This window comes from Arachis duranensis, chromosome 10 (assembly GCF_000817695.3).
Source record: "Arachis duranensis cultivar V14167 chromosome 10, aradu.V14167.gnm2.J7QH, whole genome shotgun sequence".
Taxonomy (NCBI): domain Eukaryota; kingdom Viridiplantae; phylum Streptophyta; class Magnoliopsida; order Fabales; family Fabaceae; genus Arachis; species Arachis duranensis.
Window position 1 is genome coordinate 82996538 of NC_029781.3, and position 65942 is coordinate 83062479.

Consider the following 65942-nt stretch of genomic DNA (forward strand, 5'->3'; position numbering starts at 1 on the left):
TTGATAAAGTTTGACAAAGACATCACTTGTGATGCTTGCCAAATGGGAAAACAAACAAAAAGTTCTTTTAAACCAAAGGAAGACATCTCTACTAAAAGACCACTTGAGTTGCTACACATTGATTTATTTGGTCCAATAAGAACTCAAAACCTAGGTGGTAAACATTATGTTTAGTAATTTTGGATGACTATACTAGGTTTGGTTGGGTTTTATTTCTTGCAAACAAAAATGAAGCATTTTCGGCCTTTGAACCTTTTTGCAAGAAAATTCAAAATGAAAAGGATTTGAAAATCTCCTCTATAAGAAGTGATCATGGAACTGAATTTGAAAATAATTTATTTGAATCCTTTTGTGAGGAATTTGGAATATCTTACAATTTCTCTTGTCCAAGGACACCACAACAAAATGGTGTGGTGGAAAGGAGAAATAGAAGCATACAAGAGATTACAAGAGCTATGCTTTGTGAGAGCAATGTTCCAAAATTCCTTTGGGCTGAAGCGGTTAACACGGCTTGCCACATTTTGAATAAAACAATCATAAGAAAATTTTTGAAGAAAACCCCTTATGAACTTTGGAAAGGCTAACCACCAAACTTAGACTACTTACACATCTTTGGATGCAAATATTTTGTTTTAAATAACAAGGATAATTTGGGTAAATTTGATCCAAAGGCTTATGAGTGTTTGTTTGTAGGATATTCCACAACTAGTAGAGCATATAGGGTTTATCATCAAGATACTAGGATTATTGAGGAGTCCATACATGTTACTTTTTGTGATTCTAATTTGGTACAAAGCACTTTGGAAGATTGTGATGCAGGAAATCAAGCTAAAAAGGACGTTGAAACTGGGCAAAATCAAGAAAAAGGGAAATTCTGCTCAACCTGACCCAGAAACTGCAGTTGCTAAAAATTTGAGAGACAATTACATTTTATCTCATGAATCTGAGGGAGATCCTGAAGCCAGCAGCACCCAAAATCCCTTGGTAACTGAATCTGCCTCAAAGTCCACCAGACCTCGTGAATAGATATTCTTGAAGAATTACCCAGAGGAATTTGTCATTGGGGACGTCTCTCAAGGGGTTAGAACTCGGTCATCCACTAGAAAGACAAATGAAGAATCAAACATTGTCCTCCTCTCACAAATAGAGCCTTAAAATGTCAAGGAAGTCCTTAGTGACCCTTCTTGAGTTAAAGCAATGGAGGAAGAGCTTCTTGAGTTTGAGAAGAATCAAGTGTAGACTTTGGTTCCAAGGCCAAGTGGAAAGAAAGTGACCGGCACCAAGTGGATATTTCGGAACAAGTTAGGAGAAGATGGTAGCATTGCAAGAAACAAGGCAAGGCTTGTGGAACAAGGATATAACCAAGAAGAAGGAATTGACTTTGATGAATCCTTTGCCCCTGTTGCCCGAATGGAAGCCATAAGACTTCTCTTAGCCTATGCTGCATTTTGTGGTTTTAAATTATATCAAATAGATGTGAAATGTGCATTTTTGAATGGTTTGATAGATAGAGAAGTGTATGTGGAGTAGCCACCTAGTTTTGAAAATAAAGAGCACCCTAATCATGTTTTCAATTTATCTAAAGCTCTCTATGGTTTAAGACAAGCTCTTAGAGCTTGGTATAAGAGACTTAGCTCTTTTCTTTTGAAAAATGGGTTTCAAAGAGGCACCACAGACACAGCTCTATTCATCAAGAATTCTAATGATTCTTTTATTCTAGTCCAAATATATGTTGATGACATTATTTTTGGATCAGCAAATGAATCACTTTGTTCTGAATTTGGAAAACTCATGACAAGTGAATTTGACACGAGTATGATGGCTGAACTTAATTTTTTCCTTGGGCTGCAAATTAAACAAACTGAAAATGGTATTTTCATTCATCAAGAGAAGTATGCCAAGGAATTAGTTAAAAAATTTGGTATTGAAAATGCCAAACCCATGGGAACTCCCATGCACCCTAATTCTAAATTAGATAATGGAGAAACTAAGAAAGATGTAGATGAGACTAGGTATAGAGGAATGATTGGCTCTCTTATGTACTAAACATCCTCTAGACCCGACATTGTGTAAAGTGTTGGATTGTGTTCAAGGTTTCAATCCAAACCTAAAGAGTCACATCTTCCAGCAGTTAAAAGGATCATTAGATATGTTCATGGCACATCCAATTTTGGTCTTTGGTATCCTAAGAATGATGATTTTTCTGCAGTTGGTTATTGCGATGCAGATTTTACTGGTGATAGAGTTGATAGAAGGAACACTTCAGGCCTATGTTGTTTTCTTGGAAAGTCCTTAAATATTTGCTCAAGTAAGAAGCAACCAACAGTGGCCTTATCCACTGCAGAGGCTGAGTATATAGCTGCTTCTTCTTGTTGTTCTCAGCTTTTATGGTTAAAAACACAGCTTGTTAATTACAAATTAAATGCTGAAAATATTCTCTTGATGTGTGATAATATGAGTGCCATCAATATTTCTAAAAATCCAGTTTTGCACTCTAGGACTAAGCATATTGAAGTGAAATTTCACTCAATAAGAGAACATGTCCAAAAGGGGGATATTAGTATTCAATTTGTTAAATCTGAGGAGCAATTAGCAGATATTTTCACAAAACCATTAGCTAAGGATAGATTCTGCATGCTTAGGACTTGTCTAGAAATTTTGAGTTATGATTCCTTATTTGAAAAATGCTTATGTATTTGCTGGAGCTTTTTGTCTCATAAACAGGTATGAGACAATTCTGGGCAGGTGATGAACGTTTCCTTCAAATCAGCGTGTTCTGCGCTTGTTTCAAGTGAAAGTTAATTTGGGCCAACCTCAAAATTAGATCTAGAGTGGTCCAATGTGTTCCTTAAATCCACCATCTCTGGGCCCATATATGAATGTTACATTTTTTTGTTTGGTTGTTATGGGCTGTGTGTTTAATTTTTTTTTAAAAGGATTTTCATTTAATATTCTTGATCCAAAAAGACTTTCAGTTTGATTTAAATTTTTAAAAGTTTTTCAAAATTTAAAATTAATTTCCTGTTTTAATTTTTAAATCAAATAAAATCTTTCTTTTATGAGGTCAGGTTTTTTCATGTCATTTCAAAAGGTGATGCAGTTGCATGGTTTTGGAAATTCACTTTTGGGTACGGTTACCAACACTCCCTCTCTTCCCTCCATAACTTCTCCTCAAACCCTTCGGTTTCTTCCCTCTCACTCCACTGCTTCTCTTCCATCAAAAGCCTAAATCTAACCAAATAGGGAAGAAAGTTATTGCTAAAAGAGCACCGCGTGAAAAGATTCATAAGCTTCCTAGACCATCAACTCGCTCTCAAGACCCCACTTTCACTCCTTCACCTTCTCCTCCTACGTCTCCTCCTTGCACTACTCCCATGGTACGAACCAAGACCACGCCAAGGTACCATGCCCCTGCCAAGCTGACACCACCACCGAAGGCCACAACTTCCAAGCCAGGCTCCTCAAAACCTGGTTCTGCGAAGCCTAGCTCCTCCAAGGGAAAACGTCCGGCGGCTGAGGAACCTGTTCCTGAACCAACACAACCCAAATCCAGGTCGATTCTTGTGCGCTCTCAACGAGGTAACACTCGAGTCCCTCTCAAAAATGTTAAAGAACCAGACATTGGACCTTTTGATCACAAAGCTCACTTTTTGACCTCTCACTCAAACTATAACCCCTATAGATTCAAATCTGCTATGAATAATGACTTTTATGATGGAGTTATCAAGTATCGCACCCTATGTCCATCTTTTCTCGCTGATCTGCCATATTTGAAAAGAAAAGGTTTTCCTTTTGTTGATAACTTGATTTTTCTGGACTGGAATCCTCTTTTTGACATCAAAAAGCCTGTTTATCCCTTATTGGTCAAAGAATTTTATGAAAACATGACTTATCATGAAGGCACTGCTCATTCATATGTAAAGGGCCGAGACATAGTTTTAAACAATGAAACCATCAGTGATACTTTGAAGTATACTGATGTTGGGCCTTGTGCTTATACTTCTGTTAAGTGGGATGAAGGAGTTGGAATATCTTATCATGATGCATTGGCTTACATTTGTGAGCATGTTTCTTTAATTGATGGCATTACGCCCACTCATAAAGTCCTAGGATATGAGCATGCTCAGTTGCACCGAATGGTCAACCACATTATTCTGCCTCAAAACGGCTCATATCAAAGGGTTTCCTACACTGATACTCTTGTTTTATATGCCCTTCTCACTAAAACTGAAACTTCATTTGCATACTTGATGGTTAGATATATGTTTGACTCTGTTAGGAGTGAAAAGGACAAAGCTCTTCCTTATAGCATGTTTCTAACTTGCATATTTGAGTATTTTGGTGTTGACTTGACCAATGAGGAATATGAAAATAGACATTCATACCTAAAAAGGGGTGGTTCAGTGAAACAGAACAAAGGACCTACTCGATCTGAGAGGGTGGTTTTAGATGATGAAGATGATGACTTTGTTTCTGAGGATTCTCCGTCCCTCTCCACTGAGGGTATATCCATCTCTACTGGGAAGAAATCTGCTTTGCTAAATATGGTAAAAGATGTTGTTCAGGAGTTCGTTTCCCAATCAAATCACATGATTGCAATAAGCAAAGAGCAAAGGAAATTAGCTAGCAAGCATGAGAATTTCCTAAAGAAATCAAGGGATAGAGTGGCTATGTTCATGACCTTCATTGATAACCTTCAAAAGGTTGAAGACCCTGCCACTGATGTTGAAGAGGAAGCTGATTCAGAGGGGAATGGTTCTTATACCTAGGAATTGTCTCATGAAAACTGCCACTGCTTTCTGTTTTATCTCATGACTTATGTTTCTTTTACTACTGTTTAACAGTTTCATTTTGCTTGACTGTAATAACTCTAAATACTGCTGCACTTTTGATAGTTTGGTTGGTTCTTTGAACTATGATCTAACTCTTTTCTGTAGGATATAAGGCATTTTTTGTTGCTAATACTTATTTTTCTACCCTTAATGACAAAAGGGGGAGTAATAGGTGCAATAGCTGAAATGCTGAATGTGTTGAATGCTAAATTGACTGATGTTGCTTTTGTTTACTATTTTTTGTGGATTTTGTTTGACTGCTGCAGATTTTAATAATCTTGATTTGCAAATATTTGCAAATATTGTGAACTGTTGTGAATAAGGTTGGAAACTTGCTTTATGATATGTTGCTATCTTGACCCTGACTCTGATGTGTTAAAGCTCTATTTTAGCCATTAAAACTATCACTGTTTGTTGCATTTTTGGTTAATATATAGCATCTATTTGGTCCCATATAAGCATATGTAAACAGGAACAAAGAGGAAAGCATAAATCCAGGGGGAGCTAATTCTGAAAAGGAAAGAGGGAGCAATATAAAAGCAAATGACAACAATCAAAGGAAATTTCTAAACCTTACTCAAATTTATCTCCTTTTGATTATTGCTTAAATTATGTTTGTCATCAAGGGGGAGATTGTTGAGTTAAGAAATTAACAAAATTAATTAAGTGATGACAAACATTATTTTTGGGCAAAATAAATAATTAGTGTTGATTAATTATAATTACTTATTACTAATTATTTATTGTTGCAGGCCAAAATTCAATAGCCCAAAGAAATGAAAAGCAATCAGCAAGGATGTTGGACTGAAAGCAAAATTAAGAGCCCAAGAAAAAGCAAAGAAAGAAGCCAAAGAAATCAAAACGGGCCAAGCATATCACTACCCGATCCAAGCCCAATCTGATTTCAGAAAAGCAATTCCCTCCATCTTGCTCCAACCAAAGCAACGTTCCCCTCTCTTGTGTCTAAGTCAAATCAGAGTTTCAGAAAAGTAAGAAAGAGAAAGAGAAAGAGCTTCTTCCACACGCCATTCACAGAAGAAGAAAGAAAGAGAGAGATCAAGCTTGAGAGGCCGAAGTCTAATCATCCAGTTCACACCAAATCAAGCTTAGGTCAAGATTAAAGGTAAACTATTTCCTCTTCCATGCATCAAAGTTTCTTCTCTTCCTCCCAACACACTGCTCGGTCCGAAATGAGATACAAAGGAAAATTGATCTCTGTTTTTCACTGCTACAAATCCACGATCACAAAAGATTCTTGGGGACCAAGTTCCATCTATATGATTCAGATTTCGTTGACCATTGGAAGACAATTTTGGTTACTCCTTCATAGCTTTCGGTCAAGTTGGAAAAGTCAGAAGCAAAAGTCATACTCTGATGTTTAAGGAGAAAAAGTGAATCTGTGGTTTGATGAAGCTCAAGGCTCAAGGTGTTGACCTTGGAAGAAGAACCAAGGAACATGCAAGGAGATAAAAGAAGCTTGCTGTTCATTCAGAAGGTAAGGAGAGATAACCAGAGTATTGAGGTTTTGTTATGAGAAGTGTTCTTTGAGAGAGTTCAACTAACTGGACAGTGTAACCTAATCAAAGGTGCATTCTACCAGTATGAAGAACTGAATCAGAGGCTTGCTAATCTGGTTTTCGCATAGCACAAAGGCTGTTGATGAAGTCAATCTCCTTCATGTTTTACTGATTGTAATGTACTTTTCTAAGTTTATCTTTCTGTAATTTCTTGTGAGAAAAGGCATTGTGAGAAAGCTCAAGTAAAAGCCATGAGTAAAAAAAGGTTGAGTGATACACTTGAGAGAAAAGCCTAGAGTTATTTTCTGATTTCTTTAGGTTGGTTAAGTGTCTTGTATCTTGTACCTGTTAGGTATCCCTTTCTTAGTTGGGTTAGCACTAAGAGTGAATAGTTAGGTGTTAGCATAGCCAATGTCTAGTTAGGATAGAACTTGAGTGTGAAATTAGTGTATGTAATACTTTTAACTATAGTGGAAATTCCTCCATTGTTGTGGAGGAGACTGAACGTAAGTTGCATAGCACAAGGCAACCGAACCAGGATATATGCTGGTGTTAGCTTTTCTCTTCTCTACTGTGATCTGTTTTCTGATATTCATGAGACAAAAATAAATTGTCTCATAAATTTTCACTGCTGAGTACAAACAGAATCAGAATTGAAAGTTTCGTTTAAAAGGTCAAAACAGCAACTTAAAAGGAAGGCATAGATTCAACCCCCCTTCTCTAAACCTACCACAACCTTCAGTATATAAGATATGTGTATTAATAATTTTATTTATATATATAAAATCGAGTCGGTTCACGAGCTATTAAGTTGAGTTTATCCAAGTTCAAGATCGACTCATTTAATTTATGAGTTCAATTTCAGGCTCAAACTTGACTCATCAGCTCACAAATTTAACTTATCGAGTTATTAAAGAGTTGAATTTGAATTGAATCATGAACTAATTTAACTCACTATCCGTCCTAATTTTACCTAAAAAATAATGGATAATTGAATATGTTAATACCTAATAATACACTCGTATTAATAACAACGGATAGTACTAGTAAATTGATGAGATCTGATGTGGTAAAACATGGAAAATTGTAATAGTGCGTTAATTTTGCATATGGGGAACAAAGATGTAGAGTGAAAAAGTAAAGCACGATTGGAGAAATTGCATAGGGAAGGGAGAAGAGAATAGTCGGCACTGATTGATAAGGACCTTTTATATTTAAGGCTGTGTGTGTTGTGTAGAATAAGAAGGGAATATGCAGGCTGCGACTTTGAGCAGACAGCAGAAGCGTTTTAATTATCTGACATGGATTCCCCCTAACGCGCATGCACCCCCACACTGCACTCAGCGTGCTGCACGCACAATGTACCACCATTTTCATCTTTCTCTCTCTCCTACAAAGAAAAAAAAATTAAAATTACAAATCTTTGTAGATCATTTTTTGTTTTAAGTTTTTCTTTAAACTTTTATTTTACTTCAGAATTTTTATGAAAATAATCATTTAGTTAAAAAAGTCTAAAATCATTAGCTAAGAGTACGAAGGATGAAAAATTTTTATTTTTTAATGTATTAAATGTATAAAGAAATTTTAAAGTTAATATTAATTTCACAATTGAAAATATTTTATATTTATTTAGATTATTAATATATTTTAGTTAATATGTGCGCTAATAATATATATATATATAATTTAATTAACATGTAACTTAAAAATATATGATAAAATTATTATTAATAAAATTAAATAATTAATACAAAAATTTATTATTTTTATATTTTTAATAAAAAATTTAATTTATAATTTTAGTTTATATCTTTAAAATACATGTTATTACTTAATTTTTTTTTACATATTAAAATTTGTCTTTAAAGTAAAGTATCATTTTTGTCCCAAACGTTTGGAGTAAGAACCAAAGTTGTCCATAACGTTTCAATCGTACTATTTAAGTTCTTAACGTTTCAAAATTGACTCAATATTTTCCTGCCGTTAGGGATCCGTTAACAAAATTGACAGTGGGACAAAATTGAGACAATTTTAAAACGTTAGGGACTTAAATAGGACGAAAACGTTGGGGACAAAAATGATACATAGAAATAAATTTTAATTTTATCCTTTAATAATATCAATTTTTTTATTATACATAGTATTCAATTATTTTTTAATCACATCTAAGTAAATTACACTTAATCATATTACTTTCATTTTAAATAAATTATTTTTTTTATAATTTTACTCTTAAAGATTTTTAGTTATTATGAAATGTTTGTAGAATGACTAGTATATAAACTTGTAGAAAAGAAAAAAATAATATACATATGCAATAAAATATAAATTATACATTTTGTCTCTAATGTATCAAAATTTTTTAAAATTATAAAAAAAATAAATTTATTTAAAATGAAAGTAATGTGATTAAATATAATTTATTTAGATGTAATTAAAAAATAATTGAATATTATCTACAGTAAAAAATTAATATTATTAAAAGATGAAATTAAATTAAAATTTATTTTTATGTATCGTTTTTGTTCGTAACGTTTTCGTTCGATTTAAGTTCTCAACGTTTCAAAATTGTCTTAATTTTGTCCTGCCGTCAATTCTGTTAACGGATCTCTAACGGTGTAGGATAACATTGAGTCAATTTTAAAACATTAGAAACTTAAATAAAATAATTAAAACGTTAAAAACAACTTTAAAATTTATCCCAAACGTTATAGATAAAAACGATGCTTTACTCTTTGTCTTTATATCACTTATTAATAAGATCATTTAGTAAATTTATAAAAAGATAAACATACATTCCGAAAGGAAGATAGGACATGCCAACGAATTTAACCTAGCGGTAATTGCAAAAGAAAAAAATGATGATTGCGAGACCGCTGGGAATGTATTGTGACAACCAAGGTGGGACAAGATGGAATTATCATAAGCAGAGATTGTCGGGGTTTGGGGTTTTCGAGTCCCACAAGTTTGAAAAGCATCAATTTTATCTCTAACTTTCATTTAATTTTTGTATATTTAGGATTCGAAGAAGTAATTAAAGCATCGCTTCCTTTTATCTCAACATTGTTCCTTCTTCTTGTCCAAATATAAAAAGTTACTATGCACATTATTTTAATAAATAATAATATATATTATTTTTAAATTTATTTTAAAAATATATGTTAAGAATAAAGTTAGACATGTTGACACGTAATTATAGTATTTAGGTGTGTCCAAACATATTTAAAAAAATTATTTTTTATTAAGACACAGTTGGATATAGCAGACACGCATATCGGACGAATATCGCTGAATATCGTGTCCAAAATATATCCGACACGCAGACACGACAACTCAGCAAAGTATCCGTGTTTCATAGATAAAAGGTAAAAACAAAAAGAAAAGGACACTTGTAGACTAAAATCCTAATACTATAATTTTGTATTTAAATTAATTAAATATTTTATTTATAAGATGTGAAATAAATATTTAAAACGATAAATATTTCATAGAATATGCATATTAATAAATATAAAATTTATTTAAATTAAATAAAAAATTCCTTAACACTATACACATATTATCTACTAAATAAAATTATTTATCCAATTTATTTTAATATAATTTAAAAATGAATTAAGATCATATTAATTTAAATTTGACTAAATTTTGTTTTCAATAAATCATGTATATTAGCTCAAATTTTATTTGCTTCTCGATATTTATCAAAATATTGAAAAGAGAAAAAAATATTGATCGAGAGAAATTGAGAGTTTTGAATTGAATATTGTTCAATGTACAAAGAGGATTCTTAAGCATTACACAACTTTTTATATTGCTAAGATTTCAAGAATAGAAAAGAAGAGTACTTAATGATGGTTGGGTGAACTAAATCTGTTTTATATCCATTATACCTTTATCATCCCTCCTCAACGTCAAGGACTTTTTTGGAATGACATTGGATTTGATCTTAAAGTTCTCAAATGTTGTCATTACTAAAGGTTTTGTATATATATCTACCATTTGCTGAAGGTTAGGAATATGAACAATGTGCAACTTTTTTTGAGTTACCCAATCTCTTATGAAGTGAAGATCAAGCACAAAATATTTTTATGCACAGGATTAGCTGAGATTTGGATTGCACTCGCATTGCCACAAAAGGCAATTGGTGTCCCTGAATACGTGAAATGCAATTCTAGAAGGAGATTTGAGCCGCATGATTTCTGTTGAGGTTGCAGCCATGGTGCTAAATTCAGTCTCTATATTGGACTAACTAATATTGTAAGTAAATTCTGAATAATTAGTAGATAATTAATTAATAAATTAATTATTATTAAAAGAAATTAGATTAAATTTATAGTTTAGAACGGAAGAAATAATTAAAATATAAAATTTAACACTAATTTTAAAAGATTTAGCCTAAAATTGAGTCGAACCAGACCTAAAACGGGCCCAAAGGCCCAACCAATTCACTCATTTATATGAGCATCAGCTCATCTTCTTCCCTCATTACAACAAACCCGCTGAAAACTTTGAGAATGAGAAGAACTTGAGACATAAACCTTAATCCTATAATCAAATCCAAATAAATTTCAATTTGGAGCTCTGATCACCGCACCATTTGCAGCCACGTGACCACCACACTGAACTCCATGAATCGATTAGAACAATTTCATAGGTAGGCTTCATTCTCCTTCCCATATGCTCATTCCCTAAATTTTGAAATTTAATGAACAAGTATGTTGAATTTTGTATAATGTCGGTGTTTACGTTTGATTAACTTGCGGGTATTGTCGGGTCTAGCTCACTTGAGCTGTGGGTCAGGTAAGCACCCTCAAACCCTTTTTGTAATGTTGAATTAGTGATCTCCATATTGATTATAGTGATAATTGTGATGTTAGATTGAAATTGGTTATTTAATGGCGGTCAAGATTGAGAAAGTGGAGCTTGGATTGAACTTTGGTGGCTAGAGGGCTATTTAGTAAGGTTTTGGAGTCTTGGAAGCTTGGAAAACGTTAAAATTGTGAGATGTTCTGGGCATTGGGAGGAATTGGCCAAGGTATGATTTCGGTTTCCCGTAACTAAAATATAACGTGTCGTGAAAACTTAGGTTAGTTAACCGTAAGATAAGATTGAATTATTAATGATGTTGATGATTGAGATTGGTTGATATGTTTGAGGGTTAGTAACTTTGAGGTTGTGGTTGATGTCATTATGATTGTGATGTTTAATTTTGTATATGAAGTGGGTAAATAATGATAAGATTTTGCCATGATTAATGATGATTATGTTGAATGTTGTGAACTTATTAATGTGAGTAATTTGGTGGAATATCATGAACTGCTCGTGATACCATATTAGAATATTGAAAAGAGAACGAAAAATGATGATTGAGAAAAATTGAATGAGTTTTGAATTGAATATTATTCAATGTATAGAGAAGATTCTCAAACATTATAGGGGTACCTTGATAGTGGCGATGGTGCAAGATAGGAATTCTAATATCATTCATGTTTCTTTCACATTTGTTGAAGGTGTGAATATGAGAATCATAGTCATTTTTTCTATTTCACCTTCAGCAGCATGTCATGCTTCAACCGATGATTCTAGTTAAATTGGATATACATAATGGAATCAAAGTTGCTTTAGAGACTCTTGATGATGGATGGCTCTCACCTAGTGCTTATCATGCATTTTGTATGTAGCATATTGTAGCAAATTTTGCTCTGAGTTTTAAGGACAAAAATGTAAAAAGGTTTCTCGTGAATGCTGCCTATGCTAAGATTAAGATTATGTTTGACTACTGATTTGACATTTTTTAAAGTGAAGACCCAGCCATGTGCGAGTCAGTTAACAGGATAGAGTACGAGAGGTGGACCCAACATCGAGACCATGGTCATAGATTTAGGAACATCATCACTAATATCTCTGAAGGTGTTAACTCTGTTATGAAAGGCATAAAGAATCTTCTAGTATATTCCTTAGTGAAGATCACATATGAAAAGTTGAGTGAGCTCTTTGTTTAAAAGGAAAAAGAGGTTGAGACATAGTGAGAGATGGGACAGTAGTTTACTCAGACTTTGATGAAAGCATAAAGGCTAACTTGAAGGCCTCGAGATGTTTCACAGTGACCCTGTATGATAAGAGGAACTTTGAGTTTAACATGGCGGAGATGACACCAACTGGTAACTTATCACTTGGCTCTTATCGAGTGTCAATAAGGATAAACCCTCTGCACAACCTCGACTACGCTATAAGGCATTCATGTAAACTGTAAAAGGGAAATAATTTTAAAGTTTATTGGTTAATAATAAACACATCAAAGGAATACACCCTGTGAATAAAACATGCAGTTAATGAAGCTAGAGTAATACTCACATTCTTGGGCTCTTTCTCACTCGAAGATGGTTGATATCCTACCCACCTGCAATTTGCTACGTTAGATCAATAATGACAAGGTATAGAATGATTAGTAATCGACATAATACACTTAAGAAACATATATCTCGACGCCAATGGCTAATGAAATGTGCCAAAACCAATAGCCTAAAGTATGGAAACACCAAAAGATTCATGATTGAAGTAGTTGCAATGGACTAACCAACTTAACGTCGTTCTTATTGGCAACACGACACTTGCATCGATATAAACATGTAAGAGTGATGGACTTCCAACTGTATTTGCCCAAGTCGTCCAGCCTAGTTACATAAGGCAGCCATCGAATGTGAAGATGTATCTCCTCACGGTCTTCTCATCTGCATCTGGAGAAAGCTCATTGAATATCTCCTGAAACCACGCGCATTTCACTGTGAACTTGTCAAGTAGTCTGCAGGAGGTAGCACACCAAGCAGCTTCTCGAACCAAGTCCAGACAAGTCGGCCACCCTTGACAGTTGTCGAGCACTCACTCATGTAGTCACCATCTATCGAAAGGCCTAGCTGGTACGGCACATCTAGTAATGTAATGGTGTGCTCTCCAAATGACATGTAAAACATATGCATCTCAGAACGCTATCTCTCCAAAAAGTGCTAACTAGCGGCTCATCCAACCTAAATCAGTAGTCGTTGAGTCTCGCAAAATGGTATAATCTGACTGTCTGTAAGTATGATATGGTATGATCCAGTCGTCCAGAAACATACTATGCTGCCTCCTCATACTGATAATGTATCAGTTGGCTACATTTTAGGAAAAAAAAGTTTACTAACAATTCATAATAAACTTTACATAATCAACAAATAACTATATTAAAAAAAATTATATTATTCATGTCCCATTGAAAAAAAAATTAAATAATAGTCAAATTCATAATGTTATAATTTATTAAGTATCTCTTATCAAAAGTAATGACAATCTTATCCTAAAATGTTAAAGGTCAATCATATCATATATGCAAAATTTAATCATAGTGTTCTCACCATATATACTACTCTAACCTTACCCATAGAAATTGGATCTCCACAAAATCTACCTTCACATATCACTAATATTTCTAACTTAAAATTCTAATTTAAAACAATTCTAAATCACTATTATCACTAATATTTCTAATTTAAAAATTCTAATAAAAATTTTTAAATTACTACTGTAATTAACATTTATAATCTAATAATTCTAAGTTATTAAGAATTGCTAATATTTCTAATCTAACATAAAGAAAAGAAATTTTATATACTCACCTTTCTATTAATGTTATTAGTAACATGGACAACTCCATATAATTAGTAGATATAATTTAGGTTGTCCTTCGTGACTGCAATTTTGAATTTTATTGCTTTGTATTCTCAAAATTTTTTCTGGCATGCTTTTTTAAGAAGAAAAGATTATGAATGTAAATTGTATAAAGCCAATTTAAATTTTTATATAGAAAAACCACCACTAAATTGAATTAAGTTGATTCGTTTTATATAAAAAAACACTTGACACTAATTTAAATCAAAGTGATTTAGTAAGTATCATGCTAAATCAAATAATATGATTCAATTTACATGTAAATGTGTAATTCGAGTTACATTTATTCAATTTATATAAATATGTTAAAGATATGTGTGTAATTTATTTCTGTTTAGATATTTGTATAATGTTACATTTATTTTTTGCTCCAATTGACTAAGTTTATTAAAGTCTAAATTAAGCGATGACACAAGAATGCGCACTTTAATTAGGTGGAATCTAAATACTTTACAGACTAAAGGAGCAAATATCAGTAGAGCACATTCTGATTTAATTTCTTGATAATTTTAGTTGATATATGTAAAATAATGACCTTTAAAGAAACATAAAACTCTAGAAAGGAATAGACTAAGTATATTATTGGAGTTATGGTTATATTTTTAGGCACCTACTCAAATGAAAATGTAAAAATTTTATTTTTATAAAGAATTTTATGTTAAAAATATGTTTTATTTGTTTGGCCACACTTAAAATTTTTTTTTTATACTATATCAAATTAAATTTTTTAATTTATCATTTAATAGTAAAAAAGATATATATTCACATAAAGACAATTATAAAATCTTTATGATAGTATTTATCATATTTTTATATGAATTTAGTTAATACGTGTTTCTAGAGTATATATCTTAAAAATATATATTAAAATTATTAATTAAAAATATTTTTATAAAAAATATAAAATTTAGTTTCTAAAATACTTATTATGTATTTATTAAACAAAAAATTTAAAAACTTCCATCTATAATCTTAACCTATTCTTTTAAAATATATATTAGCTAAACTTTTTTATATTCTAATTAAATCTAACATAAGACATTGTTGAAATGAAAATTCTGGAAAAAAAAATTAAAAAAGCAAAACTAACTCACATGCGGCTCTTTAAATCCCCTTTTTGTTTTTTAACAATTTGGTACAACTAGAGGAATCGATGCCTTTCTTTTAGTTTCCCTTATCTTTTCTGTCATATTCATCTTCTTTCTTGTTTTTAATTAGACGGAAAGAAGACGTGGGGAACAGAAGTTAGATGCCTTTTTTCTGAAATTTCTATGTGCAGTCGTTCGGTGGGTGGGACAAAGTAGTTTTTATAATCAAAGTTAAGATCATATGACTAGCATTTTTTAAAGTTTTCAATATTTTTTATTTGTAGATATTTTTAAAAAATTAACTAATCAAACCCTTAAATAATCCTTTGGAGAAAAATATAATACGAGCTCCAAATATTTAATTTAAAGAAGGACTTTGTTGAAGTATCGTATTTGTATCTCGGATACAATTTTAAATATGATATATTTATTCGACACTCGTATATTTTATATCTAATTATATCTTAATAAAGTATTATTTTAGTTTTTAACGTTTCAACTGAATCTTAATTTAGTCTTTAATATTTTAAACATTCTATTTCAATTTTAAAAATTTTTAAATATCCTATTTCAATCCCAAAAAAATTTTAACCAGGTTCAATATTGTTCTATTATTAAATTTGACAAATAATTCACACATTCAATTTTAATATGTAAGTAAAGTCGATCTATCAACGATTACTAATATAAAGGTTTTCATTATGTGTTTTCTAACCCATGAAAGAATATATAACTTAACTAGTAAAATTTTTATGTCACTAATTTCGTTAAGGGATAAGTATTATTTTGGTCCCTAACGTTGAGGGTTAGAATCGAAACCGTCCCCAACATAATTTTTGATTTAGAATCGTCCTTAACATTTTTTTCGTATTAAAATCGTCTTTTTTATTTTTTACGGACAAAAATACCCTCCACCACCACCACCACCTTTACCACCACCACCACCTCCCTTATTCCACCACCACCACCTCCCTTACTCCCATCAAATACTAATAATCAAATTTAGAAATAACAATATCAATCAACACACAATAACAATAAAATAAAAAAATAACAAATCAAAATCAGAATTAAAAAGCAAAAACAGAAACAGAAGCAGAATCGGAAAAGCAAGAAAGCAAAAGTAAGATGCAGAAGCAGAAAACAAAAAGTAGAAGCAAGATGCAAAAGTAGAAAGCAACAAGCAGATCAAAAAGCAAAATCAGGAAAGCAAAGAAGCAGAAACAAGATACAGAAGCAGAAAGCAAGAAGCAGAAGCAAGATGAGGCGGCGAGGCGACGAGGCGCCCCTTCATATACCCTTTTCCTTCCTCCGACCCCCCAAATGCGTTTTCTTTTATTTTTTTAAACTTTTATAATTTTTTTATTAAAGTAGGGGTAGTTTAGGAATAAAATAAAAAATTTTAGTAAAAAGAATGATTTTAATACAAAAAAACGTTAAGGATAATTCTAAATAAAAAAATTACATTGGGAACGGTTTTGATTCTGACTCTCAACGTTAGAGATCAAAACAATACTTATCTCTTTCGTTAACTATTAGTGTCAAATTTAATGGTAGAACCACGTTAAACCTGTTTAAAACTTTTTAGAATAAAAATAAAACGTTTGAAACGTTACAGACCAAATTAAAATTTAGTCCAAACGTGAAGGACCAAAATATTACTTCATCCTAAAAAATATCTTTTTTTATCATCAATTTTATATTCTAATATTAATAAAATATTAAAATATTATTATAATTTATAAATTTATCCAAAAAGCTTTATTATATATATATATATATGCCATATGCCATGCTTTTGTATGTCATAAAAAAAATTAAAGTATACAATTATCTGGTACATCACTATATGAGTGTCTATTAATTATTATTCATAAATTTGAACAAATAAAAATAAGTACTCTTATCGTTATATAACATGACCTTTGGATCCCCTCAGCGACCACTAGTTCCCATCTTCATGGGCCACGGGTGTTGCTGATGCTGTGATGCATAAGTTGTGCTCAATTGTCTGCCATCACTTTTAAATCCTAATGCTAACAAGCTTCTGAAGCACAACTGAGACAAACGTAGCTTTGTAGCAACCATAGTATTCTAATTTTTAATGTCATATAAATTATTAAACATTATTTATTGTGATGTAGTTTATTTGTAATGTGATTTTTTTCCCTCCTCCTTCTTTGAACCAGTGTTAATAATTGACGAGTTTTACAACAGTGAGCAAGAATAATAGCATAAGCATAAGGAATGGTTCATATTTATGGATGGGGACATGCACCTTGTAGTTTGGTCATGTATGGTGTAGAACAGTACCCAGCTGAATAGGTTTTGGTTCTTTATGTGATTTGTCACGGGCAAACAAAATCACATGTATGGTGTATTCAGCTTTAGTACTTTTCTCAATTGCTTGCTCAAGCCCACCCAAATATCCCTGTCAATTAACAACTCTCTCTATTAGGCAATGTTCTAAAAACCAAACCGATCCAGTAAAATTAGAGATTTAAGGATTCAAAAATTCAATCGGTGTTTAATCAGAATTAAATTGAATATAATATATAATTTTGAGAAAATGATAAATCAATTTCTGATTTTTTTGTTAGACATTTAAATTTCTGCGGATTTAAAAAGTGTCTGACCTCTTCAAAATCTCAACACATTGATTTCTGAGTCTAATTTGTCTCATTTTAAAAATCCTTTTACATTTGCATTCGTATCGATCAGTTCAGTAGAACAAGAGCCACGTTTAATTTTTCTGTTAGGTTTGACAGACCCAAGCGAATATAAGGGATCTATATGTCTAGATTTTGAAAAAGTTAGAGACTTAAATGTATTTTTAAATTGTTGAGGACTTAAATGTCAGTGGATCAAAATATCAATGTTCTATTTGTCTTTTTCTCAATAATTTTTTAAGAAAATTGATTATTTTGTGATTTATTATTTTAAACCAGTTAACTGTTAATCGGTTATTCAATTTTTGAGTTGTTTTTTTTTTTAAACAATTCGTTATAAAGTATTTTTACTATAAACCAGATAGGTCAAATGATCAGTTTTTTATTAATGGGGTCGAAATAGACCAGTTCATCCTGATTCTAACCAGCACATGCTATATACTCGTATTCTCTGGAGTGCAAAAATCTATCTCACCAGCATTAAGCCCTATATATTGTCAATCAATAAGGAAAATCTCTTTTTTTCACATATACTCACGGTATTAACGTGTATTTTTTTATTATTTTTGGACATACATACTCAAGCACACTATACCCAGCTATTGCTGGAAATCGATCCTGAGTGCAACTTGATGAGAGGCTTACAAATCTTTCATCTGAGCCAAGCCTCAGCTACATTAATGTGTATTTTTTTTTTTTGGTCAGTCATTAATGTGTATTTCAAATCTGACATCAATAAATTGTTTTTATTAGAGTTTATAATAAGTGTTATACAATTTTGCACTAGCTTTTTGGCAAACCCATTTTTGGGTAGGCCCATAGCCCAAAAAGTAAAAAATTGTCCCCTCTTGCCCCAAATATAAAAAAGGGGAGAGAGAGAGAGAAATTAGAAATGTATGCACAATCAATTTTGGGATTTTACGTCACTGAACTTTTGGTTGGTTAAGCAGTGAAAATTAGGTCTAATTTAGGGTGATTGCTTCAAAACCTGAGGCAAATTCTTGGGTGAGTTGCCCAAGCTAACATGTACTAACATGTATGTACTGTATTGTTCTAGATACTCTCTGTAATGATGTATGCTATTTTAAGTTTATTTACCTTTTGTTAGATTTTATAATTTTATTAAATTTTTAATCAGATATTTATCGTTTAAAATTTATGATTAAATTTTTATATCAAATAAAAATCTGTAATTAAATTTTTATTAATTGTTATTTTAAAAAATATTTAAAATATTTGTTTTTAAAATATTTTATATTTCATCTTACATCAAATACAAAAAGGAGGATTTAAAAAAAATATGTTTTCAATAAAAAAATAAAAAAATGTAATTAAAAGTTTTAGTCTAATATAAAGACTTAATTACTAATTCTTATATTATGAAAATCTAATTAAAAATACCAACAGAATAATTAATCCGCTATTTTATTACTATTCTGGTCTGCGAGTTTATCATAACTAATCACATCCTCAACTAACTCAACCTCACTTAACACAAGTAGATCATTTTTTAATTCTACAAATATTTCATAAAACCCAATTGTTAGATAATATAAATCAAGCACAACAACTTGGAACTATCTTGAAGTTATAGTAAAAAAAGAGTTTAAAAGTTTGACTACCAATAATATACTAGCCCTAGACTTTTCCTTTAGAAAATATTAAAGCAAAATTAACTACTACTTAATATTGTGATATTGCCTTAATTATTAGTAAGCAAGCTAGAACATGCAATTTGAAGCAAATTCTACAAGTTTTATTGTGCCACCAATATATACAACTAAGTATTAGTTAAAAAAATATTATTTTATTGAAAAATTTTGTCTATATAAAGACATATATATTTTATGTAATGATCATCTTTCTGTAAATCAAAATGCTTAGTATTTATTTTAAAAATTTTCTTTTATATTCTTATGATGGTTAGTGAATTTGAGTGATAAAATATATAATAATACCATTTATTAAAGTTAGTAATCTGACGACCAATTAATTGTGGGTATTCTATTTACACTTATTCAGATTCACCATCGTGGATTCACAACCCTAACCACTTCGAGAGTGGAAGCTGTTGCAGCTCTTGATTGGCATCAATGGTCTTGGATTCATAAATCACAACCTGAACCTATTCAGCAAAAAATGTTCCTCAAATCGTGTTGTGTATTGTTCTACAGTTCCCCCGACAACGTGTGCAAGAGTGGAAGCTATACAAATCTTGCTTGCCATAATAAGACACTTGTGGGTGACAATTAACGTTGACTTTTAGTTTGTTACTAGTTGCGGTTATTAATTTTGAACCGTGGATAAAATTTGATTTTGGCAATTGAAATAAGAACTTAAATTTGTGTTAGAATCATCTTTAATTTCTCCACAATTTTTTTTTGTTGTTCTATGTTATTTACAAAAACCATGCATAATCCCTCTTTACTGTTTGAAAATGTGAATATAAGGGAGGTAAAAGTTGAGCCATAATTTCCTTTATCATTTGCACATTTTACAAATTTAAATATGAGTAAATTATCAAATTAATTTTTAAAATATCACTCGTTTTTTAAATTGGTTTTCGAAAGATTTTTTTAATCAAATTCGTGTTTTAAAGTTTTTAAATTAGTCATGTTAGTCTTTCTATCACTTTGTTTGTTGATCAGTTTCATATATTTAAAATCTATTTAATGTTTTTTTTTTATTTCTCTAAATGGGGATATATGAAATATTTGTAAAATTGCAAAAAGGGTCCACTAGTATTAAGTGGGATTATGTTAACTGAGAATGTGATTAGTTATATGGTAGACCCAGAATAGTAATAAATAGCATGCATCTAGCATCTAGACCAATAGGATACATATGTAACACGTTAACTTGGGTAACTCACCCGAGAATTCGCTTTGAGTTTGGAAGCATTCACCCTAATTTGGATGGCTTGTCTTTCAGGCTTGCTTCGTTTAATTTATTAAAAGTTGATCAAAATAAGCAATATTCAATCAAATTAAAAAATCAAATACTAGAATGAACCCTAATTTGGATGGCTTGTCTTTCAGGCTTGCTTCGTTTAATTTATTAAAAGTTGATCAAAATAAGCAATATTCAATCAAATTAAAAAATCAAATACTAGAATGAACCCTAATTTGGATGGCTTGTCTTTCAGGCCATAAGTACATCATTACCTATAAACTAAAAAAGTAATGTTAGGTAAATAAATAATGAACAGTAAAACATAAAATTCTATGGTATTTATTTCAGTTGATTTAAATTTATGGTTTTTTTTATAGGTTATGATTGTCAGAAGAAGATGACATTGCATGCGATAAAGTCAGTGTCCTCTTCAAAGAATCCAACTCTGCAACAACGTCAGATGGCAAATTATTTTTTTGCTGTTGGATTAGGTATCTCAAAAGATTCTCCATCGTTTGTCTCTTTGTCTTTTCTTCTTCTGCATCTGTCTTTAATTATGCAATTATCTTCTGATACTCCTCAATTTGCACACTAGAGACTGACTGTTGTGCGGTATTACCGAAAAGGAGGGTGGGTCATGGTTCAAAATCTACACCACGAACTCGTCCTGAGTACTCCTTTCTAAGGACTTGTGCAAACGAATCATTTTGTGAAAGCACCTTGGAAGATTCATCTTGACTCTCAATATTCGCAATTGCTTCTTACAAACATACCATAATTAGGTTATAATGATTCTAAATTGAGCATCATAAATACAAAAAGAGAAGTAGAAAAAGTTAAAACAATACTTACACCAACAACACACGCAGCATCATGAATATACGAGCCATCATTCTTTTTATGAACCATATTCTATATCTTTCATCTACTAATGCGCTTTGTTTGTAATTGCTTCTATAATAACATTGATATTGACACAAACATATAACTAACAAATGAATATTACAAAAAATGAAGAAATATCTGAAACAAAATAAAAATTAATTCATCTCTTCGTCTTGCTAATGTTTTGGAACTCCCAATATGTGTGTAAGCTTTTTTCGAACGATTTAAAGTATTTTGTCTACATTTTGCCTATAAAAAAAAGAGACAAATACAAATAAACATGATATGAATTAAGAAAACTTAAGGAGTCTTTTACATAGGAATATTTGGTTTAGGAAAAAGAAATATAAAGTAAGGGTGTTTTGGAATTTTGTTACTATCACAGTAATTAAGCATCTTAATCAGTGATTTAAAGGGTTTAAAATTGGATAGAATGAAATACCAATTCATTAGTTATTTTTGTGTCGTCTTTCAACCGATATTTTTTCATTGTCGTCGTTCTCAAAGTGAAAGATTTGCTACAAAATTTTGACATCGTTAGTAACAAAAACCAATATATATATATATATATATATATAAAAGATAACTTGATTATGAAAATAAGAAAAATAAAAAAACAAATTTAAACATGTGAAATAGAAAATACGAAAATTCATTCAGTTGTATAAAATACCCAATGAGAAGTTTTCAACGAAATTTTTTTAAATCAAATTTCTTTAAACTAAAAAAATTGAAAACTTATACCTTAACCATATTATATGCATTTTCCTTGATAGCCATGTTTATTGTCCTCCCACTCTCTTTTCAAATAGAAAATTGTTAAAAGTCAACACTCAAACTCTCCAAAAACCCCACTTAATAAACCAGTCGCTTGATTAATTAGTTGCAACTTTCTGTTAAATCGGAGTATGATCTTTCTCCTTGATGGTCAAACTCATCCCTTTTGTCATGCCATCCTCAAAAGAAGAAAAAATAAACTTTTTTGTGAATATCGTTACACAAAAGCGAAATAGAATACAAGGAAAAAAATCAAAAGTATCCAAGATAGGAGAAAAAATTATACCAATGACATTAACAATCCAATAATCGGTATCCTTGCGATTGTTGGCATTGTTGCGACCTTTGACTTCTTGGGCGGCAAATAAGTCGTCCACATCGTCATAGAATGATTTAACCCAATCCACCTTTGGGTTGTAATCTTCATCCTCTGGATATATATTAGCAACTTCATCTCCATGCTGAGGCTTTGTGCATGTTACGAGAGCTTGAGGATCACTACTGTGACTTAATGAAACTAGCCGTGTTTTACTATGCGGTAGACGAAATGATCTAGTATTAATACGAGATGTTCGAGCACTATTTCCAGAAGGTAGAAATGGATGAGCTCTAGCAGGTGGTTGCTCATTTGATATATTAGCTCCCTTAGACATTGTTCCATCCATCAGAAAAAATGAAATTATTTAGGAAAGTATTAGCAAAAAAAAAAAGAATTGAGAATTAGAATTGAGTAGAGAAAACAATAAGTTTCTATGATTAGTTACGGCTCATTTAAGAAATAATTTATACATAGTTTTAACACAAACTTATGTAATCAGTGTTCGCGAGGATCACTCACCAAACTAGCCTAAGGTTGGTCATTGGTGGTAGCATCAGTTCTGGCTGCACTTATAATATTGTACCGAGGTATCCGAGACATTTTTTCAAACCTTGTCCAAAATAAAACCATTAGACAAGTATTAGAAAAACAACAATGTAAAAAAATGCATTAAAAGCAGTTAGAATTCATAAAACTACAATTATAAAATTCATCTCAAGTACAGAAAGATGGCACTAAATCAAGTGTATAAGAAAATAGATGAAATAAATGAATAGTGTATTCATTCTCATTGGTAAATTCTTGATCCAGAACAATGTGGTTTGGAGCTCCACTTGAAATTCCGAGAGCTCCTTCCAATCAGCATATCCAACTTATATGTTAGAAAACTAAATAAAAATTGTACATATATCACAAGAAATTACAGTTACCACTAGAGAATTGTTAAGTCCTAATGGTTGCATTATCCAAATTGGACCCACTTAAAGGTGCTCCTAATAGTAACCTAAGCTCAATCTTCTGATATAGAGTTGAATAAGTTGTATTGTATCATGTGAAATATTTTAATAAAATCAAATAATTACACAAACATCCACAAATATACGAATCAAATAAAGGTTGTAAAGAGTACTTTACGTAGTTCATAGGTGAGAAAATACAAGGATTAAGAGTAAAAAGCAGTTAAGCATGCATGCTATATATTGATTCACAACTTTATAAATATTAATATAATAATATATTAAATTCAACCGTTCAAATAAAGTCATATGGGTAGGTATAAGTTGTCGAGTAGTTATAGATTTCTTACAACTAAACTAAATAAAATTTTGACTAGTTTTGATATTTTGAACTAACATATACAGATTTTATCTTCAGAATCAAAGAATTTTCAAGTCAACCATCAACTAAAAGCATACCACATTTTATAGATTAGGAATGAAATTAAAACACCAACAATAATAGTCAAAGAATTTCACCAAATATTTTTTTTAATTTTTAATACAAGAAAAATTAAAAAATAAAACATTTTTCTCCACAGATAACTTGGGATCCTAAACCAATTTTTTAAATATCAATTTAGATGTTAGAGCCGCACATCAAGAAGTAAAAAATATGCAACAACACCATGAACAACATTGTGTCAAAACACAACACCCCCCAAATATGCCAACTTAACTAAATGTTCCAGTAACCAGCTAACATAAAAGGGCAAGAAAAAAATAAAATTTTTTTCATGTAAGTTGCCTGAAAATCAAAAGAGCTTATGGGATGTGGGTTAAGGATAAAGCAATAACATGGGAAGTGAGTGTAGTCAACGGAATTTGAGGAGAATAATTGAAAAAAGAAAACTTTATTAGACAATGAGAATAGTTCAGTTAAGGAAGCAAAGAAATGAGGATCATAGTTAACCTACCTGATATTGTGAGGAGAAGCATAATGCTGTATGGCAAGATGAATGACATGGCATACGTCAGACGAATAGAAATGTCATTGATGGACGCGAGACTGACGGCTCACCAGAAGCAAGACCGACATGGACGCGAGGTTGATGGAGAGGCATTAGGAGCTACTTCACACTTTATGCTAACTCCAATAAAAAAACATCAAACACATGTCATGCGCTAGTCAACTGCAAGGTTGTGGAAGAATTTATTAAGTATACTTATGTTATTTTCCAAAACACAAATACAACTCTTTTCACCCACTTACTATTTGGGACTAATTTCTTGTTATTTCATATCATACTTCAGGTAAGACGTTTTGGGGCGTACAATATCAATGGGTATAGGTTTAGAACCATCACAAAGGAATAAGGAATGAAAATCCAAAATAATAGAGTTTATGTCTCTTCTAATACAAGTTATGAAAGTATGGGTGATAATAAAGTGGTTGTTGGTAATGTTCCATATTACGAAAAAAATACTGGATATAAATGAATTGAATTATAGATGTCAATTCACAGCTGTATTGTTCAAGTGTATTTGGTCTGATGCTACTACCATTAGAGGGATAAAAAGACCGTTTGGACCTTACTAGTGTGAATTTCTCTCATTTGATACACACTGGTAATCGAGAAGATGATGAACCATACATATTGGTATCAGAAGCTTATCTCGTATATTACATGAATGATGAGATAGATAAAGAATAGAGTGTAGTGGTTCATGTAAAATCACAAGATTTGTGACATGAGAAAACATAATAAAGACGTTGAAGTTGGTTTTTTTTCACATTCAGGAATTATATTTGTCTCTGTCATCTACAAATATAATATTTGATATATTATCATTTTGCTTGTTATATTGTGATAAGAATTTTGATATCTTAATTTAAATATGCTGCTTTATTGGTTTTTTGAAAAATATTTTTTTTAACTCTTTTATAACTTATTATTAGAGAAAATTATTTTACAATAAAGAAGTGATATGATTGTTGTTGTTGTTGTTGTTGTTGTTGTTGTTGTTGTTATCAGAATTTGATGGTTTAATAGGATAAATAAAAATAGAGGACTTTTTATCATGTTGTACAAGCACAACATTCGCTGAAGACATGGCTTTTGCATCTCCATTCTCTTCATTGAGACATGTAGTTTCTGTTGCTAAAGATATATGGTTTAATAAAGTTAATGTTAGGTGTTGGTTGGAGGCTATATTAGCATGTTCTTGTTTCAACCAATATTTGACAACGACGACTGAATCTACCATGCAGGTTTTCTCCCTAATGATACCCATAAAATTTTTTGTTACACTATGAATACTATGTATAACCTTTACCTATGCTATTCTAGTTGCTCCAATGCTATTTCTTACATTAAAATTAAAACTTGTAGGGACAGTTTGAATGGGGATCAAAGTACCAGAAAAAGTTTGGATATGTAAGTATGTAAAGAGCTCTAAGGCCACATTTGCTAAATTGAAGGTAAATAAATAATTATCTTATATAGAAAGTCCATCATTACATGATGGTATGTTTTATGTAAAAGACCTTGAACTATATTTTTATTGTGTAGACACGTTATGCAAACAAGTATCTTATTGAGTTGGATATTGCATTATAGAAAGAAATGAAGATTATAGAATTGCACCTTGCAGATTTTTTTAAAAGAGAAAAAAGATTCGCTTCAAAATCGCTAAGAAATTTTCTATAACTCTTAATAAAAAAATAGTAGTTGCTGCTTATTTTGTTTAGTGTTAAAAAATGTTTTAACATTTCATCATACTTTTTTTAAATTAGTATGTAATTAAACTTAAGAGTACTTAACATTTCAGCATACCTTTTTTTCTATTTGGTGCATGAATTATTTTATTTAGGTTGAAATATTTGATATTAGCTGAAGATTCAGCCGAAATAGTCAATAGACTCTAAATAGAGTAGAGATTGAGACACATGGCAATTTAGTTGAGGACACCTCCCTTGGAGCTGACAATACCATGCAGATTCATGATATAGTATTTTTGGTCAGGTCAATATGATATTTCAAGGAAAATTTAATATTAACAAAGCATTAGTAGTTGATAATATTCTAAATTTGTTGATATTTGATTTGAAGACTTGGGTTGATTTATCATATTTTGATGGTTAGGTTCATAATATTATATATTTGTCTATGGTACAAATATCTTGGTGAGATTAAGTAAGGTGAAACTTGGAAAAAGCCTTAATTTATACTTAATTGAAGGGATAAGAATTGTTTTGATCCCTAAGGTCTAGGGTCAAAATTGAATCCGTCCCTAACCTTATTTTTAATTCGAAATCGTCATCAATGTTTTATTTGGTATTAAAATCATCCTTTTAACTTTTTATAGATAAAAATGCACTTATGTTTGTTCTGACTCTAATCTCATCATCCACCACCACTCTTACCACTATCAACATCCTTTACTTTCACCAAATATCACCTATCAAATTCAATAGCACATCATTTAAATTCAACAATATCAACTTCAACAACAAAAACAACACACAACATTCATTTTTTTTTGAAAAAAAAAGAAAGAAAAAATTAGGACAAAGAGAGAAGAGACATGGAATGACGGGGAAAAGAAGAAAGAAGGAGGAGGTGAAAGATAGTACGGCGCTGGCTTACGGAGGAGTTATTGTCTCTACTAGAGAGAAAGACAAGAAAACGAGAGGTAGAAAGAGACCACGTGAGGTAGAGAGAGATAGTCCACTCCCTCTTCCCTTTTATTGGTGGCTTTAGCGATGACGTTGATCGTGAATGAGATGCTATCTTTGAGCTATATTATGACAACAGTGATGGAAGCAATTTATAGCCTTAGGTCATTGTAATCTTCACACTCCACAACAGCGTATGGCGCACTCGCTATTATGGCCGCCATCGACTTCTACTTTTCACCAGCGACTCGAACGACAACTGCTAACCATGTTGGTGAATCACTTACGTTCGACAGATGAAGTCGATGAGCCTCTTGGCTAACCGCACCGGTAAGGTGGCAAGAGCCATGGGGAATTGAATGGCTGAATAAAAAATTGGCGAAGGAAGAGAGAATGGTGTGAGTGTTGAGAAGAGAGAAAGAGAGACTAAAACCCTAGTCCTACTACTAATAACAATCAAAGGGATATTTTTGCCTAAAAATATTAAAAGAACGATTTTAATACTAAATGAAACGTTGGGGACGATTTCGAATAAAAAATAAAGTTAGACACGATTTTAATTTTGATCTTAAATTTTAGAGACTAAATCAGTACCTATCCCTTAATTAAACATTATTTTATTTTTATGAATTCATTATAGACGTTGACTTATTTTTCTTTTAAATTTATGTGTAAATACAAATTTAAAACATCTTATACTAAAGGAGAAAATTTGAATGGTGAATTTGTTCACATGATAAAAAAGAATTGAAACATTATTTTGGATTATTTTATTTTAGGGCAATTTAGTAAATATTTTTTGGCAATAACTTTTGTTTGTGAAATTTTACCATAAATTAAAAAAATTGTTGATTTTTTTAATTTAAATAATTTAAAAAAAGTTATAAATATATTGCTTTTAATCTTCTAATTTGTTTTTTCTATCCTGAAACAAATACAAAATCAATATCACGGTTTAAGCAACAGTGATTCAAATAGATTTTGAAGAATAAGTTTGTAGTGTGTGTATATATACAGGGGATATATTCAATGAGAATATATTTTTTATATGACAATGTGAGAATGCAGTTATTACCATTGGATTGAATTTAATGGCCAATATTAAACCTGCTTTAAAAGCTAGATTACTACTCTTTCTCTCATGTCTTTTATTCTTTTCACTGTGTTCTCTTCTTTGCATTGGATACTAAAAATCAAATCCCTAATTTTTGAACCTCTTCTTACTGTGTTGTTTCCTTCACTGATCTCGTCGCTGTTATCGCTCCTCCTTATTCTCGTCACTGTCATCGCTCCTCCTTGCGTCATTGGTCCCCTATAGTCTCTGCGTTGTTAGTTGTTGTCGTCGCCCTCTACTAGTCCACGGCTCCCTGCAACCGTGACTCTATGGTCTGAGTGTCGCTATTGTTGTACCATGGCAGTAATTGATTGGTATATTGTCCATTCTTCTTGTTCTACTTCTCAATTTTGCTCGAATATCTTCTATTTCAGCGTGAAACCCTCGCCCTTTTTCATCTTGCTAAATATTATTCACAAGGATAAATTTTTTTATTTTTATCTAGGACAATGCAAGAGAAGCCAAAAATATCAAAACTCTTTCACCAATTTTCTATAATAGTTTGATACAGATAAAATTTGATTTTTATTGTATTTATATTTTTTAAAATAAAAATTATCTTCATTAATAAAGAAGGACTAAGCTCGTTATATCAAGAAGAGCCAACTTAGTGACATCAAATAGAGTCTTTTTTAACTACACTTTATTTAGTTGGCTAATTGCTAATTTGACTAACAAGTATGTTACTTTATTTGCATTTCTTAACATGTGTTATTTGACAACTTCTAAATTTTTCATTAAATTTTTATAATTTGAAACTATTAGGCTAAAATTATCTCTATTTGTAAAAGAAATTGGCTTATGATGGGCTAAAATCTAAATTAATATAGAATATAACTATTAAAAAAGAGAATAAATAAATAAATAATAAATTGTAATGTCACAATACTTCAAAGTTATATTTCGATTCTGATCGAGAAGAAGAAAGCAACGACACGTGACCCATCCCTTTAGCATTGCCATCAAGAACATATCAAGTTTCATGAGTCTCAAAGTCTAATTACAACGTGAATAGTACCAACTCAATCACAATAAAATTATTCTCACCCATTATGCATGTATCACCTCACCAACAACATACCACAACTCATAAGAAAAATATTGAATACAATCATAAAGGAAAAGCTAAAATAAGATATGGATAATATATGCCTCTCTTGCCAGCAAAAGCAATTATTTTTCATATGTAGTACTAATTTTCTTGTAATAGAAAACAAAAAATAGATTAGTGTTAGTTTTAAACATAGGTATAATTAATTATTTCTAATTTCACGTTAGACAAGTATTTAAACTAAGTCATTAAGAAAAGAGTAACTAATGCTCATAATAAGTCTTCTTACCAACTTTAGGTGGAGATTTTGGTAGGGCAATTTCAACTATTATAATGTGCAAATTTCTTACAAGTCTTGCAAAGTCTTGTTTTCTTCTGCTGTTGTTCAATTGCCTTTTCTTTACCACCTTCAATACACTTTTTACATCTTTTTGGTGTTTGAATGTTTAGGAGGAAGAATGTCAACATTTTTAGAAATATGAATACCAACAAAAGATTTTAACTCATCCTTCTTGTTTGAGAGGAGATCATCTTTCATTTTAGGTAGTTGTTATTTAATTTCTAAGCCTCTGTTTATGACAAGTTGTAGTTTTTCTATAGATCTATCAGCCATATGCATATATTTAAAGAGTTGAGTCCATGCATCTGAAATCAACTTGCTTTCACTCTCAAATGTAGAGCATGCTTCCAATAAATTATCATCGTTATCAAAAGCGGGTTTAGCAGTTACCAACTTGGTCCATCTATTAGTAATGAAATAGGGTGGTATTGTGTTTAAACTTTTCTCTTTCAATAAAAAGGATGTACCCTAAAAAAATGCCTTCAGCTTCAAACATTTTACACGAATGATGCACCGGGAATTCGCACAGCACAAATCCCCTTCGGCAAGTGTACCGAATCGTCAAGTAATAACTCACAAGAGCGAATTCGATCCCATAGGTATTGATGAATTAAGCAACTTTAGTGAGGTGATTTGCCTAATCAAGCTAATATTTGGTGGTTTTGGTGAAATTGACTTAACAGAATATAAATTGCAAGAAATTTAAATTGCTGAATGTAAATGGCAAAATGTAAATTGCAGAAACATGAATGGGAAAAAACTTAAAAATACTGAAACTTAAATAGCAAGAATGTAAAGGCAAGAATGTAAATGGTGATGGAAAGTAAATTGCATGAAATGTAAATAGGAATTGGGTGCTGGGAATCAAAGAAAGCAGTAAATTCAAGGCAATTAAGGGAAACTCAAGGAAATTAAAGTGAAGAATAACAAAATGAGAGATTCATTAGGGATTGGAGATATCATAATCCATCATGAATCAATGGGTCTCAACTTCATTCTCAATCATATGAAGTAGATCTATAGCGGATTGTAATTAATTGAGTCCCAACTCCTTGGCAACCCAATTTCTCTTAACACAATCAATTTGCCAATTCCTTGATTTAATTGTCATGAGAAGAGGTTAAGTGCATCTCTCTTATCCATTAGCCACACACGTTCTCAACATCTCAAATCATCTCGAATATATTGATCAAGAGAGTTGAGAGATAGAGCTCTAAACTAATTTCCATGATTCCCCTTCTGAGGCTCACATGGAAATTCAATAGATCTAAACCCCCTTCTGGAGTGAGTAGATCAAATAAAAATAGAAGTTATCTCTTAGCTACAACAAGCGAATTGAGAAAAAGAAGAATTTTATTCAATCATGTGAATTACAATAGAGCTCCTCTCCCTAATGATTGAGGTTTAGTTCGTCATCGCTCTAAGAACAATGGCAGGAAGTTGAAAGTGCATGAAAATAAACTAAGACTTGATACAAACTAAAATGTAAAATTGCAGAAAAGAAAAGAAAAGAAAAAGTGTATCAAACTACAAAATTCTTGGCTCACTGGAGTCTCTAATCCTCTAGTGTACGAGAGCTTCCTATTGAGTTAAAAAACTCTCCTATATATACTCTTCTTCTCATCTTCAAAATGAATCTTCAAGTACTTGGATGTGGCCTTTTGGCCTTGGTTGAAGTAAGCTTGGAATGGCTCTTGAAGTTAACGTTGAAGTTAGTGCACTAACGTTGCATGAGTGCCCCTAAAAATTTGCGTTGGTACTGGCGTTAATACACTAACGTTTGTCACTAACACTCTTCTAATCACGCATACGCGTGGGCGACGCGTACGTGTGACCTTTACCGCTGGCGTTAATACAAGCATTAATGACATAGCGTTAGTGTGTTAATGCTCTTCTCACACCTGCACGTCACCCACACGCACGCGTGACGTGTCAATTTTTTAATCTCACGCGTACGCATCACCCGCGCGTACGCGTTGCCGCCAATATTTTCAAGCTTCAATTAATGAATTTGTAGAAGACGTTAGTGTGCTAACTTGAAGTAACGTTAGCACACTAACATTGGCACCATTCTTTGTGTAGCAATGTTGGTAGGCTAATTTTGGGCTACCAATATTGCTTGCCATCTTTGAAACGTTAGTGGACAACGTTAGTGAGCCAACTTAGGCCACTAACGTTGCTCCCCTCTTCCTTGGCAATGTTGATGGGCAACGTTGGTGAGCTCCCTTGGGCCACCAACATTGCTTCCTCCTTCCTTGAGCCAACGTTGATGGGCAACGTTGGTGAGCCAACTTGGGCGACTAACGTTACTTACTCCTTCTTTGCAACGTTAGCCATAGCGTCAGTGGGCTAACTTTGGCCACTAACGCTATAGTCTCTTCTTCTTCTTTGCCTTTGCTTTGCTTCTTCTTACCTATCATCAACCAAACAAATGCATCAAAGCCTTGCCATAATCACAAGATAATGCCTCGTTCGTTGCATCAAGTAATTCTTGCATAAATCTCATGAAAATGCTCATAATTAACAATGTTTGATTGAATCAAAGTATGCATACATTACTCATCCAAATGATTGCTTGTTGCCTAAGATAATACATGAAACTAACCTAAAATATGCTAAAAATGGATTGTGAAACTTGCCAAGATGCCTAGACATCAACGAACAATGTGCTACATGATTAGATGGATAATAAGTAATTTGCTGGTGCTTAAAAACTTCGCTGTCACTGTCTATAACACTCTCAAGTACTAAAAATAGTAACTTTTCGTCCTTCTCTTTTGTCTCTTCAATTCCAAAATCCACATAAGCTCTCCATAATTCTATCTGAAATATATAAAAATTTTCGTGCGTATAAATTTTCATACCATGCTTTTCTATATCTTTGTGCAATTTCAATTCAGGTCTAGAATGAAGATTTGTATTATTTAGCAACTTTTTTTTATTTCTTTGAGATTTTATAGCAGAATCAAATCTCATCCAAAATTCTACTAAATTAAGGTGGTTATTCAAATAGTTTTCAAAAAATAAATTTTTGCTCTCAAATCTAAAAGTAATTCTCAACATTCTTGCCAGTAAGACATCTAAAAAATAAGTTGGTATTCACATGTTTAGAATATCATACATTTTATGATAATCAACCATTTGTTTCTAAGTTAAAATCACTAATGATTTTCATCCATCTAAGTTCAAATTCTTCTAGAGGCTCTAATTTTCAAACACAAAACTTGAATCTGCTATTAAATTCAATATTGGCATTTAAATTAACACCCATCTTTTCAGAAATTTTTGTTAGAATATACTACATGCAAAATCTATGGCAAGAATCTTCAAAAACATCACCTATTGCAATCTTTATTACTGAATCTTGATCATTTATGATTACATTAGGCTTGCGTCCTTCCATTGCTTTCAAAAATGTATCAAATAGCCATGTAAATGACTCCTTTTTTTCGTGAGCCAACAAAGCAGCACAAAAGTTATACTCTGTCGATGTTGATTAACACTAGTGAATGAAACAAATATCATATCATACTTATTTGTACTATATATGTTGTGCCAAATGATATATATCTCTAAATAAATAGTACTTTTTTCTTCAAATACCATTCGCCCAAAATACACTCTTAAACTTTCCTTCTTTGATAAGCTCAAAATCATAATAAAATGAATTATTCATCTCATGTTTATTTTTTAAATTGTCAATACACATTTGAGCATTAACATTTATAATCAAAGTTTTCAAATCTCTTGAATAATTTTGGAGATCTCTTTGTGTGAATCTTATATTATCATAACTCCCAATCTGCTCTATCAATAATTGGTAAGCTTTTGAAGATATTATATTTGCTAAGTTATACGAAGCCACTAAAATTTTATGAACATTATTTACACCCCTTACCGATCTTAGAAATGATCTCTTTCTTGGAGTAGCTAATATATATATGGCCTTCATAAAATTGAATAACTTCATATTTTTCTTCTGAATTTCTCTTAAAAACAATCCTTAATTACTTCACATCCTTCTCTTGTGAGTGTTCTTTTTCTATCTTTAGGCAAACTTCTTTTATCAACTACTAATTCAACTTGAACTACTTTTTTTTACTTTAAAACCTTCTTTTGAGCAAAGAATATATTTTTATTGAACACTTTCATTACAAGAAAAACACCCATTTAGTCACACTTTTCTATGACTGCTGCAGAGAAGTCAATTTTTTGTGGTGTTTTGAAGACAACAAAGCTACTTGATGGTAGTACTTCGAATATATCACGGTGTGTACATCTAGGAGAAAGAAAAATTTATGGGTATAAGACCCACGATGCTCATTTTTTGCTACACTACTTACTACCAATACCGATTAAAAGCATCCTTCCTGATCACGTGGCCATTCCGTTGATTTGACTAAGTTCCTTTTTTCGTCGCTTATGCAAAAAGTTAATCACACTGGAAGAGATAAATCGACTGGAGTTAGAGATTGTGGAAACATTATGCCACCTTGAGAGGATCTTTCCCCCTAGTTTTTTTTGACATAATGGTTCATCTTCCCATTCATTTAGCAAATGAGGTGAGATTGGGTGGTCAGGTGCAGTTTCGTTGGATGTATCCTCCAGAAAGGTACATGTGTACATTAAAGTTGTATGTACGCAACAAAAGTCGCCCCGAAGGTTCTATTGCAGAGGCATATCTGGCTGAAGAGTACTTAACTTTTTGCTCAAGATACTTGCATGGAGGTGTGCGAACAAGACTTAATCAGTGACCTCGGAATGATGATGATCCTAATGACGACTAAGTTTTGCCTTCAAAGTTGTTTTCTAACAAAGGTCGTTCGTTAGGCGTGGGAAATGGAGAACCAGTTAATCTCGATGACATATCAAGTGCTCAAGCCCATGTGTATGTATTATACAATTGTGAAGAAGTTGCAGATTATGTTAGGTAACTTAATATAACTTATGTTTATTCACTAAATCAAGTGCATTTAGATTTTTTCCGATCAAACATAACTATTATTAACTACAGAGAGCATGAGGATGAGGTTAACAATCAGCGGGGAACAAAATGGAGAAAAGCAAAAGTTCACAGTAAAACCTTCTCGTAGTGGTTTGAAATTCGGGCGAGGGATTCAGATGTTCCTGTTTGGCTAAAAGAATTATCTTGAGGTCCAAACTCTGTTGCAAGAAGATTTTTTGGATATATAATTAATGGATATATGTTTCACACTGTGGAGCATGAGGCAATGAGAAAAACACAAAATAGTGGTGTCACATTAACTGCTTTAACTTCAAGCTTTGCAAGTGCTAAAGATAAAAGTCCAATTCAAGACACTGTAGCTTATTATGGCAGGTTATTTGAGATCGTAGAGTTAGATTATTTTGGGCGTTTTAAGGTTGTATTGTTTCAGTGTGAGTGGTATGATGCTGGGAAAGACAAGTATGGTCTTATATTTGTTCACTTCAATAAGAAATGCTACCAAAATGAACCTTTCATACTAGCATCTCAAGCACATCAGTGTTTTTATGTGCAAGATCCATATGAACATAACAAACATTATGTTATGGAAACTATCCAAGAGACTTATTAAAAAAAATGACGAATTTGAGTCTGAGGCCCGTCAAACCTTCTATAGTGAACAACACGAGCATATAACAAGTCCTGCCATACCAGCTGATGATGGTGAACTTATTCTGGAGAGGAATGATCTACGACCTACAGTAATTGAAACGGTTCCCCAAGTGACTTCTGCCCAAGAATATGAGGCAGATTTCATTGGAGATTCTGATTCTGATGGGTCAGCCTAAGCAATTTATTGCTTAATATGTACATATGTATAACTAAGTTTTCTTCACCTTTTTATTTGTAAGTCATATTTTTGTTTTAATTTCTCATTTTGTTAGTGTTTCTTATAGGATATGTCACTTTATTGCTTATATTAACTCGAGTTAACTAATTTATTTGTGTAGGAATAAAGAATTTATTGATCTTAAAGCAACATCAAGTAAGAATTTGCTTCAACAATTTGAAGCCAAGAGACAAAAGATTGTAAATGAACGCAAGCAATATGTGATGCAAGGTGCAGCACGTAATGACAAGGAGGAAACTATGCCAAGGTTGGATGTAGTCGAAAGTCAAAAAGATTTGAGTGCAACCAAAGGGGTGAAGAAATGTACGTCAAAGAAGCTGGATTTTACTCAAGCCATAAAATAAAAAAAAGAAAGAATCACTTGACTGTGGCTATGGCTGAGAAAAAGAAGTATGAAGTACAACATGAACCGTCAACACAAGGCTGGAACAATTCTAAGCTTACAAAGGCGGGTGCAGATGAACTTAAAAGGAAGCTCGATGCAATTCGTAATATGAATAATAGCGTGCCAACAAGTGTAAGCCAAGATCGGAGTTGTGCAAATTCTACTCAGCCCACAATCAACCAAAGACAGCAGTAGATTATTCAAGTCACACATGGTAGAACTAAAAAAAGGCAACATGACACTACTTTGCCGAGTTCAAACACTACCCCACAAGCTGAAGATTTAATGTCGGAGCAAGATGGATCAAGAAAGGAAAAGAGCAAGCCAAGGGTAAGGGCTACAACTATTGATGAATTTAAAAAAAAATGGGATAGATGTAGAAATTGACGGACTAAGCTCTGAACTAAGTGATGATGTGGGAGATAGCTTTTCACTTGATGAAAATTATTATTCACATGTGATGGAGGACATTAATGATGACCAAGGTAATATATTTCTATCATTTTTTATATTTTTTTGTAAATCATAATGCTTAATTTTTCAATTGGCATCACTAATTACTCCCTAATTTTTCCCCTAACACATGAAACTAGGAGAGCCAAAGAAGAAGAAAAACCGGGGAAAAACAACTTGTAAAGAGATTTATGCAAGAACTATGGAACAACGGGAAGAAGTTTTTTTTGATATTGGACAGCCAGTAGGACCAACCGATCAAAGTGTGTCTAATTTAACTAGTTTCGTAGGCACAATTGGTAGAAATAAAAGATTTGTGAGTCTTTTGTACACTAGCTGGCATGCTGTAACTCCTAAAGCTAAGAAATTCATGTGGAACTATGTTAATGTAAGACTCTTCTATTATTATTAAATGTCGATTATTTTAAATATAGGAAGGTGCGTATAACACTGTTGATATCATGCAGACCAAGTTTATCCTCCTAGATAGTGGAGAAAAGTGGGTGATCCAAGAAATTCGGGATGCTTGGAAGCGGTTCAAGGGAAAGATTAAGCAGAAGCACTTTGTTCCCTTTGATACCATCGAAGATATGGTGAAAAATCGACTGACACAAGTTCCAGAAAGTCAATTCATAAAATTGATCTATTATTGGAGTCATCCTACAATCCAAGTAAAATAGTTGGTACTTTAATTGCAAATATTTTACTGTTTGTTAAGACATAAGCAAAATAATGAAAATTCAATTGATAATGTTGGAATTTGTCCTCTCTCATGCTGTACAAACACATATCCATTCTGATGTAGGTTCTTGAACTGAATTGAATTTTCTTAGGATATATTGTTGCCAGTTCCATTCTGAACTTCTGAATTTGTGTATTTACAATTCTATTTTTGGCTACTTTGTTTGCTGTAATTTTAAGTTGCTGCAATTCTATTTTCTATAGTTTTGTTTTGTGCAATTTTATTTTTTGCAATTCTATTCTGTGCAATTATATCTGTTGCTATTCTGGTTGCTGTAATTTTGTTTGCTGAAGCAAAATTTAATTATATTGTTCTCTATTTCTATATGCTAACTTTTTATTCACTTATAGTCAATAAGTGAAAAAAACAAGAAACATAAAGAACAGCAAAAGTTTCCACATCGCATGGGGCCAATCAATTTCGGAAGAGTACGAGTGGCTCTGGTATACTTATTTAATATTTGTGCTGGGATTTGTTTAGTTAATTTTAGTTTTGTTGTTATAGACTTACTTATTTAAGGCTTTATTTTGTAGCAACAACAAAGGAAACAAATGAGGAACCAAAAAGGTTTAAAATGTTTCTTGCTACTCGAACAAGTCGGAAAAGGAAGGAAGTTGATCAGGAAACACAAGATGCAATTGTTTGAGAGTTCATTGAATTACTAATGATTATAAATCAAATTTAGGATACGGTAACTAATTCTATTTCAAAATGTTTCTTTTAATTAGAATGAATTCCAAAACCGGCAAGTTGCTGGTGAAACAGATAAGGAAGCTTTTGAGTCTTTATTTGGAAAAGAACAACCAGGTCGGGTTAGGTGCTATGGAAGATCTGTTACACGAAGTGACTTAAAAAAGCATGTAGAAATTTCTGAACTCAAGCAACAACACCAAGAGGAGGTCACATCTTTGAAGGCTGAACTTGGAGACATGAAGGCCAAACAGCAGCACCAAAAGGCTGACCTTCATGGATTGCAAAACATGATTAAGTTACTAGTTCAGCGATCTGAACCTGGAATGAGGCTGGAAGAAATTGAAGCTTTGTTACAAGATGCCCAACACTCTCCAATTGATGTAAATAGCGCTCATGGATCAATACATATTCCAGACATAAATATGGTATGACCAGTTTTTTCTTATTCCCTAATATTTGTTTATATATTGTTGATTATTAATTAGGATTCTGAATATCTACTAGAGTTTAAAATTTTTATTTGTTAGAACTTAGGAGGATGCCAAATATTTTTAATTTGAACTAAAATTGAAGAAGATGGAAGCTGTGATTTGGTTTTTTTGGTTTTGTTTTTTCATTATGTAATTTTATTATTATTGTTATCAAGATGGAAGCTGTAATTTTTTTTATTTTTCTGGTTTTGTTTTTTCATTATGTAATCTCATGCAAAGTTTAAGCTTCTTATAATGTTAAAATAAAAAAGGAAGAAAAATGTTATTATGCGTTGCTTGTCATTTGCACAATGCACTTGAGTTTTTTATTTTAGTTCCCATTTAGTATGAAGTTGTGTTAGTCCGTTTTTTAGTTATGTCCTTTTTGGTGATTTATAGTATCCCCTGAATATGATTGTTATTTTAAAGCAAAAGACTTTGGTTTCTTTAATTATTTATTCAAGCATAGTATGGTTTTGTTTCTTATTTCATGTTTTTGGTGATATGAAAAGAAGAGTAGTTTCAATTATCCTATGCCGCTCGGATATTGTATGTGTTATTAATATGTTAATTACTTTTTTCTTGTTGTACTTTTTCAAATTATAATTATTTTTCTATATAATTATGCAGGATAATTCTAAAGATGCGAGTGAAGATTGAGATGCTTATCATGATGGTTTATTGACAAAGATGGAAATTGAAAGATGTATGGTTGATGATGATGTCTTTTATTCGAAGCTAAGATACATTTATATGATATAATATTTTGGTTTTTCCTAGTTTATTAGTAGTAAATTCTAAGTGCATTTATATGAGTATACTTATTCTAGTTTGAGATATATGAATATTCAAAATTATGATCATCCCAACATTTTTGGTTCATTGTATAATTATATTTTGTTTCAGTATAATTTATATTATTTAAAGATTATTGTATGGTATTATTATATATGCATTCATTTTTATTTTATAATAATTAACTAATTTAATTAAAAATACAGGATTATATATAATTATATTCTCAAATATTAGATTTTAGATAAAAAATTGTTAGAAATTTCTGTTTATATATATATATATAACAGAAATTTAAAAAAAATGAGAGACAAAAGGCTACACTTATATAGAGTAGCTATAGGTATACTGTTTGCTACATTTATAAAGTGATGCAGTAGCCCTGAAAAGTGTAGCCTATTCTTTAGAATTATGGTAACTATTAGTGCTGAAAAGTGTAGCCTTAGGTCCTGAACAACATCACTTAAAAAGCGTACTCTATTTTCAAAAGCCAGAAGCGTAGCTTTTGATACAGAAAAGCGTAGCCTTTGAGAATAGACAACACTAGTATAGGTATCGCCTACAAAAGTGTCTCCGAAGCCTAAAAAGCGTAGCCTTTTTCTAAGACATCATTTTTTTTTCATTTTTTGCTACACTTTTCAAGTGTACCTGAATGGGTGTTTTTCTTGTAGCATTTGTTTATCTTTTATTTTAGTTGAATTGCGGATACAAAAACCAACAGCATGTACATACTTTTTGTAAAATTCTCCTTCATCTCCAGCCGTATCAAAGACCATGCCAACCTTCGGTTTCAATTCATCTTCATATTCTAGAATCCATTCTTTTAATGCGTTTAATGTATCATTTAAGCCATTTGAACTCGTATTTGAATCAGCCTCATTATCTTGACTTTTCATTAAAATATACCTAAGAAATAAATTGAAATTAATTTTTAATATGTGTAAAAAGGACTTAAATTTAATTAATTTTACAAAAATTTTATAAAATAAAAAATTAGATTTATATAATTAAAAAAGTTTTTACATAATTAAAAAAATTATATATAAACAATGCTTTAAAGAAATTGTACTAATATAGAAACATTTTATTTTTGAGGTCACATTCATTCATACTATGAATAGAAAAAGACACATGCAAAATATGTTTACTTTGAATATAAATAGAGAGTGACGATAGCAACTAACAACTCAGAGACCAGAGAGAGCCGCAACAACAACAATATAGGGAGGAGCTGTGGCAACGATGAGACTAATGACGCAAACAGTGTAGAAAAGAGCGATGAAAGTGACGATCATAAGGAGGAACAATAACGGTGAGGAGAACAGTGAAGAAAACAATGCAGCAAGAAGAGGTTTAAAAATTAGGGATTTGATTTTTGGTATCCAACGCAAGAAGAGCACACAGTGAAAAGAGGAAAGGATGTGAGAGAAAGAATAGTAATCTAGTTTATAAAACAAGTTTAATCTTGGCCAATTAATTCAATCCAATGATAATAATTGTATTCTCATATTTCCATATAAAAACTATTATCACTAGATATATTCCACAGAAATTGAATACGGGCAAACTCAATTTAAGTACTAAACAAAACTTTTAATTTTATCAAAGGCAATATTGGATTAGCACAACATTAAAGAATTTGCATGTGTACTTATTATTCAGATTATATTCGATTGAACCGTCACTAAATTAAATAATATAGCGGTGGTTTAGCTTTAACTGTCGCTAAACGTAACAGGTTTGGCAGCACAATTTTTTCTGCCACTAATAAACATAGCTTTTTGGAGCAGTATCTATCGAACTGCCACTAAAACCCTAGCAGCATAACAATGAGCCAGCGATGGCATGTTTTGCGGTGTCAACCGCCGTTATTTCTTTTTGCAATGATTTTTGGTAATCGTCGAAAAATTTTCGCTGCTATCTACTGAAATTCTTGTATGTAGTGGTTCTTCACCATTATCTTACAATTTTAGTTTTTGTATTACTTATTTGACAATAATAAAAATATATTTTTTTAAAATTTACTTATTCTTAATCTGTTATTTTAATTTTTTTTAGAGAAAATTTCATTTTCCTTTCCTGAGAGATGTTAAAATGACACTTTCCTCCCCTCTATTTGTAAAATATATATTCTCCTCCCTTTTAATTTTTTAAAAAACCTCTTTTGATCCATTTAAATTTTTTTTGTATTAACTAATGTTAACTTTATCCATTTTTCAAGAAAAAATAAATTATTTTTTACAAAAATATCTTTAGCAAAAATTTTATTTTTTTGTCATTAAATTTTTCTTACCAAAATATTCTTTAATAAATTATTTTTTTATTGATTAAATTGTACCTTTACCAAAATATTTTTAAAAAATTTAATAATTAAATTATTTTTTTCGAAGATACCCTTCAACAATTTTTTAATTATTAAATTATGATTTTACCAATATTTTTCATTAACAAGTACTTTTATTTTACTATTAATTTTCGATATCAATATATATTATTTTAACATTAAATAAAAAAATTTTGCCACTATTAATATGTATAACAATTAATATATATTGATATCGAAATATAATTTTACCAAGATTTTTTTATTTAATGTTAAAATAAAATATATTGATATCGAAAAATTAATTGTAAAATATATATTGATAAAATCACAATTTAATAATTAAAAAATTATTGAAGGGTATCTTAAAACAAAATAATTTAATTATTAAATTTTTTTAAAATTATTTTGATAAAATAACAATTTAATCAATAAAAAATAATTTATTAAAGAGTATTTTGATAAGTAAAATTTAATCACAAAAAAATAAAATTTTTGTTAAAGGATATTTTTGTAAAAAATTATTTATTTTTTCTTGAAAAATAAATAAAGTTAACATTAGTTAATACAAAAAATTTTAAATAGATTAAAGAAAAAATTTTTTAAAAAATTCTAAGAAAACGGAATATATATTTTATAAATAGAAAAAAAAAATAATATCATTTTACTATCTCTCAAAGGAGAAAAGGACAGTAGAATTATTTTTTTATTTAATATCTTTCCATAGAATCTCTTAATATTTGTCAATAATATAGTTTCCTATGCATATATAACTTGATTAAGCCTACTCTAGTCTAATTATGCTATTCTATTCTCTAATTATTATATATGTTAGCTTACGAAAGAGACTACAAGATCAGAGGAAGATAGATTTTCGTGTCCTAATAAAGCAACAGATAAATCACGAAATATGTTCTTAGAGATTCGGCGGGGTCCATGATTAAAAATAATATTAAAAAATAAAAAAGAAAAAGTGAAAAATTATAGGAATGAAGCATGTGAACATACATTACAATTACATCTATTACATGTAGTATTTAGTTGGTTTTAGGTTTGAATTGGTTTTGTTTTGCGTAGTACGTGAGAAATGGATCAGTAACTGTTGATGAATGGTGAGTAACAGCCACGTCAACTTTATAGAATAATGATTTAAGTTGAATTGTTTGTCCTTTAATGCAAATGGTTGTACTATAGTTATGTAGGTTTACTATTATTATTATAGCAATAAATATGAACACACACGAATCTTTCCAAAGATTTGTGACCACTTGATGACAGTGACAGAGTACATGCACCAGCAAATAGGACAAACATGCCTTCCTATGCAAAAACCAAATAGAACCCATAAGTGCATTGCAAATTTAATCTAATGTCTTGGTGTTTTGTATAGATAATATACTTTTTGTAATGTTATCCAATTCCAAGTCCTGATACCTTTATGATACCTTTCGAAGACTAACAGATCAACAATTATTATAAATCTAAATTTTATTTAAGAATTTGTTGTTTATCGATAAATTACTACGTATACAAAATAAAATTTAAATCTCTGCCACTTAGTCAAGTTAGTTTTTAAGAACATTAATCTGAATTCTTCCAATAAAAAAAAATACTTTCGTTTGTTTAGTAGATTTAGTTTCACGTTTTAAGAAGGCAGATCTTTGTCTGCTACTTAATTATGTAACGAATTTTATGTTAGAAAGGTAACCTTATTCAAATGAAGATCGTTAATATCTAACTTTTAAAACATGAATTTTATATCAAGCATATGAAAGTTTGATCAACAGATAAGATAAAGAACCTGGGAATCCTTAAACTAATAGAGTACTTACACAATCTATATATATTATCAATTATTACAAAAACAAAATCTGGAAAAATGTTGATTAAGCCTAATTATAATTGGAGAAAAAGTAATAACAACTATCAACACAGTAAGGGCCATATATATACATATACATATACATATGCCTATCTAGCTAGAGTTTAAGAGATAAATCAAGGTGCTTATTATTCTTGGTCATTATATTGTCTTCTTGAGTAGTCCTAGTAACAAGATAAGCTGTGATTTCTTCATTATCTGCTGCAGAATTGAGCATGTTCTTGGCCACCTGGAATCTACCAACACTACTACTTCCAATGAGGGGAGGTGGTCTTCCAAAGCCATTTGATATATGATGATGATGATGAACAAAAGAAGGTTTGTGAATCAAGGAGTGAGCTTGAATTCCAAGTGGTTTGTTTGCACAAGCACCATAGAGAGGTAAAGATGCAATACTAGCATATCTATGATGATGATGAAGAAAAGGGATCATAAATGGAGAGGATCCTAATAACCTATTCTGACCTCTCTTTGCAATTGATCTCTCTCTCTTGTGAGCATTTTGGTGTCCTCCAAGAGCTTGTGAACTGTAGAATTTCCTCTGGCAGTAGTTGCAAGAGAACACTCTTTGATCAGAACCTGCACAACATGTGTTGTTGTTGTTGTTGTCTTCAATTGAAGTAGTTTTTGAGGAATTATCCATGTCCAAACACGTGATGAGGCTCAACTCTGTGCTGCACTCATCATCATCATGGACATTCAGATTCAGATCCAACAAAGTAGTATCTACTTGCTCTTGCTGATGCTCCTTTTGATCTTCTTGTGAACTCTGCCATGGTTTCTTGCTTGCAATTTTATCACACCGATGATGATGAGGTTGTTGTTGTTGTGTATCCATTGTTGGAATAGGTTAAGAAATGTAAACTTAGTTGATTCTCAAACACCTTTAAATGGATAACACACACACTCACTTTATTCCTTTCATATTATTTAATGAAAAATACTATAAATGAGTAATTCTAAAGTTGAGTAGTGGAAAGGGTAACAAGAAGTAACATAGTATAGTTTTGTTTGTAGGAAGAGAATTGATGGGAGATGGTGGTTTACACACACAACTTTTGACTTTGATAAAGAAAGTCCAGTACTCAACCATGTGGCTATGGCTGTATAGATGGAGACTCGTGCAATTGTATATTTGTATTTGTACTTTCATACATATTGGTCCCACATCAATTAAGTTTATGTGTTTTGGCTTCATTCGCCTGCATCAACTAAGGACCACAAGAACAACAAGAAGCTATGATGCACATCATGCGCATGCACCTTCATTGATCATCACTATCATCGTATAATAATATGAATATAATAAGGAAACAAATTATACCCAAACATTGTAATGTCATTACCGTAGAGCACCTTGTCCCCAGCTGTTGTTACATCGCTCAATAGGTGCGGTTTTTTTCTCACTTTCTGTTTAAGTGGCAAATTGCCCAATAAAATGATGAAGTGAAACACTAACCTAATCATTGCTATCGATCAAGATCTGAATCCAGTAATATATGTCAGTTTGATTATTAAAAATATGAAAGTATATAAAAATACATAAAATATATATTTTTAGTATATCTTTTTAAAGTTACGACATTGAGACACATCTAATGAGACACGAATTTTATTACTTTTATCCCATATTATGTTTTAAAATTCCAGCCATATCTTTGACCTAAACATAATCTCCTCACCCCCTTCTCCTTCTCTCTTTTTTTCCCACCTTCTTTCTCATTCCCATCGTTACTTCCTGCGGCCGTAATTGTATATTTGTATATTCTTGTGTCTATGTTTTTGGGATTTTTATTTTAATAAATTAAATAAATATTTTATTTATTAAAATAAATAATTTTAAAATTTATTATAAAAATATGTCATTTATTTTTATTTTATTTATACTATAAATGAGATTATTTTTAATATATTTCATTTATACTGCAAATAAGATATGTATTGTAAACGAGATATATGTATTTATAAATATAAAAATATATTTTTTAAAAAATAATAAAAAATATTAATAATTTAAATTAGACCAAACTCTTAAAATTAGAACATTTCAAATAATAGCGAAGATGGACAGTTTTATAATAAAAAAGATGAACGATTTTAAAAATAGAACACTATTAACACGTTTAGTTCTCCCAACAATTGAAATAAGTGAATGCACATAAATAGTACAGTTAAATTGTCCATTATTAATACAGTTATCTCTTTTCTAACTTCCCACTATTAATACCATTGCTTCTTTCACTACTTTCATCCATCCATTATTATATACTTTTAAATTTTGTATGTACCTTTTTGAATATTAATATATATAATTTAAAATATATATAATTTTGTATGTACTCTCATACAATAAATGAAATTTGAATATATAATTTAGATTTAAAAATTAATACTCAAGAGAGTAGATAAAAAATTTAAAAGTATATAATAATGGTCAGTGAAAGAAGCAATAATGTTAATAGTTAGAATTAATCTTAGCATACAAGCAACTAGCATTTACAAGTCTTACAAGTGCGGAACTTACTAAAATCCTAAACGCGCTCCAATTCATACGTACAAGTCACGCGCTATATAACAGACTTTAGTTTCAATCAAAATCAATTAATGCGCGAATATCTCTCTTCCAATCTTCAAAAGATTTCCTTACCTTCTTCGAATCTATTGCCAAGTTTCTTCGTTCTCCTTCTCGCGTTCTTCCCTGGTCTTTTGGATCCTTCTTTCTTCTGCGTTTATCACTTCTTTGGTCTTCGTCATTCGCCTGAGTTTTGCAAACTGTAATGCTAGCTTCATTTTATTTTGATTTTCTGGTTTCTGAAATCAAATTTTGAAGTCTTTTATTTTGAAGATAATGGATGATTCAACCTCAGATTGTTAGCGCAATCACGGCAAAGTGGATTCAATCTCAGATTGTCAGCTCAATCACAGCGAAGTAGATTTTGAATTTGAATCGAATGAAGTTCCTGAGGTTTGATTTAGTTTCAGTTAATTTTGATTGTCTAGCTGAATAATTCGTGAAGCTAGATTGTGAAATTAATGCGTGAACATGATCTGTAGATTGAATCTAATGTATTAATTTTGATTAATTATCTGCAATTTATAGCAGACGCTCGGGTGTAGATCAGAACTTTTTGGGTGTATTTTTATGGAGGTTAGGTGTATTTACAGTTTATGGTTTTTCTTGTTATTTTTAATTGACTTGTTGTCGTTCGGGTGTATATCAGGAGTCCTTGGGTGTATGTTACTTTGATTGTTATTTTTTTTATGAGGTGCAGAAATTCTATAGTATTTTCTTGTTTTTAACATGTTGTATTTTGCAGTTTCTCTCTGTTGTTGATGAGCAACTTGTTCCCAAGGTAGGAATGACTTTTAAAAACCTTGAAGATGTTGCAAAATTTTACAAGGACTATGCCAAGGTTGCAGGTTTATTATATCCAGTTAAACCTCTTTCATGCTGTATCAGTGGTGCATCCAAATTCTAGCCAATATCAAGGACGTGTTATGAATTATCAGTTCAGGGAACTAGCAGCAGTGGATAGTTTTTTGGGTGTATAGTTATAGAATATGGGTGTAAACCATAGTTTTCTTGAGTGTATTTTTAAATTTTCTTGTGTTTGACATTTTACATATATATATATATATATGTATTTTAGAATCTGCTGTTTATGTTATAAATTATTATTTGTTTTTTTTATTTTGGTATAGGATTTAGGGTTTAGGGTTTAGGGTTTAAGGGTTTAGGGGCTTAGGGTTTAGGGATAAAGCATTAGGGGATAGAGTCTGGTGTATATTTAACTTTTCTTGGGTGTAAAATGAGATTTTATGGGTCTAAAAATCAATGATTTGGGTGTATAATAGGTTGGGTGATTTAGGGTTTAGGGTTTAGGGTTTAGGGTTTAGGATTTAGGTTTTTAAGGTCTATGGTTTAGTGTTTAGGGTTTAGGGTTTAGGTTTAGGGTTTAGGATTTAGGTTTTTACAGTTTAGGGTTTAAGGTTTAGGGTTTAGGGTTTAGGTTTTAGGTTTTTAATGTTTAGTGTTTAGGGTTTAAGGTTTAGGGTTTATGGTTTAGGGTTTAGATTTTAGGGTTTAGGGTTTAGGTTTTTAGGGTTAGGATTTAGTGTTTAGGGTTTAGGGTTTAGGTTTTTAGGGTTTAGGGTTTAGTGTTTAGGGTTTAGTGTTTAGGGTTTAGGGTTTAGGGTTTATGTTTTAGGTTTTTAAGGTTTAGTGTTTAGGGTTTATGGTTTAGGGTTTTTAGGGATAAATCATCAGGGAGAATAGATGTTTGGGTGTATAATCAACATTCTTTGGGTGTAAAATGTTAGGTTATGGGTGTATATTTGGTTTGATGTTTTCCTTCATATTATAGTACCTGTAAATCAGACATTTTCAATACACCAGAGAGAGTTTAATTATGGAAAAATTTTTACTTATAATTGGATCAAATATATTTACAGCATGTGTTCAATTTCTCACAAGTGTATATAACAGTTACATTAATTAGTGTCAATATCATTAGAATCTATCTAACAAAATGGACTCAATAACAATGAGGATGGTCTGGACAGTCTTATTGCATGACTTTCGCTAATGGCTTCAGCTTTGTCTTGATTCATTTCATGGAATAGAAGACATATATTTGTTCTTACATTTTTTACAACTTGTTTTTTTGCCTTCCATTTTTACTACAATGAAAAATACACCCATAGATATCAGTCAGATACACTCATAGATCAACCAGATACACACAAACCGATTTCATAAGTATTTGATGAGATCAGTTCAAAATGATGTTCAATTGACTCAAACATCGATAAATATACAAGCTCAAGCAATATTACAATGTCAAGCAATATACAGCCAAGGACAAGCAGTATTAGAACATTTGCAACAGTTGACTATATTAAATTATATGAGTTCAGAAATATACACCCAACAAATTACGCCATATACACCCAATAATCAACCATATACACCCAACACATTACGCCATATACACCCAATAAATTACGCAATATACACACAAAAATCAATTAGGAGAAGAACTAGAACAAGAAGAATTGTAAAAGCTAGAACAAGATGAACGATAAAAACTTAGATCAGGCACATACACCCAAACCAATTTCATAAGTATTTAATTAGATCAGTTCAAAATTATGTTGAATTCATCGAAACATGGATAAATATACAAGCTCAAGCAATATTACAATGTCAAGCAATATACACCCAAGGACAAGCAATATTAGGACAGTTACAACATTTGATTATATTACATGATATGGGTTCAGGAATATACACCCAACAAATTACGCCATATACACCCAACAATCAACCATATACACCCAACACATTACGCCATATACACCCAACAATTAACTATATACACCCATACAAATTACTCCATATACACCCAACAAATTAAGCAATATACAGCGAAAAATCAGTTACGAGAAGAACTAGAACAAGAAGAACAGTAAAACCTAGAACTACTTTGAAGAACAGTAAAACCTAGAGGAACTTACAAGAAGAGTAAAACCTAGAATAAGAAGAGCAGTAAAAACAGTGATATGAGATTTAGAACAAGAAGATCAGTAAAACCTAGAAGAACATAGAAGAACAGTAAAACTTAGTTCTTCGATTTCGAAATCAGAAACAGAAATGTGAAAAATGTACAAGATGAGTAAAATAATAACGTACCTTGAATAATATTTCTTCGTTTTTCTGGAGATTGTTGATGGAGAGTTCTATCGTTATTATTAAAGAATAAAGATGGAGAATATAGTTAGGGAAAAAAAAGTTGAGAGTTAATCCCTAGTATTTCTTAACTAAGGAGCGAATAAATAAAACCCTTTTCTAGTTAAGATTTATTTACTACTATTATTAATGTTCGTAATAATTTTACATAATAATCTATTTATGGTCAACTTATCAAAACAAAATATATGTCAAAATTCAATATTTATAATAAAATTTATTAGATTAACTTAATAACAATTTTATCATTAATAAGGATAAATATTTTATCCAACCTTCACATTTTCTCCATGAAACATGGCGCATCTTAATCATTCTTAAACCTCAACTAGGCCCTTACCATTAAAAAAATGGACAGATCAAACTCCTATTATCAGATGGCAAATGATTGTCTACTGATGTGTCAAATAACAGTACTAAGTGTCGAATCTAACTCCTCTCTAATTAATAAGATTTTTAACCTTTTCACATTCACTCATTTACTATCCTCTTCACTCTTCTTCTTTTCACTCCTACACGCACTCACACTGTCATACACACACAACTCAAAGGAGAACACCACCATCATTAACGTTTAACAACAACAAATACATAAATGAGTGATAGAACCTTAAAAGAACAGAAAATGCAGAACCTCTATTGTTGTTATTGTTGTCATCATTGTTATTGTTGTTGTCATTGTTATTATTGTTCTTCTGCCTAGTTTCAACAACAGAAGAATCTTGCATGAACCCTTGTACCATTGGAAGCACACCCACCCACTGAGCCACCAAAGGCACCACGGCTCTTAGTTTCTCTACCTCGGCACTGTCGTCAATTTGCGTTGGACCAAAGCAGGTGGTAGCAACGGCGGCGGAGATGTGAGAGATAATAGAGGTTTAGTGAGTCAGAAATTGGAGTCACCAGAGCTCTGACCACTCGTGCCACTAGTATAGCAGATTTCAGCACTGCTGGTGGTGACAATAGCACAAGAAGAGACAGAGAATGACGAGGAAGAGGAAATAGAGGTATTTTACTTGCTGATAAGTGAAGTTGGACTAGGGATTGCTGAGGTCTGGTTTAGTGAGATTGCGAGAGAGACAGGGGTAAGCTATTGAAGGAAGATGAAAGAGGGCGACAAGGAGAAGAAGAGGTGGAAAAGGGAACCACAGTAGTGGTGGTGGCTACCAGTGTTGAAACTGAGGGAGAATATGGTGGTTCTGGAGACGGTGCAATGGAGGAAGAAAAAGAGAAGATGAAGAGGAAGAAATAGGGGGGAAAAGAGGAAAAGAGAAAAAGAGGAGAGCTTTTTTTCAGAGAGAGAGTTTTTGTCCCTATAACTATTTGGAGCTGATACATCATGAAGGTTCTTAATGGCCTAGAGAAGGGGGGTTGAATCTTCTTTTAAGTTGATTGATTAATCCTTAAAACCAAGAAATGATACTTTGCTTCTGTTTGTCTGCGTGATGGATTATGTAGGAGACAATTTAGTTTTGCCTCATAAATCGTAGAGAGACAAAAATAGTGTAGAGAAGAAGAAGATGACACCAACATATCATGGTTCAGTTGCTTTGTGCAATGCAACCTACATCTAGTCTCCACCACAACGTTAGTGGAATTTTCACTATACTTTCAAGTGTTATAGATACCAATTCCCTCAACACAATCCTATCTGGGACAAACCAAACTTCAACATAAGCTTGATATGGCTATGCAACATCCTAAGCTCTCAATACACTAAGTGCTTACCCAACTTAACAAGGGATACATCAGATATAAGATGCAAAACAGAAATACAAACAAATAGAAATCTGAAATCAATTTTTGCTTTTCTCTTCAAGTTCTTCTCTTTGTCTTTTTTCTCTATTTGGCTTTTTCAAATGCGTCACCTTTATGACTTTTCCACCCAAGAGAAAATAGAGAAAGATAAACATTGAAACAAAAATATAAACAGTAAACCATGAAGGAGATGATGATTCACAGCCTTGAATCCTATAAGCAGAACCAACTTCAGTACTCTCTGAGGAAGCTCTCCATCTTGGTGGAATATTCTTTTGATGTAGAAACACTATCCAAAACATTGAAATCTCACATGGAAGCTCTCTATAAAACTCATATTCTGGTTCTCTCTCCTTGCTTGCAATCTGAAGTGATTTTCCTATTTGCATGAGATCTGTTCTTCAGCTAGAGTTTTCTTCACAAGTCAGCTTCTTAAATCTAGAGCTAGCTGAGGTCTTTCTTCTTCCTTTTTCTATTAGCCCCAAAAATAAAAAATTTGAAATCAGAGACAAGTAATATAATTTTCTTGAAAACAGATCCTCATTGAACTTGATAAATATAAACCCTCAATCTTGTGCTTTGGCTCCAAGAAACAATTTTACCCATTGATTTACAACAGAGGAAAGTTGCCTCCATTTTTCTCCATATTTCCCAAAATGGAAGTGAAGAAAGAACATATCATCAAATGATTTTCTTGCATATAAATAGAAACAAATTACCTTTTTCTTCTGATTGTATTTTGATTAGACGTTTGCTTTTCTTTCTTTTGATTTGGTCCCTAATGAGAGGTAAGGCCACTTTTTCTTCTTAGAAGTATGGTGATAGAATGAGAAAGTGAGTTCCTCTTTCTTCTCTGGGTATTACCTTAAGCAACATAGCATTCCATCTTAGGGTTTGCTTTCCATTCTCTTTGATTCTTCACATGGGTGAAAGAGAAGAGAGGAGAGAGCATAGATTCCTTGGTTCTTTTATGGTTCATATGGAATTTGAGTTTCATTACATAGTTAGCCACCAATATAAGTGAGTGGGCTTGGATCACCAATTGGGCTTATGAAGGTAGTATCAATTATATTCAGCCACTTATTCCTTGAAGCATATTAGTGTATGTGGACCTGAGAGTATGATTTGTATTTGGGGCAAACTTGATTTTTTCTTTCTTTCTTGTTTTGGTCAGATTGCTTGCTTTTCTTTATATTGTGCTGGTTGTTCTCTTTATTTGGACTTCATATTAAAGAGTGACTTGGGCCTATAACCATTCATACACACATCACAAATACAATTGGGCTTTCAACCTAAACACCAAATATTTGTCATCATCAATATTATTAATTTTTCAAACTCAACAATCTTCCCCTTGATAACAAAGGCACCATAGAACTAACCAAGAAAGGTGAATGCTATGGTGCCTATCACTTTGTACCTAAGTTAGTAAAAAAAAAGTAAATAAATAATATTTAATAAATTTTTCAGATTTATTTATCATTTTAAACATTTTATTTTTTACTTTAAAAGGGAAGTTAGGCAATTTAGGCACCATAACAAAGGCACCATAGAACTTACCTTAAAGGAATTGAAATAGAGGTTCAGAGACGTCCCTTTGATGATACCACATTAACATGATATGCACCCTCTCTCTTTCATAAGGATTGCTCCCCCTTAATGTATGGTTATTGCTTAACCTGAGGACACAGACAATAATATCAACAAAAAAAATATAATGTATATACATGCTTTTCTATAATTCCATAGTTGCATAAAAGCATAATAATCCATACAAGTAAATATTGCAAACTATTAAAAATTATCTTGTATGACAGTATGGTAAGCAATAATTCAGCAGCACAAGTATAAGCACAACATAATTGAAAGCACATAATTGTTCATGAATTTCAAATGACTTAAAGTCAAACAAGTTTTCTTTTGATTCAGAAAACAAAAGTAACCACATGTGTAATAAGATTCAAGCATGGTCCATGTCCTTTTCTATACTTCAAAATTCAGATCACTCATTTCTTATCCAACAAATGTCTCTTTGACTTGCGAAACAAAACTCTCAAAGAAGACATTAGCACAATTAAAATAGAAGTTGCAGTTTTTCAAAAAATTGAAATGATGATAATGAGAAATGTAAAAAAACATGCATAATGCATGAATAGGTTTGCAATTGCAGCAGGTTAAAAGTGTTCTTGAAAAGACAAAGGTTTGGAAAAGAAAGTTTTTTGTAAGAAATAAATTTAAGTGCTATAAAGACAAAGGTTTGAAAAATATTTTCCATTTTATGACAAAACCAGTGAGTACCACTTGAAATAATTCAGAACTAGAGACCAGATGCAATGTTCTAAGATGAATAACTCAAAATGTCTCTTTCTCTGTCCAAAAATGTCTCTTTCCGACCTGAGAGACAAACCTCAAACAGCACATTAGCAAAGTTAAAACAAAGAATCATAACCTAAAATGCCTAAACTTGTCCTTAATTTACAAAACCTGTCTTCAGCCAGAGATTTAGTGAATATATCAGCCAATTGTTCCTCTGATTTAACAAATTAAATGCTTATATTTCCTTTTTGAACATGTTCCCTAATTGAGTGAAATCTCACTTCACTGTGTTTTGTTCTAGAGTGTAAAACATGATTTTTAGAAATATTAATAGCACTCATGTTATCACAAAACAAGAAAATATTATCAGTATTCAATTTATAATCAGCTAATTGTGTTTTCAACCACAACAATTAGGAACAGCAAGAAGATGCAGCAATGTATTCGGCTTCTGTAGTGGAGAGAGCCACTGTGGACTGCTTTTTACTTGACCATACATTTAATGAACTACCCAGAAAATAGCATACCAGAAGTACTTCTCCTATCCATTCTATCACCTGCAAATCTGTATCACAGTACCCAACTACAGAAAATTTATCAGACTTAGGATACCATAAATCATAGTTAGATGTTCCATGTATATATCTAATGATTCTTTTTACTGCAGAAAGATTTGATTCTTTAGATTGTAATTGGAATCGAGAACAAACTCTAATACTTTGCACAATATCAGGTTTAAATGATGTAAGATACATGAGAGAACTTATCATGTCTCTATATCTGGTCTCATCAATATCTTTCTCAGTTTCACCCTTTTCTAACTTTGAGTCAGGGTGCATGGGAGTGCCAATGGGTTTGGCATTTTCTATACCAAACTTCTTAACTAGTTTCTTGGCATACTTTTCTTGGTGAATACAAGTTTCATTTAGAGTTTGTTTAATTTGAAGCCTAAGAAAAAAGTTAAGTTCACCCATCATACTCATGTCAAATTCACTTGTCATGAGTTTACCAAAATCAGAACAAAGTGATTCATTGGCTGAGCCAAAGATTATGTCATAAACATAAATTTGAACTAGAATAAACAAATTATTAGAATTCTTAATGAATAGTGTAACATCCCAATTACCCTAAGCCTTACCTCTAGCCGTAAGGCAAAGATTAATCAGATGTTACGACAGTTCTAAGGCATATACATATTTATATATAGAAGGAAAATAATATATTCTAGAAGCCCGATGAAGGATTAAGCTCAAAGACAGAATTACAAAAGCGCAAAACGTTCACACGAAGCTAACGCATTAGATACCAGGTATAGATGCAAGAGAAAAGAACTTATATAGATATAAGAATATAATAATCATAAGGAACTAGCCATAGCTTGTGAAGTTTAAGCCGACTAATTTTAAATAGACATACAGAATTTTGGAGTTCAAAATAGCTTATACAACTATTCTCTCAAAATAAGCCTCTAAGGTCATGAAGGTAAATATACAAAGAGATGTGAGAGTAACTACAACAAAGTATGACAAAAATGAATAAAGAATGAACCATACTCCGCTCTGTCACCATATCCACAATTTCACTAAGGTGAATTAAGATCTGCATCTAAAAAACAACAATAAAGTATGGAATGAGAACCGGAGGTTCTCAGTATGGTAATAGTACCCAATAATGTAAGATGTAAGTCTCTGGGACCCCGAAGGCAATCCTAGAACTTCACATCAAACTGATATTCAAGCTTAGAACAAAATATAATTAACGTAAACCTTAAACAATAAATAGGGTTTTCTAAACTCAAAGGATTCTAACTAATACTAATAACACCGCTGTATCCCACAGCCTTCGCCAACCTAACATCCATGCGATCCCATCGCCATCTCCTACCTAACCTCCTTAGCACCAGACAATCACAAGATAAATTCAAGCAAGTAAAACATAGATACTATTCATTTACAGCAAGTAATTCAAGAAGTAAGTAGGCATGTTATACAATTAAGCAAGCTCAAGTAAACAAAGCAAGCAAGCATATAGAAAACGCATATGATAAATGTCTGTCCTATTGGCTGTGATATTACATGTCGGTTATTGTGCCAAATCCGACAGCAAATCTGGTCGACAACTCTCGAATTAGTCTCTCTATTGCGCATAAGGAAGAATAATTCCGAGGGATAAGTGCCCTACCACCTTCTCCTTTCAGAGGGAAACATTTCGAGGGAGTGTGCCCTACCACCTTTCTCTGGTTGCCGCATGATTTTGTGGGTTAGTGCCCTACCACCTTGCAATAAGAGAGAAATCACATTTTCAGAAAGAATAATTTCGAGGGATGAGTGCCCTACCACCTTCTCCTTTCAGAGGGAAACATTCTGAGGGAGAGTGCCCTACCATCTTCCTCTTGAGCAACACATATGAGTGAGAAGCCCAGCTTCACGCCTCACATCTGAACGTAGGCAAAAAACTGCCACAGCCCCTATGATGGATAACAATACATATCATAATCTCTTATTCAATCTCAGAGGCCAGTGCTCACAGCACCCTTTCACTCATACTCATTCCATTAACCAAAATCATTCATTTCTGAGTTCTCAACTCATCACAACCATCTCCAATATAAAAAATATTCTATTCCAAACTCATTGGTTCATCAGTTCCTTAATTTGTTGCCTGCAATCACCAAGTTCACAACTCTTCCTTCTCTCTCAACCAAACTCATTCTCAGTACACAAGAAACCTAAACCTCCGTTTGCTAACTTTTTAGAGAATTACCAAATCAAACTTTCCTAGGACATTTCCCATGTTCTAATACTCGAAGATAAGCCCAAGAGTCTTAAAATGCTGTCACAGAAGCTTACAAGTTTGTTGGTAAGGTAAAATAGTTAAAAACAAGATTTAAATTTGAGAAACAGGGCGTGTGTGTATACACAGGGGTGTGCGTGCACACGCCCAAAAGAGTTTTAAAACGTGTGCGTACGCATAGGGGTGTCTGTACGCACAAGTACCAAATTTTGCAATGTTGTTCGCTCGCACAAGGTGTCCGAGCGCCCCTAACATACTGACCTTCCCAACGTATGCTTGCGCACAGGGCTGTGTGTATGCACAGGGCTGTGCGTACGCATAGATTTTAAATCCTCATTGGATATGCATGCGCACCAGCTCTGCAAGCACTCAAAACAGGAAGCCTTCCCTTGCGTGTACGTACGCACAGGTCTGTGCGTGCGCACATGATTAAAATTTTGTAGGGTTGTGCATGCGCACATATCAGAAATCACAAAATTCTACAACTTTGCAAAGTTTCAGATTTTGACACCATACTTTGAATGATCATAACTTCCTCTAAAAAAAAATCCAAATTTTACAAACTTTATATCAATTCAAAGCTCTCAAAGCCATCTTTAATTTAAAATAAGTTTCATGCAATTTCTAGCTTTAAGGCTCAAGTTATGATCCGTCAAAATTTACCTAAAATACATTTTTACCCCAAAACCTCATAACCTTAAATTTACCAAATCTCACAATTCAAAACCAAACTAATCATAACCCAAACAATACCAAAACAACATCAAAGTCCATACTATTTCCTCCCAATTCAACCATCCATAATATTCCAATTACCTCATTCAACACCATCAAAACCCTTAGTCATCAACATCAAAACCATCATAATCATTTATAATCATCACCAATCAACAACAACATCAACTATTACAATTTCTCATATTAATCTCATAAAACTCACATCTTCAAACAATAGTCATCAAAATTAACACTCATATTTCCAATATCAACATTCACACTCACCCGCATCAATCAACATCATAATACATCATTAACACCAATACTTCTCAACAATCACCATTACCCACAAGAATCAATTATTCATCACTAATCATCAACCATATCAACAACCCTTATCAACAATAATAATCCACAACATTTATCATCCACTTTTTCAACACCAACAACCATCAACATATAATATTACTCCTCAACCATATCCACTCCATACACTATTATACCAATCACTAAATCACAATTCACTTTCAATTACCAACAACATCAATCAGCAACACTCATTAACACCAACAATCCCCAATAATCATCATCAACCACAATAATCTAATATAACCAACAATTACATTAATTCACATACAATTATTCAGACACCAATATCATTCAATCCTATCTTAGGGTCAACTAACCTAAGTGTCCATAAATATTACATATTACATAAAGAAAACTAAAACTATACCTTGGCCAATTTCCAATATGCACAAACCACCACTTGAGTCCAAACAAGCTTCCAAAAAGGCCAAGCCAACACCAACAAGCACCAAAGCTCAAACTAACATCGCATATATCACCAAAATCAAAACCTAGAAATCACAACATACAACACTACAAAGGTTTATGAGCAACTCACCTTATCCATAGATGATTGGGGCAATTTCCAAAACTTACCTGCTACTTGAGATCACCTAAACAAGCAAAACCACAAAACTTGCTCAAAAACTAAACCCAAAAATGCATAGAAACTTAGGGCAGAAAACTGGGACTTGAGCTTCGCGTTTTTACCAGGTTTGGTTAGATAGAAACGTAGAGCTCGGAAAGAGCTTCCTGTGGCCACAAACGGCTCGTCAATCGGAACTTCATAGCTCAAGTTATGGCTCCCGGAAGAAGAGAGTGAATAGTGACAAGCCAAACCCGCTTCCTTCTCTCAACTCCACGAGCTCTCTCTCTCTGTTTGAGCTGAAAGTGGATTTTTTTGCCACTTAGGTGGAGTATATATATGTTGGACTTGGGCCCACTTGGGCTCGATCCAACCCGTTAGCGTTTTAGGTCCGTTTGGCCCACTTTGGGTCAAAACATTTAAGATTAGTGCCCGATTTTCAATTCTAAATTATTTTTACCCATTTCAAAATAATAAAACAATCTTCAAAATATTATTTTCCAAAATACCGGTACTGAACAGACTAGAGCCGGTACTGCCAGCTTAAGCGCCAGTACACATTTTTACAAAACTTTCGAAAGAAATACATTTTCAAACACAGAAAAAATTCACTAAAATCAAATTTCACCTTTTAATTTTCAAATTAAAACTTCTAAATTTTGAATCTATTTCGGGCACTAAAATTAATTTTATAAAAATGGTTTTGTGTCAAAAAACTCGGGTTCTTACATCCTCCCCTCCTAATAAAATTTTCGCCCTCAAAAATTCGAATTACGCAATACATTCTCCTCGAAGCGCCTTATTGTGTCGATGTCCCCTCTCGCCTTCCGATGCGTCACTCTGATTATCGTCATTATGCATCCGAAGTTTTTCTTAAAAAAATTCCGATTTTGTAATACTTTTCAATTTAAATCCACATTCGATAAGATAAATTAGAAACCAAGTTCACAAATTGATAAAATCATGCAACTCACTTTTCTTTTTAAATCATATCATTTAAACCAAGAGTTCCAATTTACTTTCAAAACCAAATCATTTAAACCATCAGTTTCAAACCAAATTTTCAACATCATTCTAAACCTTAAAACTTTTTCAACAAGTCAGAATTTGAAAATCATAATTAAAAATTGCAAAAGCATCAGTCGTTACTTTCGTCGCCACTAATTTTGAACCGCACACATCAACCGACATGCCGCAAACTCCATGAACTGATTTTCCGAAACTTGCGGAGCTCGTAACACATAGACTAGGTTGGTCATCCTCACTACTTCTCTGTCAACGTGATTGACCTCATTCGCGAGTTGCCATTCGGGTTTCCTTTCCACACCAACAATTGATATTAAGGTGATCAGTCTTAATATCTCAAGCTCAGTGCTTCAATTATTCCCAAAGGCATTCACAAACAAGCATGCTATGAAATATCAAGTAGATAACCTAAATAGCATGAAAGAAAAATGACTCAGAGTGTGCAATGAAGCACAATCGCTCTACCCCTCAGGCTCACGAGGACGAACCACTCTGATACCACTAAATGTAACACCCCAATTACCATAAGCCTTACCTCTAGCCATAAGGCAAAGGTTAATCAAAGGTTACGACAGTTGTAAGGCTTATACATATTTATATATAGAAGGAAAATAATATATTCTAGAAGCCTGATGAAGGATTAAGCTCAAAGATAGAATTACAAAAGCACAAAACGTTCGCACGAAGCTAACACATAAGATACCAGGTATAGATGCAAGAGAAAAGAACATATATAGATATAAGAATATAATAATCATAGGGAACTAGCTGTAGCTTGCGGAGTTTAAGACGACTAATTTTATACAGACATACAAAATTTTGGGATTCAAAATAGCTTATACAACTATTCTCTCAAAATAAGCCTCTAAGGCCATGAAGATAAATATACAAAGAGATGTGAGAGTAACTACAACAAAGTATGGCAGAAATGAATAAGGAAGGAACCATACTCCGCTTTGTCACCATATCCGCAATTTCACCAAGGTGAATTACGACCTGCATCTGAAAAATAACAACAAAGTATGGAATGAGAACTGGAGGTTCTCAGTATGGTAACAGTGCCCAATAATGTAAGATGTAAGGTCCCGGGATGCCGAAGGCAATCCTAAAACTTCAAATCAAACCGATATTCAAGCTTAGAATAAAATATAATTAACGTAAACCTTAAACAATAAATAGGGTTTTTTAAACTCAAAGGATTCTAACCAATAATAATCACACCGCTGTATCCCACAGCCTTCGTCAACATAACCTCTGTGCGATCCCAACGCCACCGCCTACGTAACCTCCTCAGCACCAGACAATCACAAGATACATGCAAGCAAGTAAAACACAGATAATATTCATTTACAGCAAGTAATTCAAGAAGCAAGTAGGCATGATATACAATTAGGCAAGCTCAAGTAAACAAAGCAAGCAAGCATATAGAAAATGCATATGATGAAGGTCTATCCTATTGGCTGTGATATCACATGTCGGTTATTGTCCCAAACCCGACAGCAAATCCGGTCGACAAATCCCGAATTAGTCTCTCTATTGCGCATAAAGAGGAATAATTCCGAGGATGAGTTCCCTACCACCTTTTCCTTTCAGAGGGTAACATTCCGAGGGTGCATGCCCTACCTCCTTGCAATTAGAGAGAAATCGCATTTTTAGAAAGAATAATTCCGAGGGATGAGTGCCCTACCACCTTCTCATTTCAAAGGGAAACATTCTGATGGAGAGTGCCCTACCACCTTCTTCTTGAGCAACACATATGAGTGAGAAGCCCAGCTTGATGCCTCACATCCGAACGTAGGCAGAAAACTGCCACATCCCCTACGACGGATAACAATGCATATCATAATCACTTATTCAATCTCTCAGGCCAGTGCTACCATCTCCAATAGATTCTAGCTTATACCACGAAGACTCTGATCTCACGGAATGGAAGGCTCGGTTGTCAGGCGAGGGCAACCGTGCGTCGTGCATCAGAAATCCAAGAGATACACACTCTAGCTCTCGCTTGTAGAACAGAGGTGGTTGTCAGGCACGCGTTCATAAGGATGGATGATTATGAGTGTCACAGATCATCACATCCATCAGGTTGAAGTACGAATGGTATCTTAGAACAAGAATAAGCTGAATTGAATAGAAAATAGTAGTAATTACATTAATACTCGAGGTACAGCAGAGCTCCACACCTTTTTGGTGTTTAACTCTGGTTTGTAACGTATTTCTGGTGTTTTACTCTAGAATGCAGCATGGAACTAGCGTTGAACGCTAGTTTGCGTCGTCTAAACTCGAACAAAGTATGGACTATCATATATTGCTGGAAAGCTCTGGATGTCTACTTTCCAACACTGTTGAAAGTGCCATTTGGAGTTCTGTAGCTCCAGAAAATCTATTTTGAGTGCAGGGAGGTCAGAATCCAACAACATCAGCAGTCCTTTGTCAGCCTCCTATCAGATTTTTGCTCAGGTCCCTCAATTTCAGTCAGAAAATACTTGAAATCACAGAAAAACACACAAACTCATAGTAAAGTCCAGAAATGTGAATTTTGCATAAAAACTAATAAAAACATTCCTAAAAGTAGCTAGATCCTACTAAAAACTACCTAAAAACAATGCCAAAAAATGTATAAATTATCCGCTCATCATGCACCGGGTCATACCAAGTAGTACCTCAGGTGAATGAGGGTCGATCCCTTGGGGATTGATGGATTAAGCAACAATGGTTAAGTGATTTACTTAGTTAGACTAACAGAAAATGGTGTTTGAGAGTTCAAAAAGCATTAAACAGGAAACTCAAAATATTAGAAGACAGGCAATAAATAAGTTGGGAATAAAATACGGAGAAAGCAGTTAAAACTGCAGAGTTATCTATTTTCCGGATTGACTTTTCTTATTAATTTATCTTAATCATGCAAGATTTAATTCCTGACAAACTATATATGACTAAACCCTAATTCCTTAGACCTTTTTAGTCTCCTCTAAAATTCATCAACCGCCAATTCCTTGGTCAATTAATTCCAATTAGATGGTGAAATTCAATTCTAGTTATATGCCACAGAAATCCTAATTACCCAAATATAAGAGGATTATATGTCACGTATCCCGTTAAATCCAGATAATTAGAAATTTATGAAAATATATTTTCAAGCTGTTGTTCAAGTAAAGAACTTTTCCAAGTTATACAAGAACTCAATTAGAAAGAGGGTCATACTTCCGTTCCACCCAATTTCATAAAATAAAAAACGAAAACAATTCTTGAAATATAAATCAGTACATAAATTAAAATGGAAAAAACAAGGAACAGAATCAATCCATACAATAGACAGTGCTCCTAACCTTAACCGTGGAGGTTTAGTTGCTCATGGAAAAGAGTGAAAACTAGGATTCTGGTAAACTGTAATTTTTAGAATGAGATGGAATAATCCAGAAGAGAAGTTTCTTTTCCCTTTTATATCTAATCCTAATAAATTTAAATTATATATTTTTTTAAAACTAAATAATATCTTTTCCTATTTTTAAATAAAAATAAAGTTTAAATTAGAATTAATTAAAGCAATCCGCGTGTCTTTAATTTATGAATGGAGACCACTTGCTTCGTAGGGAGGCACACCTAACTTGGCATCAAGCCACACCTTACTTGAGGTATGGAGTGATTGGAGCTACAAGGCTTGTGTTGCTGCGCCCTACTTGAGAGAAGCAAAATCAATGTGGCGTGCTTTTGTTGTGGCATGCGCCTAATTCAAGCTTTAGTGCGCCTTACTTGGAGTCACGGTCATTGTTGCGTGTTATGGATGGTGTCTTGCGCCTAACTTGAGAAATCTCAAGTTAGGCACAGCCTTGGCCGAATTGGTGGGAGAGAAGTGTAGACTATTATATATCGTTGGAAAGCTTCGCAAGTTAGATTTTTAACGCCACTGAAATTACGTCCATTGGATCTCTATAGCTCGAGTTATTCAGGTTTGAGTGCAATGAGGTTAGGGTTGACAACATCATTCGCCTTCTTCTCTTTTTCTGTGGAAACTCCATCAAATCCAGCCAAATGCTACCTAATAAATAGAATTGCACACGACTCAAAGTAACATTCATAGTGGCTAAAAGATAATTAATTCTTGATTAAACTCAATAAATTAAATGCAAATTCACTAGGAAAAGATAGGGAAGATGCTCATGCATCACAACACCAAACTTGAATTGTTTCTTGTCCTCAAGCAACCAAACTAATATAGCCTTAGGATGTGAATTTGCATGAGAATGAGAGTTCGATTAAGCTCATGTCTCTTCTTATAGTGGGGTTTATGAAACACCCTACCATACAGAGTGTTATGCTTAAGTCATAATTCAGAGATGGCAAGGTATTACGACCTCTAAAATAAAAATTTAGTACATATAGTAGTAGGAATGATTGATTATAACTAGGAGCCTTTGAAGAAAAAGGTGGTAAACAAAAATCGCAACTCAAAAGCGCAACACTCCGATCGATAACGTAACGAACAAAAGATAAGCCAACGCAAGATTATATATATACAAGGGAGTGTCAAAAATAGGAATATCAAGACTCAAAATTCGGTTGCAAAGATAACCGGTCCGAGCATAGCAATATATACATATGATAAAATAAGGAAAACCCCAAAGGAAACCCAAAGGGACACAAATACAGAAAACTATTCTCCCAAAATCTCCTATAAGAGGAGTCATCACAGTTTGTATTATTTAACGGAGATAAAAGTATCTAAGCAAAACATATAAACTAAAACAGAGTCCCCAAGAACAAAGGATCTTCGCTAATCCAGAAGTTTCCAGCAGGCCTCAGCGAGAAACCTCACGTCCTGCATCTGAAAACCAAAAAATCTGCATGGGTGAGAACCAGAGGTCCCCATCATGGTAATAGCTTCCACATATATAATACATAATAATAGAGGAAAGCCGAAAGTAATCCTAGAACTTCTTCCAGATAATTCAAAACTTATAAACAAGCTAAACCATAAAGGGCGTCTGACTAAAGATTCTTCAGTCTAACTAACACTTCCCTTTCCAATTCCTTCACACCTCCCAACCACCAGCAGAAGTATAATGTAGCAAACACAGTTATATCAAACAAGGAATATACAAATAGGAACAATTAAGGCATTTAGACAATTAGCAAGTAATATGCAGTCAAATAGGCAATCTCAAACAATTCATATAGTATGCATATGATGAATGCCTGTCCCTAGTGGCTGATGATATCATCTGTCGGTTATAGAGCCAACCCGACAAGTCCTGATAGCTAACCATTGGACTGTCCCTCTGTCGCGCATCCCCAACTCGAGTTATACTCATCATAAACTTGATCATAATCATGATCTATATCCATCACCTTCACTGGTGAATATTTACGGGGGCGAGCTCATCCGGGGCTTTCATAGTGCCCGGCCACCCTTACGACATAGGGTCAAAAGAGCTTCGAGTCTCAACCTGGAGCACGTGGTGGCTAGCCACTGCTTCCTTCCAGGGAAACTCTCATCTCGAACAGTGGAAGTGCAACATTCACAATTCATTCAACAGCATATATGCATTTATACTTAGCAATAATCATGGCTCCGCCGTAACACGGCAATAATCTAGCCATCCGGCTCACGGTTAAATCCATAACCAGCCAATTCATCAACAATTACGGCCCTTCGGCCGATGGTATAACAAGCACTTCCACCACCATCCTCCGCATCTCACATAATCAACTTTGATCCTCATTGATCATTCATTTTTCCCTTGCTTCACTCATAAGTTACCACATTCTCTAGCTCCTTTTCTCATTGCTAGGCATATCATAATGACTTAAGACATAAGTGGTGAGATCGTAGGCTTAGAAGTATGAGATTTGGCTTTTAAAACTCAAAAATCAACTTTCGGATGAAAACAGGGCCCCGCACACGCACTCCACGCGCACGCGTGGATGGCCACAAAACTCATCGACTCGTATGCGTCATGCACGCTAACGCATGGATTGAAAAATAGCCAAGCGACGCGCACGCGTTAGTCACGTGTACGCGTGGGTGTTCTCGTGCCCCAGGCACAAATCTGGCACAGTTCTGGCACAACTCTCTAGAAAATAGCTGGGCATTGGGTGCAGCACATCAGCGCGCCTGCACATACCACGCGCACGCATGGATGGCGTTTTCTGAAAGAACGGCGCGTTCGCGCTAAGTGCGCCTACGCGCGAGGGGACTTTCTGCTAAAAATTTTCTAAGTTAAAAGTTGCAGAATTCACAGATTCGACCCCCAATCTTCCGACGGACATAACTTTCTCATTTTAAATCGTTTTTCGCCCGTTCTTCAAACGGCATGGACATCCCGGATCCAATTTTATTTCTAAATAGAATTGGCACAAAACAAAGATCCGTAGCCCAAGTTATGTCCCGTCAAAGTATACCAAAAAACCATGTTTTTCATACAAAACCACAAAGTGCCATTTGCAAAACAAACCATTTTCAACTCTTTTCAAAATCAATCAAAACATGCCAATTTCATCCATTTTCTTTGAAATCAATCAAAATATATCAAATTCAACATCAAGCCTCCTCAACTCACACATTGACACTTACCACAATTCACCAAAATCACTATCCCATCATTTTAACCCACTTCACCCAAGTGGCTCAAACTCAAACACATTGACATATCATATACTCTTCCTCAATATCATACTCACCATCAACATGGTTCCACCCACAATTCAACCATAATCAATCATCAAGCATATATCACAACATGCATATTTCTCATACATCATACCATCAAGGCATCAAGAATCATCATCACATATATGACCACATCATATATCTCAATCATTCAACAACATCAACCATTCAATGCCTATCTTAGGGCCTCTAGCCTAAGTATTTCCTACCACATTACGTATTAGATACGAGAAACCGAAACCATACCTTAGCCGATTTCCCAAGCTCAACCGGAGCACTTCCAAACCACTTTTTCCTCAAGCTCTCAAGGCCTCAACACTTCCAAGAACAGATTTTTCACCACCAAATCCTTTTTCAAGCTTTTCAATATCACCAATCAAGCTCCAATATTCACATATACACAACCTAAGCCACAACCATCATACCCATACACAACATCTCAATACCCAAACATCATAGAACAACAAAATACACTAGGGTTGAGAACCTTACCACACCCAAGGTCCAAGGAGACAAGATTAACCTCCTCCTTCAAGAGAGTTGGGTCCTATAACATCAAAGAACCCAAAATCTCAA

The 65942-nt window shown here is 32.7% G+C and overlaps 2 protein-coding genes across 2 annotated transcripts; one reads left to right on the forward strand and one right to left on the reverse strand.

Annotated features, from left to right (window-relative positions):
* Positions 1 to 35009: 35009 nt before the first annotated feature.
* LOC107470454 (uncharacterized) lies at positions 35010 to 38364 on the forward strand. The gene is made up of 8 exons (XM_052255665.1): positions 35010 to 35230; positions 35427 to 35588; positions 35761 to 35963; positions 36420 to 36530; positions 36639 to 36886; positions 36933 to 37091; positions 37591 to 37683; positions 37969 to 38364. Exons 1-8 carry the CDS (start codon positions 35010 to 35012, stop codon positions 38362 to 38364), a joined length of 1593 nt encoding a protein of 530 aa, XP_052111625.1.
* Positions 38365 to 43402: 5038 nt separating this feature from the next.
* Positions 43403 to 44414, reverse strand: LOC107470508 (zinc finger protein 1). The gene has a single exon (XM_016089910.3). The coding sequence runs from the start codon at positions 44239 to 44241 to the stop codon at positions 43501 to 43503; it is 741 nt and encodes a 246-aa protein (XP_015945396.1). The 5' UTR covers positions 44242 to 44414; the 3' UTR covers positions 43403 to 43500.
* Positions 44415 to 65942: the final 21528 nt, after the last annotated feature.

What these genes read in the sequence shown, in the direction of transcription:
- LOC107470454 (XM_052255665.1), top strand. Translation starts at nt 35,010, where the DNA reads ATGTTTCACACTGTGGAGCATGAGGCAATGAGAAAAACACAAAATAGT. An exon ending in GGAGATTCTGATTCTGATGG is followed by an intron (nt 35,589 to 35,760) that starts GTCAGCCTAAGC and finishes TTATTTGTGTAG; the next exon opens with GAATAAAGAATTTATTGATC. An exon ending in TCATGTGGAACTATGTTAAT is followed by an intron (nt 36,887 to 36,932) that starts GTAAGACTCTTC and finishes TTTTAAATATAG; the next exon opens with GAAGGTGCGTATAACACTGT.
- LOC107470508 (XM_016089910.3), bottom strand. Translation starts at nt 44,241, where the DNA reads ATGGATACACAACAACAACAACCTCATCATCATCGGTGTGATAAAATT.